Genomic DNA, 72089 nt, shown 5'->3' on the forward strand with positions numbered 1-72089 from the left:
TTGTTATCGGGACTAAGCAGTCTTTCTAATAAAACCAGCTTGTTTTTTGTCTTCATGGCTCCTTTAACGCGCGCCGAAATCTCGACACAACCGGCCGCCGCGGCTGTGAATCAAACCCGCGTCTCCGGGCTCAGACGCACAAGGCATTAGCAACTGAGCGAGCACGGTGCATGAGTCATTGCTCTAACAGTGCTAGAATGAATGATCGATAGGCGCTGATAAGAAATAGACAAGACGGTTCAGCGGGGAAAAGATATGGAAGAGGAAATAAATGCGGTGGGGGATAACATATGGATAATTCAAGTGGCATATTCAGTTCTCGTGTGCGGCGCTTAGGTTCATAGACACACGGAGAGGCACAACAACGGTTGTCCAGTTTGTGCCCAATCCCTTAAAGCAGCCATGAAGACAAAATACAAGTTCGTTTCATTCGAAACATGGGTGTTTTAAAGTGCCACCAGTGCTTGTCCGGCACCAAACGAATTCTTTATTCACTGAGAAATTACTCAATTTAAGCCAATATTTTGCCTGTGTTTTGTGACTTCAGTTGACGCAGGGCAGGTATTTCCAAGGAATGTTAAGTATACTGACAAGGGCAGCAGCGGCCGACGACATTTTTTTGTTGTTGTTGCTTCGTTTACCATTCGCCCTTAGACGGAGCCACAATACCGCTCAGACTTACTGTCCACACTCGCTTTGTTTTTGACCGCATTTGCACCTTCCTTAGTTTTGTTACAGTTGATAGTAATCGTTTTGAGATACATTGGGTATGTTCGACAAACACGTAAGAAAATGTTACTGCTGCAAATTGGCCAGTGTCGTGTGAGACAACCCCAAAGCGCCGGACTGCTGCCCAGCTAGGCCCAGTGCACGCAGTACGCCCCTGTGCTTCTATGTTTACGCGTACGTTGGTTACATTCATTGTTTACTGCACCCTTTTTTATGATTTAGAAAGAATATGCATTAAATATGCCGCCAATATCGCGTTCTGCAAGCTTAGAAGCCCTTCCTACCCTGAGTTTGCTTTTGCTCTGCTGAGCCAATCGCACAGCTTCCGATAATGCGTTGTAGGTTCTAGTGCGAGAAATAGCTGGTTAGTTGCATGGGCATTTTTTTAAATGTAAAGCTTCTTTCGGTGACGTTTGCGTTAGAAGTGGTGTCAGTGTTATTCTAACGATGAAATCTTTCGAATGAACCAAACTTGCATTTTGTCTCCATGGCCCCTTATAGTTCACTGGGCGGCACATAATCGTTGTCGAGTGTGGGCGCATTCTATTAGAGTTTTTCCAGAGTGAGAACTAAACAGGTGCCTCGCGTTAAAAAGTCCGCGTATATCAAACTGCGGCATTACGACACGGTCGAAGCAGTTTGGCTTTGAAGCGACGCTTTCTTGGTCTCTCTAATGGCGACCGTCCCGTCGCCAAAACTCTGTGAACACCTACAACCCCAACGGCACCGAACAAATCCCTGAGCGTTTCAACCAGAGGAAGACGAACGGGCGGTAGTTTTTTGCTAAGGTACCGAAGCCGCTTGCAGTCGCCTCCTCAGCTGTCTGTTCCGTTTTCGTCTATCTTCACTTCCCGCAACCTTGCATATAATGGTTGCGCAACAATACCATAACCTATGCTCGGCTGTTTGTTATCATTTCCCGACGTCATTTGTCCTTCGCACCTCCTTTCTGGGCTCACTATCCCTGGCAAGTTTTCCTGACATTTATATATTTGCCCAAAGATAGCCTAGTGATCCCTCAACCCACCCATACCTTCCACGTGGGTGTCCATATCTGTAAGGACGATAATTTCTCCTTAGTTTTTGAGCTCGTGAAAACGTATTAACAGTTACCCTTTGGTTATTTTGCGCTGCCGATCCACTGCCGACCCACACACACGCAACTCCCAACTTTTTAGGCTGTGTAGCGCCATCTATCGTTTTGCAGACGAAGCTTGCGGTGAGAGAGCGACGCGGGAGATTTGAAAACCATTTTCCAAATCTCTATTGAGACGCAGTTTAGTATGTACGATTTGTAAATAGTACGAGATTTAGTTCGTTTCTTTTCGTGCTGTCCCTAGCAGTACAAAAAAAAAGAGAGAAAGGCTGGCACTACCCCAACCGATGGGGCATGGTAAGCGTGAAGGCAGCAAAATCGAATCGAATTTAACGCAATTTCATTGCATACATCATGGGAGGAGTGAGAGGGCAGGGAAGGAGTGAGGGTGGGAAGGGATAGGGGGAGAAGCAGTTACGGGTTAGGGGTGGCAGAAAATTATCACCTTTTGACGACGTTCGCAGTCAAGCAAGCAGATATACGACCAATTTTATTCGTCTTTATTTGGGACGAGTGCGGAAACCATCCGGAAGGGATTCGGAGTAGCAGTCTAGTGTTTTCACGCCTAATCCACGCCTGGGACCAATGAGCACAGCTCACAAGTTACGCGTGAGTCTGGTTACATGCTTTGAATACAAAGCAATAGGACTATTACTGACAATGCTGTTCTGCTGCATCGCGCGTGTGTCACGCTAGTTCGCTGAAGATACCCCAATACAGATTTGTAGCTTTTCAGTACAGAATACCTAATGGTTTTCGGCTTCGTCACAAATGAAGATGAAGAAAAAAATGGCCGTTTATCTGCTTCTTTCGTCGCAAATGTCGACGCGAAACAATAGTCGACTGGCGCCCCTGGCAAGTAAATGCATCCCTTCTCTTTTCCGTTCGCCTGTAATGCAGTTCTTCTACCGTCTGGTTCCTTCCAAAATAACACGCTACAGGTTTGCTCAAGTCAGTTTAAATTTATCGCGTTCGACTGCTCCAAGTCGGGTGCCTCGATGCCAGCGCTGCCGTACGGCGGAGACGCGCGTGAATCGAGGCACTTGACTAGAACGTTTATAGAACGACGTTTCCCTACTCCACGACCGTTCCAAGCGGAACGCGGAATGTCTAGTCGAACATTTCATTGCTGTCGCTGTTTGATTTTTTTGGAATTCCGCCAGGTAGCGGGGACAACAGCAGGAGACGGTTTTCTGCCGTTGATGTAGTATTTTAGTTGCTCTCGCAAAAAGCAAGGACTCGTAATTTTTTCATTAAGGAACATTGAAAATACTACTTGTGTTTATTTTCTGCCTTATATTTGCGTAATGTCTTGTTCTTGTTCAACAATATTCACAAGCATCAACATTAAAACCGGACTTAGACGTTCAGATTTGGCTGTGAGTATAGAGGACTATTGTGCAGCATGTGGTCAATTTGGCCGGCTGCCTAAGTCGAGTGACATACCAGGACTTTTTGATAATACATTTATCCTTTCAAGACAAAGAGACAGACAGACAGAAAGGCAGACCAAAATTTTCACGCTCAAGTAGCCCAAGAAATACTATCGTCTTTAAAAGTAACCCGCGTATTTGCTTGCATCGCTCTAGACCTCGTCGACAGTCTAGTGCCGCCCCTGCTACGTAACACCCTCTCGCCTGTTTTCATAACACACCCCACGTTCTCGGATACCCTCTCGCCTCATGGTGAGTACAGTTGACCTTTGCTCAATTCAGTTATCCCCTGTTCGCACTGTTCCCGTACCATTTGAGGAAACTTTTATTTTTGTTATGATTAGAGCTCTTGCTTTTAACTCTTGTTTTTATCCTGCGTCCCTTCAACACCTTTTTTAGGGCGTTGTGTTTTTTATTTGCTATCGCGAAACTACTCAAACGTGTTCACTTATCAAAAGAGTGCTGGTACTCGTGTCTATGTACCCATATTTAGCCTCAAATATGGCTGGCATTTATTTGCACTAAACAGTATGAATGTGTATGAGGCCGGCAGAAGTTTTAGTAGTTTGCTTCGGTTCCACATAGCTATACCCCGCGTTCAAGCAGTCTTTCCCCTATTTTTTGCCGGGGGGTTGAGTCGACTGACGTGCGTACGCACGGATGTATGGACGGCCAAATAAACAGGGAGACTGACAGACGAGAAGACAGACAGCAGACAGACACGACAAAATATTTTTTTTACTTTACATAGCACAAAATAGGCTATCATTTTAAAAAAGAAGAGCGAAGAAAGAGGCGCACACATGGTGCAGCTGAAGCATGCGGCCGACTTACGTCCTCATGGGACAGAGATTTACGAGATCACTTTCGGCCCAACATTTCGAAGCATTCCCCGCAGAATGATGTGCAACAAGGTTGACGTTGTAATGTTTTTGGTGTTAAAACAAGGAAAAACTGCGCAGAAAACGAGGACAAAACAAGACGACTAAACACACTTGGCAGAGACAAGCAACTTATTTTTATTTCAGTAAAGAAACACATATGAACGAAAATAAGTTCTACGCATGCGCAAAAACCTAAGACAAGAAGATGAGGCAACACGGAGCGCGACACTCGGAGCAAGGCACTCGAGCGAGGCACATCAGTTGCTAGCCTAGGCCCTTTGTGTCTAGTCGTCTTCTTTTGTCCTCGTTTTGTGAGCCTTTTTTCCTTGTCGTAATGTTCCAGCTAGCCCAAGTTTGCATCCTTCTTGACGTTGAAGTTTCCTATATATAGTGTAGCAGTAACATGTAGCACTGGGCAGCAGGGCGGCTCCATAAACTCTGCCGATATCTTTCACGTCCCGTACCCAGGTTCCTTTCTGCATCGCCGTTGATAGCCGCCTGTCTTGGCAGATTTCATCAAGGGATCCAACCGCCATCGTCGCACGTGCCTGACAACTTGCGTGACTGCAAACAGAAGCCATCTGAGGACGTCAGCTGTGCCAGCTCCCGTGTTTGGAGGTTCCACCAGAGCGTCCACTTCAAAAGCCGTTGCAGCTCGCGCCTGGCCCCACTTGGAAGCAGGGCGGCATCAGAAACTCTGCTGATATCTGTCACGTCCCGTACCCAGGTTTGTGTGATCACACATCGAAGTCTTTTTGTACTCTATTGCCCGATCCTGCTGCGCGGTTTGTGCACCAGGCCACCCGATGTTGCTAAGTTGTTTAAGGACTTCATACAGGAAATACGTGATGTGCGAGCAACACCAATCATCAATCAATCAATCAATCAATCTTTATTTTGTTCTTCGAGAGGAAGGAAGGGAGGACTACGGAGGAAGAATAAGCTGCGCACTAGCAGCTTGAGAAAGCCCGCGCCCCCCGATACAGATTTGTGCAGCAGCAGTATAGTAATGAGGTGCACACATTTGGGCATAGAAAAAAGAAACAAGGGACACTATACGACATAACACCCAATATTAACCGAAGTAGCGCAACAAAAGACCACAGAAGGCGATAACGGCAAATAAGATACAGCATACAGAAACATTGAAGAAAGATCTTCGCAAAGATTTCAATAAACTTCAAAAGTCCACGAACTTCCTTAACGAAACGTTTCGACTGATGTCTACGGGGTACACAAAAATTGAAAAAGGAAAGGAATGCAGTACCGAGGAAAGAAAATGCCACCCTTTCGGCCGAATGCAAAGAACACAAGGAGGCTGTTGCCACGTCCGAGAAGAAGCTTGTAAACTTAGAGCAGTATTACAGGAGGAAAAAATATTGAAATCAAAGGTCTTCCGGCGTCTGAAGATGGGAACCTTCCCGAAATCTTCAAAAATCTTGCCGACACGATTAGTGAGCCCATCACTGAATCTGATGTCGACATTTGCCACCACGTGCCTACAAAAGGCGGTAATGGCGAAACATCGTGATTCAATTTCATTCACATGCAAAACTTGCTGTGAAGGTTGAGAAGGCGCGCAAGAAGCGTGTGCGCACGGATGGACTTGGTGCTCCTGGCCGCTATCCCGTCTATGTCAATGATCACCTCTGCCCTGACCTGAAGATTTTGCTCGGACAGGCTACGGTGAGGAAAAACAAAAAAACAGTGAAAATACGTTTGTACCTAGAAGGAAAAATACTTGCACGCAAAACAGACACATCCCGACTGCTCCCCATCACTTGCCCCAATGACTTAGAGAAGATGCAATAATCGCATCATCCGCCACGTTCTCGGATAGTTGTTATCGCGCTTTTACAAACATGTTGCCAAACATACTCAGCCCCATAGATGTAGACGCGCTGTAGAGTTCTAAGAAAAAAGCCCGTGTCCTGCATTTATTTAAACGCGCAGTCAGCCCGTAACAAAAACGATGATCTACCCGCCTTGCTTCGTGTTACCTTTTCTTTTGACGTCAAAATGCTATGCGAAATTTGGTAGAGACAAGTTGACGAAATATTGAAAATAACTTGCTACCAAACTTACTCCGTTAACCGCCTGGAAAGGAGAAGGGAAGGTGTGCTACTGATGATAAAGAACACTCTTGAATGTGAGATAAGAGTTCACAAAAATAACTCAATATCACGAAGTCCTCAAAAAAGTTTCAAAGAAAGACGTTTATGCTACAGTGAGCCGCCCCCCCCCCCCCCCTTGTGGTTCTGTCGCTACTTTCCTTCACTTTGTAGACATGTTTTTTTAGCTAGGTAAACGACACGATTTTAACCTGGTCCGGGGAGGGGCCATAAACATCAACATGCTAAACACGACGAGTGATATCCACTATCTCGTAACTATGCTACAGTTTCATGCCTGCATTAAAGCTAATCCGGTACTTTAATAGATGTTTTTATGAGTAATATGGATCCTCCTACCTTAGTTTCTGGTGTCATTGGCTGCCACATTAGCGATCACTTGCCAACGTTTTTAGGGTTTTACGAACCCACTGCACTGAAAACGAAAGCTGAGATGCGCGTATCGGCTTTCCAAGACATCAATCCCCTCCCTTCAAGCCGTATTGCAAGTCACATGGCAAGACGTTTACAGCCAAAATGACCCTAACGAGGCCTACGAAAGCTTTTTCAATATTTTTAAATCGATTTATGCAGAAAATGTTATCCGTAAAACAGCCCGTCCAAAAAAAAAAGCCCGCAAGCCTTGGACAAGTAATGAAATACTAAAACTAATGAAAGAGAAAGGTGCCCTTTATAGGCCCTTTTTACGCTCCAGAAATATAAATGATTTACATTCTATCAGGGCATTTCGTAACAAAGTGAATAAATGCTTGAAACAAGCGAAAAATAATTATTTTCATAATTTATTTACTCTGAAACAATGAAATGGAGCGATGAAGTATTGCATAATGTCAATTTTGGGCTCGGACCTACGCGCGACCAAATTCAAACCGAGATGAAAGTAACGCTTGACGGGGTGAGTTTGACTGGAGCTGAACTAGCAAACGCATTCAATAACTTTTTCGTATCTCTAACAAGCAGCCCTTACTGTTCGCGCAGCTCAGATTACATGCATACACGGAACAGCGAAAGCGAATTTTTAAGGCTAACAGAGGCCAAAGAAATTCCCACGGCTTTCGTTTCACTGCGCAATTGCAAATGCACCGATGCAGATGATTTGCAAATTTCACCTGTTAAAGAATTTCTTGATATCGTCGCTACCCTTCTTGCGCATGTATATAACCTAAATTTCACGCAGACCATATTCCCCCGGCGCATGCAACCAGCTAAAGTCTGCGTCCTTTTCAAAGGCGGAGATCGAAATAACTTTTCCAACTGCAGACCCATTTCAATTATCCTAATCTTGTCAAAATGCTTCGAAAAGGTTATTTATAAAGGAAAGGATGACCAGTTTTTGTGACAAGCATGAAACCATATCGACAAGTCAATTCGGTATCAGAAAAGGTCGGTCAGCAGAATTAGCATTGTTAACACAAAGAATTTTTTAGGGATGCGATTGTAAGCCAATTACTTACACTTGGCATCTTTATAGACTTTTCTAAAGTTTTAAACGCATTAATCATGGCACCTTAATAAAAAGGCTCGAAATTTGTGGTTTCCCGGGTATATTTATGGACTTAATCACAAGCTACACGCTGCACCGAAAACAGTCTGATACTATTAATAATAAGGCACCCTGCACTCAACAAATAAAATGTGGTGTACCCCAAGGTAGCGTTATCGGACCCTTGCTCTTTAACTTCTTCATAAATTGCAATTACTGATTCGGCCGAATTCATAATTTACGCGGATGCTACCACTGTATTTTTTACGTAAGCAAATGCTTTTCAATTTAATATCCGGAGCCAATGGTGTTCTAAATGAACTTTATCACTGGACCATTGCAAGTTCTTTAGCCATTAACGTAACAAAAACAAAACCTATCCTTTTCAGAGCGAGAAACAAGATAAGTGATATCCACGATAGATGAATAATTGGTAGCACTCCTATCGAAATAGTTCCTACCGTAAAAAAACTGGGAGCGATTTTTGGTGAAACTTTGTCCTGGGATAGCCATGGTAACTCAGTTGCAAGCAAAATTTCTCCTGTTGCTGGCATTCTTACAAAACGACGTACCGTTTTGCCTACAAGCATTGAGTTGCTGATCGATAATTCCCTGTTTTTTCGCATTTACGGTACTGCCACCTAGTTTGGGTGCTTACCACTACAGCAGACTGGAACAAACAATTCTTACTTCAGGAAAAGGCCGTACGCGCGATTACAAATTCTACATATGATGCACACAGTAACCCACTTTTCAAGCAACTAAACATTGCAACAGTGCAATGTATCTCCAACACCATTTTATTAAAACGCTAGAGGGCAGCAGATAGGCAGGGTATAAATCCCTACGAACGACGAACAACTACAACACGCGACCTTCTGAAAAACTGCAAGTTCCACGCGCGCGCATTAACTATTGTTTTGAGATGTTACAGCGTACGCTACCAACTCTTGTAAACACAGTTGCACAATAATCACGCAAATAAATAACAGTGCACGCCTTTTAAACAGTACAGATTGGACATTGCCCATCACGCTCCAGTGTTTTTTTTTGGTGTTGTTACCCTGGTTTCTGGCATCTTTTCTTTATTTTTGAACTTTATGTCATGTAAAAGGTTCGTTACCTTATAATTGCCAGTGCTCTGTTCAATTCTTTGGTCTATCTTTGTCGCACGAACACTGTGCATTGCATGCATTATTTATGTTATAATTAGGGAAAAATTCTTGCTGTATTTTTTTGCTTTGATGTAAACCTTGCTCTCATATCATGTTGTTTATAATATTCTATAACTTCTGTGCTACTCCTGCTGCTAAGCACCCTTGTTTGTCTGACTGTAAACAAACACCCGACCAAGGGGCGCAGACCCTCGTCAAGTCCAATCCTTTGAAGCTTTTTGTCTGTGCTCCGGACATCTGTAACACGTCTGATGTCGAAGAAATAAATAAATAAATTAATAGAAAAATATTAAAAATAATTAGTCAATTAAATTATGAATAATAAAATGAATAAATAAATGTTAGTGCTGAATGTTCTCACATCCCCACTTAGGGTATCAGTCAACGTGAAAGGCTCACAGCTGATTGACCCATTCCTATCCGCATAATTGTTGGTTTCGCATTGACAACATTTCATGGACACGGGGAATTCTACGACCAGCATTGTCAGAAGTATTAACAGAAATAAGATACCTTTCTGGGCGGTTCAATAGCGCACCTTTCTTTTGATAGTAACATGTGGTTCACTGGGAGGAGGGGAAGAGTTTAAAATAGATGCTAATTCGCTCTTTTCATGCTAATGGTTTTTTATTATGTGGGTAGCACTAGCAACCCCTTTGTGCCTCCTGTAAAGGAAAGCGTCAGTGAAAAATCATGCACCCCTTTGTCTAACGACGAAGACGGTTGAGCGCGAAGCTTTCTCGTGATAGATTATTTCGGTCGCCAGTCCCACACTGTGAGCGTGTGCCACTCTGGAGGTACGCACCGCTGTTCTGGAATACCCACAGAAACTCTCGGGTGTGCACTCCGTAGGCCTACCGTGTGGGTTTGCGGTGTACACAGCGCGAATGGGTTGCTGCTGCTTGGCGTTCAGGGAGCGATTGTTTGACTCCGCGCTAGTTTGAGGTGTTAAACCCTATTATGTGACGTTAGGCCTAACGTCTTATGCCCCAAAATGGGAAGTCAGGCCTCACGTCCTGTGGTTAACAGCCCTACGGCGCACAGAGCAACGCCATTTTTGTCATGACGGACAGGTTGTCGTCTGATTTTACCAAACCGCCTCGTCCATGTCGGAATGAAGCAATCGAGCAGACGCCGGCTTCATAGTGCGAGCGACCCATGTTCGATTCCGGCATCGGGAAGTGTTTTTCGCTTTCATTCCACCCACGATCATTCATCATCCTTCTCTTTATAGCAGTAAGAATAGCGGGAAAAACAGTGGAAGTTATGAAAGCACACGTAGACATTGAATTACCGATGCGTACAGTTGTTGGAACTGCGAGCACTATGCTTGTTCTCGGTGCACAGCACTGCGGCTCTTTGGGATTGTCTCAGACGACACTGGCCGATTGGAGTCAGCGACGGCGCCGTACGGGGAGATATTTGTCGAGTTAGCACCATGTGTCACGAAACGATTATTTTCTGCCTGAACAAAAACAAGCCAGGTACAAATACGGTCAAAACAAAGCAAAAGCAGATAACGGCTCACTGCAGTGTGGTGGCGCCATCTAGGTTGACTAACGGTAAAAAAGCCGCCTCTTGCCACCAAGTTTAATTTTTAATGATTTGCTTTATCCAAGTCGTTCCAATAAGACCGAAGAACGGTGCCTGCTCACCGCTCTACGAAACTTCGTCGAGAACTCTGGCCTTCGCCATTTCCTGTAATTTCATACCCTATTAGATGTATCATACTTTTCCCCGACTCCCATTACCTAATCCCTCTCCCCTATACACCAAAATGCGCTAAAGCCTAACGTGGCGTCTTTGTAACCCTTGTGCATAAAATAAATGCGTGTTACCACCCCCACCTTAGCTTGAAGACCCGCTCTTATTATGTCATTGCATACGTCGTTGAAACGCACGATTTGGCGGGAGAATCAAAATATTAACTTAAGTTCATTAAATTCGCAGTGAATAAAGCATCGTTTGCTTCAGGACAAGAGCAGGTTGGGCAGTACAGAACACGCAATCGTTCGAGTACAACAAACTTGTATTGTGTCTGAATGGCCCCTTGTAGGCAATGCCCCGATAGACGGCTCCTGGCCAAATTTTCTAAAAGGGAAGCTTTCTATGCCTCCCTGATGGCGTTCGATGCATCCCCAAAACGCATTGCAGGAAAGCCAGCTTTACACGTTGATTTTGAAAAACGATGGTGATAAGTGAAGGCACATCAAACGCCCCAAGAAAAGAACGCTTCCTATGGGAGGAATCGAACCTAGTTTGGTGACAATGTATATAAAAAAGGTATCATAACAGCAACTCTTCATGCTGAAATGCCTAGACGTGAAGTATTGCTTAAATTGTTTACACGGGAAATTTGTTCTTATTATACCTTTCTTGTTTAATTTCGAAATGTCATTCTGTTCACACTTATTTGCAATATGTACGGTTATTGCTTGGTCCGGCCGCTGAATAATGCCATGTTCGGTATCATTTTCTGCCATGTGTTCTTGTCAATGGCTACGGGCCTTTGTTGGAAATCTTAAGTTTCAGCCCATTCCGGTCTGCTTCTCCACTTTCAGTCTTTGGAATTTCATCCACAAAATGGACACCGCCATACAGACGCTTGTAGTAGGTGGTTTGGCCTGAAATATGTAAATATGAGAAAGCAATTAGGTTGCGCTATTCCAAGCGTGAAATGAGAAATCTGAATAATGTTAAAGTCCGTCACGGGATGATAACAATTTTCAGAAACAAAATTGTACCAGTTGGCGCAGAGTGAGGAAGATAAAGACACTACTACCGGTTGATCGGGACAATCACCACGGTAGAATTTCGCGCAAGAGCAAGGATTTCCTAGGTATTACAGAAATAAAATAGGGACCCCGCCGAAAAGGGAATTCAGCATGCACGAGTGTCCTTTGCCTAAGAGCGACTCTGCTTGTGAAGGAAACCCTTTATCTCTGATCAATTAAAAAAAAAGCAACAATGTCGGGAAGCCACCCAGTGCTGCAGAAATTAAAATGTGTTGCTTTCTCCGCGATATGTTCGAAACCCTAAACATCCACGCCTTGTGGCAAGCCATTCCAACCTGGTGGCCTGACATAGTGCATTGATGTAACAGATGGTATACTGTAAAGAAGCTGTACAAAATTTGCAGTAATCAAAACTGGTGGGACCGTAGTTTTCTGAGAGCGCCGAAGAAAGCGCTTGTTTGACGAACTTGTCCGATTAGACGCACACTGCATCCTTTTCTCTCGTTGAACGTAGTAGTATACTACACCCCCCCCCCCCCCGCGCCGCCTCCCCGCCCGTAGAAACTAGCAGCATCAGAATGACATGTACGGGGGCAACGCTATAAGTGCTAACATACGAACGTGAATTGTGGTTCCTTTAAAATATATCGTAACAGGTTCCCGTCGCCATGTTAAATTTAAGACATCATGTTTTACATCTCAAGGTAAGCAGCGTAAGCAAAAGCACAGCGTAAGCAAAATAGAGGGTAAGGTTTCTTACTCGCCACAAGGTCTACAAGCTCCTGCTCGGTGACGCCACCGCGCTCCCCAGAAGACTCCTTCCGGACGACGAAGGCTGTGGGGGCTTCCAGGATTCGTTCGTCTGGAACGCCTACGACGCAGGCTTCGCTGACCGCTGGGTGGGACAATAGTATGGACTCCAACTCCAGGGGAGACACGTTGTAGTCGTGACACTTGATTATGTTCTTTAGGCGGCCCACCACAAAAAAGCGACCATCCTGGTTGTAGTAGCCGATGTCACCTAAACAGAACAGGGCAAATAATTCACAATGTCTTAAGAGAAAAAGGATGTAAGTGGGTCCAAGCCGTGCTGCTGCGGACGTTCATTCAGAAGTGGAAGATTCCGTAGATTGCTGTACACTATTGATATAAGGAACGTGCTTTTCCGCAACTTTTGCGAGGGGAAAACATCAGGTATGTCTCCACAAATTCCGCGTCAATCCACAGAGCCGCGTCGCTCTATCTTAAAGGGCGAAACTCGCAGATTTGTCCAGATAATGTCCGCTTCAAAGTGTTCATTTTGGGTGAGTACTAATTTTCTCAAAACAGACGACCCGAATGTGACGCAGCATAAGCAAGGTGGTTCGTGTGCATAAACAGCTATTTTTTCCTCAATTTGTTCTCAGTTTTGTGGAGCAGCCCTATCTTTGCAGAAACTATTGAGCCCGTGGTATAATCTAAGAAGACAGTCCAAGGACTCTATTTCCCCCCGGAAGTTCGCCACAGCAACAAAGATATGCATGAACTATGATGTTGATGTACTTTTCTTTTAGGTGCTGTACATAGGGTATGGCTTACCGAGCGTGTACATGTTCCAGTACCAATCCTTCTAATGAAATCTTTATTACCTCATTTATTATGAAAAAAGTCCCCGTAACTTACCCTAGTTCCAAAATTTTGTTTGAAGCAAAGCTTTTCAAGAAATAAATATTTCTCTCTCTCCCTCTCTTATTGGTCACATATGCCTCGTAAGTGCGCGCACCACGATTGAAATTGATGCTAAATGGTCATTTCTGAAGCGAACATAACTAAGAAGGAAGCTTTTCCACGACCTTCATCCGAGCAAGCGCTTGCAGACGCCATCATTACTTTTGCTGGCTCGCTCTTGTTTATGTCTCCGTTTCTTATGGATGCCGGCAACACGCCGGGCCGAACTGCAAACAAGTTCTGTTTGGCATTCGGTGTCCGCTATCGTTGCTCTAAGTCATTAACGCTTAATAATTAGCATTGTGAAGATTTGGGAAGATTGGGAAGATTGGGAACAGTGAATTCAAACAGCGAACTTCCAAACAGCGAACATTGGGAAACTTCCACAACAGTGAATCCAAACAGCGCACTTCGCGCATGAAGTTAAGGGAGCTGAGCGCGGCGTGCAATCCAAGCAAGACTCCCAGATATCACGATAGGCGCGCCCTGTGATTAGCAATACGGGACAACAGCATGGCCGGCAATAGCGTATCAAAGAGCCACCAATTGCGATGTTCGTATTGGGGCTGCAAGCGTTATTCTTGGTGTGGGCAAGGTCGATTCCATTCTAGAGCGGGCGGCACAGGAAGAAAATACGGGAGAGCGATAGTGCCGAGGTAGCTTTCTAGTGAGTGAAAATGGTGACGTCACCAAAAAGGCGCGTCTGCTATTGCTCGTTCCTGCTTTTCCCGACTCGCCAGTTGGGCTGTTGCTGCCGGTGTGCTCCACACCGCTATTAAGCATCCGATCTGGGTTCCGCCCTCAGTCGTAATATCGGCGGTGTTGCTTGGGGTAACGGGAGGGGCAGGAGGCGGCGCCGGCGTCAGAGCACGTGTTTGCGCGCATCGGAGTGTGCGGCTACGCCAGGGCCAAGTAGACGTCCAAAGAATGAGGAATGTGTTCGACGGCTACGCTATTCTAAAATTGCTGAGCAACGGAGGGAGCGAGATGCTCACTCATTTTTAACAACTCTACAATGAACCTCCCTTACTCATTTAAACTATTACGAAGTTGTCATTTACGTCTTTATTAAAACATCAGACGGGTTACACCCTGGTTGCATATTTACAATTAATTTTTTGTTGAGGCCTGCGCCTGAGTGGAGCGGGTTTGACTGCAGGAAGGCAAAATAAAAAAACATCCCAGGTGAAACACTGACAGGCAAAACAAACCAATAGCAGGCAAAACAACCCAAATTAAAAAAAAAACGCCATCATGCACATGCGCTTACCTAGATATATAAAAAAATCAGAGCCAGAGACACACCTACAAAGGGATAAAATTACGCTAATGGGCGACAATATTCAAGAAAAGTAGTTGAAAGTGACATTAGGCGGGTCACACTACTAAGCAGTACGAAACAGGAGATGAAATGACCGAAAAGGAACAAAACCGGCCGAAATTTTGTTTAGAATGCATGAATGGGGGATACATAGGTGCCATGCACCATGAAAAGAAATGTGTCTCAAATAAAACGAAAGAAATATTAAAAATCCGGCCACCTTCGCATTTGAGATTGTAACACTGAGGAAACAGCGGGGTTCACTAGCTTTAACTTCGCTTGCGTTTGCCAACTCAGCGGTTGATCGGACACTAATTCCGGCGTCTATCACACTCCGTCTCCTCGGCTAGGAGCACATTTGCACTTCAGAGGTTACGTCATCACTACACGCGCCCAGTTCGCGACGTGTGCCTCCCCTCCCGAACATCTGCGGCGCGACGCGCACTTCCCACATGTGCTCGTCGGCCCCTTTACTTTTCGTCACTCTCGCCACACTTCTTGGCCTACCATTTTCCTGCCCTACAATTTGATGCGCCGAGTTGTGAGCGACGCTATACATTGATATAACTTAAGCTGAAGCATTTCCGGTGTTAAAGTCGCCTGTGGTACTTGAACCTGGTCCTTACGGTTGCTAAACAGAAGCGGGACCTTTAAACCATGAGCCGATGCGCCCACGTTCGTTTAAACAAGGTATAAAAAGCACGTGGGTGAATGTGCAAACGCGCCCATAGATGGCGCCATTCGTCATGAGCCTCTACGGGGTATGGATTGTGAATACGCACCCGGTTAGATATATGCAGTCTCCGCATACGCAGAGAGCGCCTTGGTGGTTAGCTTGGATTCTTCGTATCGTGCCTAATTACGACACCAGTTTCTAGTTGCCACAATTACGTTTTATGTGTAAAAGACGTCCCTACAAGGTTTAAAGCCGATGGCGAAACCTCTGTTACAGCCAGTGTGACTGCGTGAAGATGGCGGGTAGGAACTAAACGACACAATACCGAGGGCTTGCGCCAGAAACATATGCATCAGCTGGATGGGTGCCCGGTTCCGAGATAGAAGCATTGAACACCAGTACGAAAAGTGATTGCATCTTTTAAGTGAGCAAAAAATTCCTCGGGTACCTAAGTGTGCTTTTGTTATTTTAAGGAGAAAGCATTTCGAATATCAGCCATCTCCACTGGTGCGTCATCGTATTTGTGTATTGATGTATGTATTTATTGTACTATAGAAGGAAAGGAAGGCCCACCAGCAGGCGTAAATTGTCTCGCCTATAGGGGCGGACACCGGTACGTCTGCTGGTGTTGGGAAGGTGGGATTTCGGGCCGAATTAACCCTACAGGCAGACTCGCCGCTATAAACGCAGCAGGTTCGCTACAGTTTGAGCTCTGCTCCACGTTCAGGGGTTCTACGCACGTCACGCCACGTTTTTCTGCCACAGGGCACGCACCAGGCTAATCCTTGTCCCATTCTTTGTCCCAAACCTTGTCCTTGTCCCATTCCTTGTCCCATTCAATCCTTGTCCCATTCAATCCTTGTCTAATTCTTTTTAAGCAAGGCATCGATTACTATCTTATGGGCGACGTGCCAAATGTTGAGGCCGTGTGGTGTAAGATACACTTGAACGATAGTGCTCTCTTTGTTGGTGCCATCTACAGACCCCCTAACGCTGACACTGATTATCTGGCTCCATTATACGACTACATGCACACCCATATGCTAGGTAGCAAAATAGTCATGTCAGGGGACTTCAACTTTCCCGGAATAAACTGGAACTCTGTCACAGCGTCGCATGCCGCCGAAAACGTGTTGTTTGACATAATGTTTTCGTTTAATCTCGGGCAAGTTGTTGAAGAACCCACTCGTATTCACGGGGCGTCCAGTTCAATTCTGGACCTTGTTTTTATTAGCGACCATTTCCTATCCAACAAAATAGACGTGGAAATTTTTGATGGTGTATCTGATCACAAGGCTGTTCTTTGTACATTGCCGACTGCATTTGTTGTTCACCCACGAGCCCATGAACGTCACGTACTTGCATTCCAAAAAGCAGATGACAATGCTATAATGACTTATCTGGTGCACAAATTTCCCGATTACTACGAACTCTGTGAAAATGAACGGTCCAGCATTGATGACGTGTGGTTATCATTTAAGAATCACGTTGTTCACTGCATCAAAAATTTTGTCCCCACTGTAGTAAAAAACACAAGAAAAAAGAGACCATGGATTAACCGAGAAATAATTCATATCAAACGCAGAATCAAGCGACTAAGAAAATCCAAGAAGTCTCGTTTCAGTTCTGATTACCGGGCACAATTACATTCCACGACGTCGTCTTTAAAAAACAAAATTCGCGACGCTAAGAAACACTTTTCAAATGTCACATTGCATAGTTTTATCAAGACAGCTCCCGAAAAGTTTTACCAGTACATGCGCAGTTCGCAAAATCGCAATTCCCAGCCGTCCGGTTTAGACGCGAAGCAAAAAGCAAACGAGTTTAACGATTACTTCCGAAGTGTTTTCACCCTCGACAATGGTCGAAGTCAGCCCTCTTCAATAGTGCGTGATTATTACTTGTTGGGGACGCTATCAATTGTTGAATCTGGTGTTCTATCCTTATTACTCAATTTGGATGAGAAGAAGAAGAAAAGTACTGGTCCAGACGAAATTCCTAATAGTTTTCTAAAACGGTACGCAGAGCCGATTAGCAAATATCTTCACCTTCTGTATGCAAAATCACTGCGGGAAGTTTCCATCCCTAAGGAATGGAAAATAGCTAAAATAATCACTATACACAAATCAGGAGATGCCTCTTGCCCATCAAATTACAGGCCTATCTCACTTACTTCATCCTGTTCGAAAATTCTTGACCATATCATACTAAAATTCCTCACTGAAGCCGTTGAAACAAACAGACTGCTTAATCCGAACCAGCATGGTTTTAGGCGGGGATTTTCGACTACCACTCAGCTAATTGAAACTATACATGATCTTGCGAGAGCCGTAAATGAGCAAACACAAACTGATGTTATTTTTCTAGACTTGTCTAAGGCGTTTGATCGCGTGTCACATGTAAAACTCATCTCTAAACTAACCAGCATTTTCGGTGATGGTGCCCTCATTCGCTGGATCCATAATTACCTATCTGATCGGTACCAATATGTCCAGTATGGCGAGTATGCGTCTGAAATTGTAAAAGTTAGTTCTGGCGTGCCTCAGGGCAGTGTTCTGGCTCCGTTATTGTTTTTAATATTTATTAATGATATCACAGATAATATTGATGTAAAGATCCGGTTATTCGCAGACGACTGCATTCTTTACCAGGAAATTAGAAACAGAAATGATCAGCTGAACCTCAACAACGCCATTAACAAAGTAGCTCGATGGTGCAGCGACTGGCAAATGCAAATAAACACTGAAAAAACCATTTGTATGACCGTGACGCGCAAGAAAGTAAAATTAAATTTTGGCTATCAAATTAACAATTTGGTTCTTAAATCAGTTGATGAATATAAGTACTTAGGTGTAATAATTTCGTCTAATCTTACTTGGAATACACATGTGAAGCACGTTACATCTAAAGCCTACAACAAGCTTTTCTTTTTGAAGCGTACTTTGAAAGAAGCCACGTATGAAACAAAGCTTCTCGCGTATACTACTTTCATACGCCCAGTTCTGGAATACGCTAGTGCTGCCTGGTTCCCGGCCTCAAAGGCGAACATTGCTTTATTGGAAAGCGTTCAACGTAAGGCTGTGCGCTTTATCTTTAACCGGTACAGGCGTAGTGAGTCTCCAACTGAAATGTTAGAGCAAGCGGGCCTTAGTGAACTGGAAAAGCGTGCCAAAGTCAACCGCTTGAAGCTTTTGTATTTACTCTTTCACAATTCGTTAAAGACAAACTCCGATACCTACATTCGAACCAATAAAACCCGTCCTACGCGATACAAACATTCACACACACTCGAAGAATACGATTGCAATAACGACACGTTCTACTTTTCTTTCTTTCCCCGCGCCATCAGAGAGTGGAATTTACTAGATCGCTAGAATTTACTAGAATTTACTAGAACAAACAACAGTAGACAAGTTCACTTCTCTAGCAGAAATGGCTATCCTCTCTCGATAACAGGTCTTCCATGACATATGCGCCAATGTGTGTGATTTCGATATTTTTTGAGCAAGTGCTATCTTTTTTCGGCGTTTACCTTTCTTGCTTTTATTATTGTATAATTTCTGCATTGGTTTCGATACCTCATGAGCAAGAGCTATCTTTTCTTTTCTTCGCCGTTTATCTTTGTTGCCTCTATTGTATTGAATAATTTCTGAGCTACTGCAAGCTCTGTACTTCGAGTCAATCGTCGTTATACTTCTTCGTTAACTATTGCAAAAAAAAAAATCTGTTCGACATGTGTTCTTTGACTATGCCTGCTCCTGTAAAAATCCCAGAAGGGATTGACAGTATCAATAAATAAATAAATAAATAAATAAATAAATAAATTATGGTACGATGCCCAGATAGCACTGTGGTTAGCGCACTTAGCTGCCGCACCGCCGACCGTAATTTGGGTCCCACACGAACCGAAGTGTATTTTAACAGCAGAGTTGCTCAGGCCCACAGAAATTCGTCAGGCAGACACTGAAAACCTCCAGCGCCCGTCAGCACGTGCCTGGCGATGACTGCCCGGCGACCTTGGCCCAGTGGCTTTAGGAAGAAAAAAAAAGTAGTAGTGGCTTAGCTCTCAAATGCCAGGATATACGTAGCGTGAGCTAAGGTTCAGCAATCTAGTCCAATCCAGTCAAATTCAGTCCAGTTCAGTCCTGTCTAATTCAGCCCAGTCCAGTCCAGTCCAAGTCCAGTCCAGTGCTTTCCAGTCACTGCTCCTCGCGCATGCTCAGCATGGCTCTTCACATGCCACGCGAAACGGCTATCAAACGGCTCCGGCGCAGCTTCAGACTTGGCTACTGCGTAATTGAGGCGCACACCTGGGCCCGCGCCGGCACCTGTGCGTCTGCCGCGGCTATGACGCAACACAATCCCACACAATCCACTTCAATCCAATCCAATCCAAATCCCATCCAATTTAATCCAAACCAATCCAATCCAAGCCAAGCCAAGCCAATGCAATCCAATTCCCCTCGCGTTTGCGCAGAACTAAGGTCCCTGAAATGTTTAGGGACCTTACGCAGAACGGCCCTTCACGGCACACGCGAAATTGCTCAACCTCGGCCAGTGTAGCTTATGCTGCAAAAATACGCAGCGCACGTCAGCGCGTGCCTCGCGGTGACCGCCCGGCGTCGTCCATAATTGCGGGTGGGCCTACGCCACATGAGAAGCTCCCGCCTTCGTCGTCGTGCAGCGACCGGCGCGCCACGGCTCCGCCTCGCCGAAGACGATGACGACGAATCTATCATGCCATCTATTCACAATCTACACGAGGAGACGGCCACCGAAACAGCTGACGATGAAGTGGATATCTACCGGGGTGAGGAAGCGCCACAAGAGGATTCGCCCTACGCGGCTGTGCTGTCGAAAGACGACGACAAAATGTATTGCGACGATAGCTTCTGAATAAAACACTGTACATACTTCAATGGTCTTTGCTTTGCAGCGCCGTCCAAAACGGCTTTTGACGGCTGGGGTACGGCTTCTCCCTCTATCTGGGATCCGCTGTCAGTGTGGGGAGCAGCTAGGTCGACCACCAGCTCTGCTGTTTCTCCAGCCTTGCACCACTGGTGCAAGCTGTTCCAATTATTTGCTCATTTATTCTCTATTTACAGTGGCGGCCATTTAGTACCATTTCGGTTCACGCCGAGAACGACGACAAAAGCTGTGGTAGTTTCTTGCCTGTAATGAGACTTGTAAGGCAACCGCCTTAGTAACTGCTCTCCTGTTCCTTGATATTTCGAGCTTACGCCATGGATGAAATGCACGACAGTAGGGCGTAAGAAAAATGGGCCTCATCTGGTTTCCCCAATACATCTCTCTCAGGTGGAAGCATCACCAGCGGGGATTTTAACACCCTTTTTGACAACAGTTTCAAATATCCACCTGAGTGAGCATGGATGTCTGGGAAGCAAGGTACTTTTCAAAAAACGCTACAAGTTCCAAGTTTTTAAGTCCAATGTCTGTTATACTTCCACTGGGGGGATAAATATGTCTTCTCGCAATATTCATCTTTGCTTGTAATGTTTCCGAACGCAGCGAACTTAATAAGCGACTGGCTCCATGAAGCAGTTATATTGATCGATCCTGCTTACTTTTCTCATGGCGACGAAGGTGCAAAACAAGACACTGAAATTTTATTTCAGTTGTTAGAGTGTGTTTTATTTCAGAGCCTGGTCATGGGTGCTGGTGCTATTCGCCGAGAGCCGGGAATCCTATTTTGAACAACGCCTCGGATCATTCAGGGCTAGTAAAAATGGAATAGTTGTTGAGTGCTTCAGAGCAGCGTTGTTAAAATCCTTCTCTCATTTGGTATGGCAGGCCTTCGGGCTACAGGATTCACGTTTGCAAGACGCTGGCTATCCGCTAACTGTTTGAGACCCTCTTGTAATAGGCTACTACGAAAACGTAAGCATGGCACGCAAGTAAGAGTAGAGGGGGACAAGTAGAAGAACGTCGTAAGGTTTTTGTAATTCCATATGTGCATGGCCTCTCCCACCGACTAAAAAAGGTGGCCAAGAACTATCAAGTGGAAGTTTTGTTCTCTGCGAAAAACAAAATACGCAGTGTCTGTCCTATGGTCAAACAGAAGTTTTAGGGCAAACATGAAGTAAAAAACTCCCAACCATTTCCCCGAGGGTGAACATGGTTAAGTGCGAATGCACGGGGTGATGCTATGAGGGGGAGTAAAGTTAAAATCCGTTGGCATTCACCCGTGAGCGCGCGCGAGCCGACCCACGGAGGTCTGGCAGTTTATCGCTGCATATATAGGGGGGTACGCCGCGCCGAGCGCGCCGAGCCAGGTGGCTGAGAGAGGAGGCGAGCGCAAGGGGAGAGGGACAGCGGCGCACGGCAGCTGCAGCCGAGCGATGGGGAGAGGAGAGAGTGTGACGTCACGGTGGAGAGAGAGGCGCGCGGCAGCTGCTGGGGAGAGGAGGCGCGCTGTGACGTCATACCGTGACGTCACGGCGCGAGGAGCGGTGCGGGGAGCGGCGCGCACCCGCGCAGCCACGGCGAGGAGGCGGAGCGAGCGCGGTCACGTGGTGAAGTGACGTCACCGCGCCGTTGCTACCGACGCTCCTCTCCGCTCCACGCCGTTGCTAGGGAGAGGAGGACTGCGGACGCCGCCGCCGCCGGCGGTGGAAGGTTTGGGGTCGCTTATAAAGTGCATTCGCACTTAAAAAAGGCTGCACTGTTAGTCACAAGCGTCCATTCGTTGAATGTACTAAAATGCTGTTCACAAGATACCCTTAAGATGTGAACGCGTGTTATATTGGGCAAACTGGAAGGTGCCTTAATATAAGATTAAAAGGGAACATGCGTCGAGTTTGAAAGGAAGCCCTTTCACGCACTTAGCCACGCATTGCAAAGAGTGTAGCTGTACACCTTTTTTTGAAGACTGTTGTTTTGTTTACGCATTACAATCGAACTTCCAGAGAGATTGCGGAAGCATTTCATATTCATAAGTACGAAATAAAGTGTGTAAGTTACCCTTCTGTGCCCTTGTTGGACAAAGGAATATCACTGTTATCTTCTTGCATGTAATCTTCTTGCATGTAAGTCTTTGTGATGATGGTGCGCAGTTTTGTAGGTGTATAGGTCTTGCGTTAACATAATAAAATTTCAGTTGTTAGAGTGCGCCCGTCCTTGTCGTTTCTTCTTCGTCCTTGTTTGTTTGGCGCCTTCGTTGCCATGGATCGCTTCCAACTAGGCCGGCTTGCTGTGTTGCTTTACTTCATTCCTTTTTTCGGGGGTAAGGTTGTCAGCTGTGTTCAGTTTTTCTGGCATTTCAATTCCATTTAGTTGGTGTAGGACGATTACATTCTCAAAGCCTAGATGTAGAACACAGGTTCCCTCTACAGCTCTCAAATTTCGCTAATTTTAGCGCGCACCCCTTTGGCGCCCGCACCCTGGCTTGGCGGCGGCGGCGGCGACGAGGTCCGTGTAACAGAGCGAGCGAACAAGCAGCGGGAAGAAAACGAAGGAGGAGCGCCTGACAAAAGTGTGAAGAGGAGGGCTGCACGCGCTGCTATGACGTCATCTCTCTCCCTGCCTCCCCTCACATTTTCGCCATGCGCCGCCAGCGAGGAGTGCCCTCCACCTCACACTTTTGCCAGACGCTCCCCTTCCGTTCGCAGCTGATCCGAACCATGTGACATTCGCGCGGGTCATTCAAACACGATTTGCAACAACACGCTGGCTGGCGGCAGCGACGCGCTGCGAGATGACGGCAGAGTGGCACGCCCCCGAGCCTTCACTGGTCGCGCGATCACATCCTCAGACGCTGAAAACATGCGCCGTGTCCAAGAAGATTGTGGTTAACGCTGCACACAAATTTCGCATTAGGGAGTACAGTCGAGTCCACTTATAACAATACCGGTTTTAACAATATATCGGATATAACAATGGACAGCCGCGGCACCGTCAGCTTTTCATTGTATTCTATGGCAAAATAAACCGCTTATAACAATGCTGTCATGATGCAATATCGGTTATAACAATTAAATGTGGGAACTGGAACCAACCCTGAACGAAACAAAAATGCAAAAACGCTGCGACAATGTCACCCCAACCCCGCCTATTACGCAAAAGGGCATGAGAGCATACGCGCGGCGGCCAGGCGATAGCGCACTTGGCCTCGCACGCGGCCAGTGCGCGCCGAAGAGGCTCGCATGCCACCGCTGCTTTCGCCTGCTGCGGCGACGCGGGGGAGGAGGAGGAGGACCGGATGGGCGCCTCTACGGGCAGTGGGGCAGTCCATTCTGAGGTTGCGCCGCCTGTAGAAAAAGCACCGGGGCGCCTAAGCCGCCGCAGCAGCAGCGCTGTGTACACTGTGCCGACCTCCCCCATTCTTCGCTAATTTGGCCACGTCTCCAGCTCCTCCGTTTGCACGTGTTCCGAGTGTGGTGCTTACCAGCGTCGTTTTCCTTGCCTGTTGTCACTGTTCCTGTCATGTTCCTGTCATGTTCATGTCATGTCATGTTTATCATGTTCCCCTCATTAAATGCTCTTGTTTGTCACGTTTTCTTTGTTATTTTCGGCATAACCCGCCTATAACAATAACCGGTTATAACAATAATATTTTCATGGCACCTCAATATTGTTATAAGTGGACTCGACTGTATAGTAATCGTCAGGTCTCATTTACACAAACCACCACCTACGTGTTCATTAGAGCTTCTGATTAAGTGCGTCGAAGCGTGCACAGGAATTGCCGCTACGAGACACTTGACGTGAACAACTGAGCTCATTCTCACCAGTGTGGAGCCACCCTTGTGAGTCCGCCACGGGAAAGAGTTCACCTTGGTCGCCCAGGAAACCGGGAGACACGTTGGGAGTGTGCACCCAAAGCTCCCCTTTGTCGTCCGGGCCCAGCGGCAAGCCAGTGCGCTGACTCACCACCTGCGAGCAAGCCAGGGGCGGAAGTGTTGGTTGTACGGCCCAACGTAGGGTAAGGCCTAGGAGAACATCAAAAGTGCCAGAACCAAAAGTCAACCAGAAGCTGCCCATAAGATTGCGCGAACTTGAGCATATTTTGTGGAAACTTTATTACCGCGAGGACATTTTCTCTGTCAGGTGGAACGTTAATAGCGTTCTTTTTTTCTGAACGTAGGCGTTGTATTCGCAACATCCACATTTGCCACAAAGGTTTTCGCGAGAAAGGTGCTTTTCTTTATTTAAAGGTGTTCCCGCCACGATCACAGGGTGTTCATAAACAACATATTAATTGGGTTCTACCTTGGGTACAGGTTTTTCCCGCGGGTATTTCTCGATAACTATTTCCTTTTGTATTTCGTATAATCATAAAGCAGTCATTCGTAAACTACAAACGGGTGTACAGCAAGGAAGACTGGTTAAAGTTATCAAGGTGCAGCAGTTACCCCTTAGAGCTAACACAAACATCCCCGAAAAACGTCGGCAACATGGCTTATAAGGTACCACAAAAAAAGTAGTGGCCTTCCATTCTGTGAAGAATGATGACCTGCGAAGCTGGACGCAGTCGACGGAGTGCACGAAACAAAACACAGTTGTTTATTTTTGCGATTTAGCATAATTCTTAGCCTATTAGCTGCTAGAAATTTGGAAGGACCCGAGCTTTATTCTAGCGTACAAACATAAGACCGTCTGTTTCACCGACGTCGTTGGAATCTTGCTGTTTGTGCAACCGTTTCTGTAACCCAATCCGCGGGACCACTCAGGAAATCGGACAGGTCACACTGGGCCGTTTGACGTCCACCTCACGCCAGCACAACGGGCATGTCATCAGCAAAGGCAAGAAACCTATAGCTGCGCGTGCACGCCCCCTTCTCCACTCCCAAACCCTGCGTGCGTAAACTGACAGCCCGTTGTATTCGCTTGCTTAGAAGTGGAAGACACCGTCTAAATTGTCGTTCTGAAAGCCCTTTAAGCAGAACAAGTAATATTGGCCCATGCCGCTGTTCCAAGCCGGCAAGTCGCTCTTCATCCTGGAGGAAATTGCAGCTAGACGAGCTGGAACTTGAGGCGGCGGCAGCGGCTTTTGGTTGTTCTCGTGCCCATTCGCGCTTCTGCTCGGGCCGACTCTTCTTGAATTCTCGCTGTCCAATAGCGAGTAAAAATTTGCAAAGGCTCGAGCTTCATTCGAGCGGACAAAAAAGTGGCTGTTCGTTTCCCTCCCCCCGTCGTAGGCATCTTACTGTCTGCGTAACCCACCAACCGAGGCACAAACCGCTAAATTGCTAAGGACAGCTGACAGGGCACATTGAGCCATGACGCTTCCACGTTTAAATCTTCCACCAGTAAACGGGCATGTCATTGGCAGCGGCATGAAGCCCAGCTGTGCGTGCGAACCCCCTCCTTTTACGCCCAACCCGTGCACGTATAAACCGGTAACACGTGATGGGCGAAACTTAGGCGTGAAACTCACCAGCAAAAATGTCGCTCGAAAGCCTTTCAAGCTGAAGTAAGATTATGGAGTCACGCCTGCGTTCACAGCGGGCATGTTGATCTTCAGTAGGGAAGAGATTCGCACCTAGTGGCCGAGGTAGAATTTGAGGCGGCTGCGGCTGCAGGTACATGTTCGGCGGCAGCGGCGGACTTCGGTCGTTTTGACGCCCATTTGCGCTTCTGTGGATTTCCGGTAATCATCTGGTAACGGTGGTACCGTGGTTACCAGCCGACTGCGCAACTTTGAAAGAAGCAGGGGTGGTGACGAGGGTGGTAACGAAAAGGAGCCCCGGAGTGGCGCCAAGTACAGTGGTTTTACCGAGATGAAAACTGGGGAAGGAGGGGGGGGGGATAGACATATACTACTTCGCAGTAAAAAGCGGATTCAAAAGGTATCCTAATTCTCCTTATTACAAAACACGACGCGAATTTCGTATCTTCGGTGATTGATTTCTCATTTCTAGAAATAAGTGGTGTGTTCAAATGAAACCCCGTACATTGCTTAGGCGAAAAGGCAGCGAAAAAATGTATCTTTAAGTAAACCATTCGTATCACGAGAATCCTATTCTCTTTCAATAACGATGTTCCTACAACGAACTCCTCTCTTTCCCTCTGGCTTCCCTCGTGGATGAAGTGGCTATTTAGACATGTTGGTTGAACATGATCAGGGACCACAGCGCAGCCGGCACACAGACAAAAAGAAAGAGAATAGACGCACAAGCGCGCTGGGGCAGCGCTCTTGTGTGTCTGGTTCTCTTCCGTTTTGTCCGTGTGCCGGCTGCACTGTGGTCCCCTAAACCCCTCCCGGGCCATGGGACCCACGTGTCGGTGACAGGGTCTACCTGGTGCCAACCACCGAACCATGTACAGGTCACAGGGACTGGTACAGGTCACAGGTCACAGTGGTCTGCGGTGGATCACGATAGTACCATGTCGGTCACGGATAACCATATGTTTGTCCCCGACCCGTCGGTCAGTGGTTATTCACCACTGACCGAGGGGTCCCCAGGGAATGGCATTGATTGGTCACCACTGGGTAACCAATGAGTACCCGATTTCCAGGAAGTGAGTGACTCAGAGTACAGCCTTCCTGCGTGCGACCGCAGCCACAGGGAGTAGGGGGTACCCTCTGACAGATATACCAGATGAAGCTGCCTCCTCCACTCCTCTCAAGGGCTTCGCGCAAGATGGCCGTGCTCAGGGGACAGAGGGATTTTCTGGATGATTAACCTTGGGAGACTGACGCATGAGAAAGTGACGACCCAGTGCTTGTGAACTAGACTAACCTTGATTCTCACAAGTGGCGACGGGAACCCCACCCTCCGGTAGTCCGTCTCTCCCGGTGCTGGCACACAAAATGCGGTCAGGGCCTCGACGGATCCCGTGAAGTTCTTCAAATCGGTCAGCTGAAACTGCTGCAGGAGCCGGTCGCCCAGGGCCTCGTGAATGCCTCCGCCGGTGCACAGGATCTTGCGCACAGTGCGGAGCGGACGCTGCCAGGCATCGATGCCTCGCGACATGTCAGATAACACTGTTGGAAACCCACATATCACGTCCACCTGCACGGTGCATAAGGACGGTGTAAGCATAAAAGGACGAGTAAGGGTAGGAATATTGCTTATCAACTAAAAAATAAGTAAGGTGAAAAACCAATGAGCAGCCTTAACTTGAAGCTGTTTTCTTGATACTTGGTAAAGCCGAACGAACACCGCAAACATATTTTCCTTATATAAAGTATTTCTACTAGGGGTGTGCGAATATTGAAATTTTCGAATACGAATCGAATACGAATAAGGCAGAAAAGTGTCTTCGAATATCGAATCGAATATCGAATATTGTGTAGCTTTAAAAAAGACACAAAACAAGAGGTTACGATAGTTTTTATTACACCTTTACAAGAACTCTTTCAAGCTGCACTCAACAGGTTGTATTGCAGTCTTCACAGATTTTCAAGCTGCACTCAACAGGTTGTGGTACACTCTTCACAGATTATCATGCAGAAAAATTAACTGTTCCACGTGCTCAGAAAGAAGGCGCTCCCTATGTGGTGTGACAACATTTCCACCAGTGGAAAAGGCTCTTTCACTGGGAACTGAGGTGGCAGGGATGGCCAAGTACTTCTGGGCGAGTGTGCTCATGTACGGATTCTTCAAGTGGCCTATGGACCGCCACCATTCACAAGGATCATTTCCCCTATCCAAAAGAGGTTGTTCCGCATATTCCATTATTTCTCTCTCAGGGGCGGACTCCGTCTGTGTCTTCTCCTTGTTCATTACAAGGTGGTCAACGACATTCTCGGTTTTCGTTTGCTTCGCTCGTAGCGTCGGAATCGTACGAAAAGAGAACGTCGCACAATTAATTATAAAAACAAGTTGGCGACCATCTTGTCGATGTCGATGGCGATGCTATCACGCTATGTTCTGAGGGTCTGCTCGCAGCGATTTTTCTCTATATTTAAAAGTATTCCAGGTAACAGTCAAGATAAGTTTATTATATTAGGTATCTTTACAGAACGCGAAATTTCGGTATATCGCTGTACAAGAGTCGCAGAAATAAACACTGCTGCAAAACAGTAAAAACTGTTGAGCGCGAGTCTGTCGCGGAGCAGACGGCGCAGCCAGGCGCAGCTGCGCTGGCAGCGCGGCAACAGCGGCAGCACGATGGGGCTGTGCTTCTTACTTTGGCGGGCAGTAAGACAGGATACAGGCTTCGCGGAGCCTGTCACATCAGCGCATGGCAGCCGTGCGTCTTGCAGATAACCGAGCCAGCCACGGAAAAGATATTCCCTCACGGTCGCATCATTTTTTTTTGTTTCTGTCCTAGTGCGTACATGCGCCTCGGCATTGCTGTAATGTGTAATGTCTTGCCTTCAGTGTGGGTATTCGTCTGGGGTGAAAAAATACACATCGGTGTTTCATCCTTTTTCCTTGATAATTAACGCAAATATTCCGTGTCTTGTTCGAATATTCGACAATCTTACCAAATATTCGGCCTGGTCCGAATATTCGAGAAATTTCGAATGTAGATTTTTCGAATCGAATAACTTTCGAATAAGAAAAATATTCGATTCGTATTCGAAATTTCGAATACAGTCGAACACGGATATATCGAACTCCAAGGGGATCGCGAAATAGTTCGATATATAAAAAATTCGATATAAAACATATGGGCTCTGAGACCTCACCTATGGTGGACGAGCACTTACCGATCGTCGCATTCAAGAATGACAACTAATTCCGCACTCACGACGCGACAGGACGCTTTATTTCCGTGAAAAAAAAAAATCGCTGTCCTTGGCCTGCTTCTTCGTCCTGGAAATTAAATTAAAGAAGCTGGTCTCGATCTTCTCGAGGCTGCACAACTAGAAAATTCCAGCAGTATGCTGCGCCTTCGCACACCATGCACAACACGCACGCAAAAGAACAGCGCGCGCACCACAAGAACTTTGAAGATAACAATTCCAAGGCTCTCTGAACGGACTCCAACAAAGCGCTAACGATGGTCATCTTCAAGAGAAACAGTGATCTCCGAAAGGTGCGGGATACTCGCCAAACAGCAGCAACATCAGCAAAATGCAAAAGAAGGAGGCCGCCAGCGACTTCGTTCCCTCTTCCCTTTCCCGAGACGACATCGGGGGAAGACAGACCCTGAGAGAGAGAAAAAAAAAACCTTTTTCGGCAAGCCGGGGAACGTACGCCGCCGCAAAACAAAAAAAAAAAAAAAAAAAGAAGGACTTGCGCAGTCGGGGCATCCCTACCTCGCATTGTCACATTTTCTGAGCGTTCGGGCTTGTGTGCCTAGAGAGATTCAGCATACCGAGCTCCGTCCGCTAGCGCTACGCCGGCCGGTAGCGGGGCACGACTGGGCAAGTGCAAATTCGTTCCGGTAGGGGGGATTAGTTCCGCGAGCCAGTCTTCGCCATGCCCGCGCATTCCTCCACATTCTCCTCAACCTCAATCGGGGGTGCAGCGACCGCCGCAGAATACCTTCCAGCTCGCGCGGCGTTCGATATACGCAATGTCGGGAAAAATACGGTTCGATATAAACGTACGAATTCCTATACTTTTACACAGAATTTTCAAGGGGATAATTTATGAGTTCGATATAGACAATAATTCGATATAGCCGTGTTCGATATATCCGTGTTCGACTGTGTTCGCACACCCCTAATTTCTACTGCTCAGACTGAAAGAGTAATCACGAAGAGGTCTAACAGAATATTTAAACATGCGAACGGTCATTCATTCACATTTTACATACGCATTAAGCTTTCATACACCCTTTTAGACCGGCAACTGTGCAGTATAGGTGTAAAAAGTGTAATTGGAGGTCTTTTCCACTCTTTTTCTTATGCTGTAACTAATTCTTAGCTTTACACCCTTTCTGTGTGGCAAAAAGGGTGTTGACCGACTGCAACATCCTCGGTTTTCTGTAGTGTGTTGAAAGGGTGGGGAATGGGTTTTGTTGCTTGGTTTCGGCGATGATTATTAATTCCCTATAACTAGTTTAAAACACTTCCACCTAACCAGTTGTCGAACAGGTTGACGTCTACCGCAGTATATCCTTTTTAAGTAGTAAGGCCCCCTCCGTATTTGGATAAAGTTATTGTATGATGTTAACAGTTGTTACGCAATTATCATACAGCCCAACAATCAATGGTAGTCCCTAAAATTTATATTCTTGTTAGTGCGGATGCAACTTAAAAATTGTGTTGTGACTCAGGCAGAATAATAACACGTTTTTTGCACATTGTGTATATGGTTTGCTCATATCAATACAAATGTATTGCGTTTGAAAGGTAAAACAAAATGTCCTGAATGCATACTCTAATAAACCGTTAGCATCCTCTAATACTCTCCAAAAGACGGGTAAAGTGTTTTAAGGGGCTTACACCTTTTTTAATGGCTCAACCTGCTTTGGACTAAACCATAACCAATAATGGACTAAAAACTGTAGCATAGGTGGGATTGGCGTGTTTGGTGATGGTATCACACCTCTCATTCGTGCCCAAACACCGTTATTCTAGTAATGGGTGTGATGACAACCATTACATAAGAAATTAAGAAATCGTGCCGTTCCTTGAGATATCCCGGAGAGCTCCCTCGGACTGTCTGCCGCGCAGGGCGCGTGTTGCGAGAAAGTGCCCGACCGGGATGGGCCGATGAGGTTCTGTTAACCACCTAATGGGGCGGAGCTGCCGCTGCGCCACTGCTTTATTCCGGCAACGGTCGCTGGCGCCTTTAACTCGGGCAGGAATTCGAAGGTTTGTCGGCTCTACGCGGAGGCGTCGCGGCGAACTGGCCCTTAGGGGGGAGAGGGGAAAATCGCGTCGCGGAGGTACGAACCGAGCGGTTCCGAAATGGCAGCGGACGCTGGGATGCCCGCATTTTTAAAGCGAAGCTAGCCGAGTTTTGCCGTTGCCAGCAGTTTGACCTTCATTTGACCACAGCTGCGCCATAGCCTCGGCGACGCATCACGTGACCTGCCCCGCCGAGCTCCGCTTGACGCATGCGCTCTCCCCAGCTGGGTCGCCGCCTGACCTGGCCGCCTGACCTCGCGGCGCTCGTGGCTAAGAGGAGCGCCGCGTTCACCTAGTCACTGCGAGCTTGGCCATCGATGAGAGCGAGGCCTGGCCGTCTTCTCATGCGTTTGGCGGAAGAGGGCGGCTTTGAGCCATCCTCGGTGAGCGGCTTTTGACCACCCCTTGGATATCGCCCGGCGAGCCGCTTCACTGGAGAGGGTCCGGAATGCCAAGCGCGGATCTAGCTTCCGAGACTGCGGAACAGCGAACCGTTCGGCCGTGAAAATGGCGGAAGCGGGCTTGACCAGGCTAAGCCGAACTTCTTGCTATATCCAGGGCTAGCCGAGCTAAGCCGCAGGCACTTTTTCGGTTTTTTCATGTTTCGTCCAAATATCTTGTGTAGTGGAGCACTTGTTGCCCTTAACTTGTACATTTAGAGATTGTTTGCAATTAACTTGGAACCAAAATATAGTCGCGTTGATTTTCCTTTACTATACTAAAGTACACAACCAACATGCGGTCCAAAAATGAGGTGTAAGGAAATTTGCGGATGTTTCTTGCCCTATTTTGGGAGGGCAGTCAACGTCAACGCCATAACCCAACGCCATTTTGGCTTTGGTGCATTCACAATTCATGAACAGTTTCACCCTACAAATTATCAACCAAATATTTGCGCGACTTACTTCCAACGTCATTTCAAATACATCTGGTTTTGGTTTTCTTGCTGTGGGTAGATAAGTGGCTACTTGCGGCTGAAAGACTAGCAAGGACAGTGCAACACGGGGGACCTAAGTACGCTGTTGTTTTATAACCTGTTTCCGACCAGTTCTGAATTTCTTAAATCGTTGCGGTTGGCTGAAATAATTTATTGTGCCCACAAAACGCGACAAAAATGCGCGGATGAATATATTGTCGTGTGCTTCGATATGACCGCTAGTGCGATTATTTTTAAATGTTTCCGTGATAGATACAGGCTTCCTACCAGCATTCGCGGAAAAAGTAGCCACAATAACTACGTCGTGTTCGTTGAATGACTTCAAGATGACCGGTTCTGTGGACCAATCGCAGCCTCGATAGTGACCAAGAGGTGACATCATACAATAAGTATGGACGCCTTCATTTAGCATGCTTCAATAGCAAAAGCCTAGATATCTCGGTGGATTCAAAGTTGTACCCTGGGCAAGCATTTGAAGTTGAAAAATTACTTGCTTCTTTCTAGAGCCGAAACAATTAAATCCCTTCCGCTCATTTGTGAAAGCTTCCGGAAGTGCAGAGCAGTGATTCGCCATAATGGGCTGTAGCGCAGTTATCCGCCCACTGCTTCCAACCAATGCAATTCAAATTTCCCGCCTTCGCAGTGCTCGCAATTCCTCTGCTTGAAACTGCGACAGCGGGAGTGGCCTTCTTTTTGTGCTTGCTTTTCCTCCCGCACATGCCAGCATTACACTGGCACTTTTTTCGCCTACTATCGTAAAAACCAACCCAACGAGCGTTCCTAACTAAAGGAATGCGGGCGCTGGCGGTTAAGTACGTATATTTTGCCTCACATGTACCTGCAGTTTTTTTTTTTTGCGCTAAACAACGGGGAGATGTATGACAAGCGCCATCGGTTCACGAGTTTTGAACGCTTTTGACTATTAAACCGCTTGGCATTCGAAGCTTCTGGGTACGCCGCGACGACAGCCGCTACGACGTAACGCCGAGGTGCTGTACTCGGATCTAGCGAGCGAGCTACGACGACAAGGCGAGCCGAGCCCTAAAGTGTTGTGCACTTAAAAGGAAGACAAGCTACAAAACCAGACTCGTCGATTAACACCTGTCAATTTCTTCGAGTTGTTGATCAATTCGCTTTCCCGCTACCGACGGCTAGCCTCCTGGTTGGATCATTTAGTGCAGCGACTTCCCTCGATAGGCGGTTGTCCCGGGTTCGAAACCTGGTCCACGACGAATTGTGCTACAACAGCGAAGTTTTCGAGCGGCCGTATGGCGATCCTGTGTAGCTGTACGGCTGCGTTTCAGGTGGCCGTGAGATTTTCCTTCGCAAGTCAGCATTTAGCGCAAGTCATTAAGTGGTCTTGAGTGGTCAAATGGGGTTTAACTTTTGGGAAAGTGCACGTACGACGGTGTGCGTCGGAGCCCTGCTCCACCGCCGTAGTGTTCCTATACTAGCCGAAGTAATTTGAAATGTGCAGCCAAAGGAATTTCAACGTTTCGAAAAGCGGGGTAGAAGCAGGCGGCTCTTCTTCATACGTTATACAGGGACGCGGGATTCCGTCCCGGCGGCGGTGGCTGCTTTACTGACGGAGGAGAAAGCCGATAACGCGCGTGTGTCGATCTTTCTGCATTCGTCGAGGATTTTCCGGGGTTCAAAATTATTCCGGAGACCACCACTACGGCACATCTTATAGCGCAGATGCAGCTTTGGCACGTTAAATCTCCCAAAATTACAAAAAAAAAAGAAACGTAAAAAGGAAAAAAAAGCAGACGTCACAGACGCTTCCTTGCAAACATGTTTGGTTAAATGTTTGTGAACGTAAGACTAGTAAAACCGCAAGCCCTCTACCATAAGCCTTGTCCTCGCTACAAACGCCCATGCTACTGCATCGTTAAAGGAGCCATGAAGAGAAAACACAAGTTTGGTTCATTCAAAGGATTGTCTCGTTAGAATCATACTGACACCACTTTTAACGTAAACTTCGCTCAAATAAGCTACATAATTAGGAAAAAAATTCCCCGCATTTCCCCGAGGGGAAGAATGTGAAAGTGCGAATGCACGAGTTGAATTTGCGCGGTTCGGTAATGTTCGCGAAAGAGAGATCACACACACACACACAACTATAAAGAAAGAAAGATGCATTTATTCACAGACACCTATTTGTGTTGTCGTTGTACTTGATTGCTAGAGCGGATCTCAGCTTTGAAATTTCGTGTCAGTACTACTTTAAGCAGGTGCATTAGCCCTTCTCACGCCCGATTCTTGGCCAATCCCCCAAGTGGGTATGTGCCATGTCAGCGGCCAGGCAGCGCGCGCCCATCTCCTCCCGTTGCCAAGGAAGACGAGGAGATTCCTAGCCAATCCCCCACGTGGGTATGTGCCATGTCAGCGGCCAGGCTGCGCGCGCCCATCTCAACGTGCGCGGACATCGCCGGTGGACGCAGGTTCAGGGTCGCTTAAGAAGTGCATTGCACTTAAAACGGGAATGGTCATGCGACCCACAAGCTCATTTCCCGCAACAGAACCTATGATGTCACATGAGCTAAGCTCTGCGATTGGCGGAGGCTGGCAGAAGCAGACGCAAATTAGGTTACGAGTGAAAAAACAGCGCTAAAAGGACAGGACAAGAAAGGACACAGGACCACGGCGCTGACTAACAACCAAATGTGTTTTATTTCTTCAGTCAGCATATATACTTCACCATTATCACAAAGCAATGACAAACAAATTGATTGGAATACTCAGCCTGCGCAGAGGCTAAGAGGCGATCAATCAGACATGAATTTTATCTCTTTTGGAAGGAGGGAAATCGAGGGGAGGCTAACACATGCCTCGCCACTGTTGTGGATGTGATAGGCTTTTGAAATGAGACGCGCGCATTCATCACGGTATTTTGACAAGAAAGTGGTATCTTCAAAAATTGGGTGGCACTTGCATTTCTTACAGTTCTTACAATGAATGGCTAACTGACTATCAGCAGCTTGTTTTTTAACCTTATTCGAATGTTCCCGCAAGCGGTCATTCGCGCACCGCCCCGTTTGGCCGATATAATATTTCCCGCAAGAAAGAGGAATTTTGTACACTACACCTTGGCGACATTCAACATACTTCTGCTTATGTTTCTTAGTACATCCTCTTGTTTTCCTCCTCCCCTCTCGATTCACTTTCTGGCACAGACTACCGAGCTTATTTTGGGCAGAAAACAATAGCTTAACGCCTGCCCTGCCGACAACCTTCTTGAGATTGTGCGCCACCTTGTGCACATATGGGATGACGGCTATTTTTTGCTGCGAGTTTGTCTCCGATTGTATGGCAACTGAGCGTTTTTTCTTAAGGCCTGCCTCCCTCCTTCCAAAAGAGATAAAATTCATGTCTGATTGATCGCCTCTTAGCCTCTGCGCAGGCTGAGTATTCCAATCAATTTGTTTGTCATTGCTTTGTGATAATGGTGAAGTATATATGCTGACTGAAGAAATAAAACACATTTGGTTGTTAGTCAGCGCCGTGGTCCTGTGTCCTTTCTTGTCCTGTCCTTTTAGCGCTGTTTTTTCACTCGTAATCATGAACCAACCAGCCCAAATGCGTACCTTATTGCAAATTAGGTAGAGCTTACAAACTAGACAAACGAGCGATTTGCGCTTAAATTTAGGGCACATTCTTTACAAAGCAATAAGAATGATGGGACAAACAGTGGAAGTTACGAAAGCACATGTAAACATAGAAGTACTGATGCGTTCTGCTGTTCGTACTGCGCACAGCATGCTTGGTTTAGCTGCACAGCACTACGGGGCTTGGGGTTTTCTCAGACGACACTGGCCGATTGACGCAAGCAACGGTGTCTTACGTGACCCCATTTGTCGAGCGAGCACTGTTTCAGGGAACGAATATTTTCTCCCAGAACAAAAACAAGCCAGGTTTAAATGCGGGCAAAAACAAACCAAACGCTTGCCACGGTATGGTGGCGCCATCTAGGTTACGGAACGTAAAGAAACGCGGGAACAAACCAACACCGCTGTACAGGGTGGAGACAACCTTTGAACGGTCCCGTGCCGCCGCAATTGGGCCAACGGGCTCAACGCGTTATTCCTTTCGTTTCCCACGAGACCTAGCAACGCGAAACAGACAATATGATTCCAACTTCTTCAGTAAACCGCGTTGCGGCGATAATTTTAGCGCGGTTTTGACACATGACTTGCTTCGGCGGCGAGCGAGCAACCGAAAATGGCGGCGCCAGCATATACGTGTCTCTACCCTGTACGGCGGATGCGTGAATGAAGGTATCCTAGGCTGCAGAGCGGTCGGTTCCTGTGATGTCACTTGGGACCACGAAAACGCACGATTGAGCGGGAAAATCAAAATTTTAACCTAAATTGTTTAATTTCTCAGTGAATAAAGCACCGTTTGTATCCGCACAAGCGCTGGGGGCACTATAAAACACGAAGTCTTTCGAATAAAACCAACTTGCATTTTCTCTTCATGGCTCCTTTAAGTTGTGTATTGTATTCTTAAGGGCTAACATGCAACATTTGCCTATTCTCTGTTAAGGGGTTTCTATAACTCTCTTGCTGTAGAACGTGTTTTGTCACCAAATTTGAAAAAGGCGAAGTTCTTGCCGAAATAAAGATATAACTGAGATTTCCCGAACCTGTAGCAGTTTTGGCAGCAGCTTGCGCGCGCAGAAATTTTGGACTATGCTTCTAAAGATTTGAGAGGAATTTGCCAGTATTTATGAAGCGAAGCTTTGCAGATAGGGAGAATTAAAAACCAGCGGTCCTGTATACGCAGAACATTCTGCTGGCGAAACCCATGCGGAGGCGAAAAAAACAAAACAAAAAACAAAAACGCCGCGTATCTGCTCCTTTCCTTGCAAATGGTGGCGAAAGACGATAGCCGACTGGCGCCCCTGGGAAGTAAATGCATCCCTTCTCTTTCCCGCTCACCTCTCATGCTGTTCCTCTCCCACCTCGTTCCTCCCAAGATAACACGCTAGAGGTTTGCGCAGGTGGATTTAAATCTGCAGCGTTCTACTGCTCCAAGGCGGGTGCCTCGATTCCAGCGCTGCCGTACGGCGGAGAGGGGCGTTAATTGAGGCACCATACTACAACATTTGTTGAACCACGATGCCGTACTGCGCGAGCGTTCCAAGCGGAACGTGTATCCCACCTAGTGGAACCTTTCGTTGCTATTGTCGTTTGACTTCTTAAATGACACCAGGAGGTAGCTCTGGCAACAGCCGGCGACGGTTATCTGCCGTTGATGTTTTATTTCATTTGCTATCACAAAAACCAAGCATTAATTAATTTTTTAATAAATGAACACTGTAAATACCTCTTGTGTATTCATTTTCTGCCTTATATTTGCGTAATATCATGAACTTGTTCAACAATGTTGGCAAGTAGGAACACTGACACCCAACTTAGACGTCTAGATTCGGCTGTGAGTATATAGGACTATTGCGCAAATATGATATCACTTTGGCCGTGTGGCTGAATCGAATCACAGACATACAGACAGACAGACAGACAGACAGACAGAAAGACGAAATTTTCTCCGTTGAAGTGCCAAAGAAAGACTATCGTCTTTAAAAGAAACAGGCTGACGAGCCCTTACAAGTAAGGGAAGGTATATTGGCGGGTAACGTCTACTACACTCTCGCATTTACTGACACGGCCCTCCCTCAAAGAGTCCCTCTTGCGGCAGAACGCGCACCAGCGAGCATCTGCGTGAAGCACAGCTAAAGCACGATGTGCCGGCAGAGGCGGTCGCGCTGCAGGCGGAGCCGTGGAAACGTGTCAATGGCAAACACCGGTCGCACGTTAAAGCTTCGCTGGTGAACCATCTGTACCGAATGTGCGGGCGCATTTCTTTTTCACAGCGAAGACGTTAGCGTCTGGTTGGTGGGAAAATTTCGTTTCGTAAACACAACACCCAGCAGTTCTCGCCTAAGTCTCCGAGCGCATGCGTCAGGCTATTCAGGCATACAGCAGATACACAGCCCAGTATTCGTTTGAAGGGGCAGAAACTTGGAGGCTCACTAAGAGGGTTTAGCTTAAATTGAGAACGACTCAGCGGGCAGTGGAACAGAAGGTGATAGGTGTAACATTAAGGGACAAGAAGAGACCGGAGTGGGTCAGGGAATAAACGCTTGTTAAGGACATATGGGGAGAAATTAAGAAGAAGAAATGGACGTGGGCAGGCCATGTAATGCGAAGACAAGAGAACCGTCGGTCATTAAGGGTAACAGAGTGGATTCCTAGAGAAGGCAAGCGTGGCAGGGGGCGGCAACAAAGTTAGATGGGCAGATGAGATCAAGAAGTTTGCGGGCATAAATTGGTCTCAGTTAGCGCAGGACCAGGATAATTGGAGATGAATGGGAGAGGCCTTCGCCCTGCAGTGGGGCGTGATAGGCCGGTGATGATGATGATTCGTTTAAAAACACAATGCAATAATCGAAACCACATTATGGGTGATAAGGCGCCTGCAAACAATGGGGCCCCACCCCAACTACGTGTTCTTAGTAGAGATCATGTTTGCAGATTTTGTTTCAAGGCTAGGCAGGACTAGTGTCTCTGAGACGGCCAGCGCATGCCAGGTCAGGCTAGGCAGGACCGAGTATTTGCCGCCAGAGAAGGCGAGCGCTAGCGAAATTTAGCCCACCGAGACGACGAGAAACATGTCATACCGTCCTCCATCAGCATCGCTCGGCGTCTTGGGCAAGAAGTTACCCTGTTTGTAAGTCGGCGTCTTGCTCAAGAAATTGGCCAAGAACATACCCTCCCCAACCAGCATCGTGGATGGGGGAGGGTAGGAACTGTTTATCACAGCTTCGCTGGACGTCCACTTTCGCAGGACGGGATGGCGACCATTTTTTAGCTTACTGTCGTTTTATGAAGCCGAGACAGTGACGGAATCCCGTCTGGCCGGGAGAACGGAACGTCAGCTGTCACGTTGGGGACAACCGGACGCCCTTTCTCCCCTCAAGAAACGGGCTTCTGTGCCGTATATTCCTGGAACAAGCGAATGTCTCGCACGTGTCTTACGGGAGTATGACGTACAGGTGGCACACGTTCCGCCAAGAAAGATGCGTCACCAGCTGGTGAAAGTGAAGGACAGCTTGCCCAAAGAACGCTTCCCCGGAGTTGTGTATGAAATTTCGTGCGCAGACTGCGATGTTGTTTAAATCGGGGAATCAGGAAACTACAAGAAACGATTACAGCAACACGCCCGTGACGTAAAGAATAAGAGTGTTCCCAACAACGCTTTAGCAGAGGACGCCGTCACGAATGACCACAAGATTGACTGGGACGGTGCAAGAATCGTTGCAACAGAAAAATCGGCAACTTCACGCCTACATCTGGAATCACTAATCATTCAGACCACATCTAACACGGTTAATCGTAACGACGGAAATCTACGCGCGCTCCTTACAGCGATTACTCAACTCCATTAAAACGATCCATTTCTGGTGATGTATTCATTGTGAACAAAGCTTCCGTGCTGGATGCCGAAACGTCAAGAACGATTTTTAAGTGCGAATGCACTTCTTAAGCGAGCCTGAATCGTCCGCCGCCGTTGTCCGCATAGCAACAGCTGCGGGTGCGCGCGCTCCTTGTCTTCCTCCTCGTCTTCCCTAGCAACGGGGGGAGATGGGCGCGCGCTACTCTCCTCCTCCTCTCTCCGCTCAGTGACTGCGGGTGTTGGGCGCCTCCTCTCCACTTCGGGCGGGAGAGCTCTCGCTCGCGTAGCGGGCGCTCCGCATTCCGACGCGTGAGGGCGCTCGTGTAGCCCTCGCCGTAACGGCGGGCGCTACTCTCCTCCTCCTCTCTCCGCTCAGTGACTGCGGGTGTTGGGCGCCTCCTCTCCACTCCAAGATCACGATATCCACCGTAATCGCGCAATCAACAACCGTGCATTCGCACTTACACACTCTCCCCCTCGGGGAAGTGCGAGGAAATTTTTTTGACTGGTCGGCGTCTCGTGTGTTTGAAATGTCGTTTTATCTTTATATCTAAATAACGGGTAGCAGTTCAGAATAATGACAATTTCCACCTTGTGCTTTTCCACAGCTTCAGCCAGCTCCGAGAAGTCCGGTGTAGTCGAAGTGACCACCACTGTCGCGCCCAAGCAAACAGCGTGCATTGTGAAAGACAGGCCGAAGGTGTGGACCAGGGACTCCAGGATGGCGCACCTGTCTTTTGGTTCCAAGAGACAGCTAGACCTGCGAAGAAACGCTTCCTTCAGCTGGGATCTTCATCTACTTTGTGCTCGAATCGCCTTGACAGGTGCAACTTTCCCATACCGCGGTACGTGCTAGGCAGGATTGCTTTAAAGAGAGAGAGGGAAATATGGTGCCTACTTCAACGCTAAATTAAAGCAGTGTTGCTGTTCGCATCAGCGCTGATCTGTAATGTAGGTGTAATGCTCTGGAAGGGCGTGTAGAATGGCGGAAGCGTTTCCTAATATTGCGCGCTGCTCCCCTCGTAGCGTCTTTATCGTATGCAAACTCCGAAAGAGGGGTCCGCAGAAAAGAGAGCATGCATGCTATGTCCCAGCCAGCCGGAGTACGTCGTCGGGCAGCGGTGCACGGCTGGCTTGTGAAAGGTGGGGTCGCTGGAGTTGGCATCAGAGTGGTTGTGGACAATCGGGGCCAGTCTCAGTCGTCTGTCCTTCAGCTAACACATTCGTCTTCCTAAGACGAGACCATGTGTTCGGACTGCTGCGTACCCCCTACCGAAAAACAAACTGTTGGCTTACTTCGATTCCAACGCCGATACCGGCCTTACTGACGCCGACTCGCGATGTTCAGCATTCCAATAAGTAATAATAAAGATTACAGAAGGAAGTAAGAGAAAGAATAATATTTGAAAAAAAAGCATCACTTCTATAAAAAGTGTAAAAAGCTTAAAATAAAATTAAACGAATAAGAAATAAAAGCCTTTTGAACTCCTTGCAGGTTTATTCCAGGTGTGCCATGCTTGCTTCTATCTTTATCTTCTTGCATTCCAGAAAATGACCCCTCCAGGGCATTTCCCTCTTTCTCATATGCGCCAGTGCTGCTGTCTGATGCATCTTCCTTTTCTTTTCCTTGTAGTTTGCAGCCATCTTTTCCTTTCCGCACCCCCTCCTGCCACCCCCCTCCCCTCTTTAGGCGTGCCCCAAAGCCTCGCTTACGCGGCTTCATTGCCAAGCACCTGCTACCCCTTCTCCGTCTTCCTGGGGCGGTATTCTCGAGTTTTGTCCCTTTTGCGTCCCTTTCAGAAGTGTCCCTTTCGGCGAGCCCTGATTGGCTAAAAGCAAACAACCGGAAGTGACGTCACGCAAGCGCGGCAAACCTACTGCCAACGCATATGGCTTAACCGGAAGTACGTCACGATGAAAGGGACTCAAAAGGGACGTTTTCAAAAGGGACAGTTACGAGAATACCGCCCCTGATCTTCAAAAAACCTTGTCAGAACGTGATCAAACCCAGATTGCCCTTGCTCGTCAGCTGCATATTTTCAGAAAGTTCGTCCCCGGTCTTCTCTTGTGAATTCGCTCCTCTCGAGCAGATGCTCTTTGCGTGCTCTCTCTCCCTTATTCTCTCTCTAAGGAGACCTATCCCTGTAAAGAGGAGCCAGAATTACTGCTGCTACCCCCTCGAAGACAAGTCTCTTGAGAGAGAAAGAGGGCACCAACCAAGAAATGAAAAAGAAAATCTTAAAAGACGTTTCGGCTCCCACATGGCTACCCTGACGCCTTTGTTTCATCCGTCGAAAGGATGGCTTTGCAGACTACACCCAGTGCCAGTAAAAAGAAATGGGCTACCATTCCTTACGTTCCTGGCACTAGCGAAGCTCTGGCTCGTGTTCTGCGCAGCTGTATGATGCGCACGTGGCACGTGTGCCATCGAAGAAGTTGCGACACACACTGACCCACGTAAAGGATAAGCTTCCTAAAGAAAGAATGTGCAAACTGCAACTCTGTGTACGTAGGCGAAACAGGGGGCTTTGAAAAGCGCCTAAAACAGCACTGCCATGATGTGAAAATGAAAAAAAAAAGTGGCGTCGAATGCCCTCGCCGAACATGCTGAGCTGACGGGCCATGAGATAGACTGTGAAAATGCACGCATCATCACTACGGAGAAGAATGTGGTCGCAAGATTAAATTTAGAATATCTAATAATACAGACAACGCCTAACACCCTTAATCGCAACATCGGAACCTTGCACCCAATGTATGAACGCTGCCTACGTCACGCGTTAAAGCCTACTTAAAGTCGTTTTTGTATGCATTAAATTCATTGTGAACAGGGCTCCCGTGCGGGAGCCGAAACTTCTTTCGAATTTTTCTTTCCTCTTTCACTCTCCAATGTACCCTCCCGACCAGACGGACGTCAAACTCTTCACTTCGAAGACAAATCTCCTTGTCGAAACGTTGGCACGGGACTGCCGCTGCTACCATTTCCAAAATTTTGTCTTTTGTATAAATATTCCTCACTACTAAGTATAGCGATAACAAAGGCAGCAATGGTCCGTAATCGTAGGTTTCGCTTCGTGCTGTGTTATTTATTTATCCGAACAGTACCAATGGCTCCTCAGTGTTAAAAAATCAAAGCCCCTCTATTAGGAGAAAGATGGTTAAAACGCTAAGCTTTCTTCCATGCAACCTGAGTGAAAGGGAAAGTCCAAAATTCATACTGCTTCTAATGTGTCAGGATGCCGCAGTCGAATAGAAGTCCATTTCACAACGCGATGCATCCGGGTAAGATTCCGACCACAGGTGCATCTTTTTTTTTTTTGTTTTTTTTAGGCGCTTGATATGTCTTCTTAGAAACCCATTGTGGAAGTCGGCGTTCCTGTAGTGCGTTTTAGGTGTAACGATCTGGATTTTGGACTTCGACACTGAACTTTGAAGACATTGGCTTTCGACCACCGAGACCTTGGCTTTCCAACAATCTTTCACTTCAGTCACAATCCTCATCATCGTCCCAGAAATGTGGATTCCATGCAGTGCGTTTTGCGGCAACGTCGCCATCAGTAAGGCATAGAAATCTTCGCTTTACAAATAAGTACTTGAAGAAGAATTGAATAATGTAAGCAGTCGTTTTTAATGCGATGTGTTCCGGAATGCGCCGTAATCTTTACTTTGCCCTAAGAACCCGCCACCTCCTCCTCAACCCCCCCCCCCCCCCCCCAATTACCTGAGGGTAAGTATACTTGAAAGCAATGTGTAGTGAGTCGTCACAATCGCCTTCAGGTTCCCTGCACTGCCGGCAGAAAAGGAGATCGCAGCCATCCTCTCCTTTGGTTCTGGGCCGCACACATCGACAAAAGCGTCACGTGGCAGACTTCCGAATTCAGATACGGGCACGAATCCAAGAAAATTGCCACCAACGACGAAGCATTTCTTTACCTGTCGAAGAAGAGCATTCGTTGTGACGCACCCTCTCATAAAACCCATACACATGTTATACTCACAATGTACAAAACAATTTGTCGTAATACGTGTTCATGTTTCTTGCCACGAAATTCTCAGCAAGATACTCTTAAAGGACCCCTACAACGCTTTTTAAGTGCAGAGAACTTTATGGGCTTGTCTTGTCGTCTGAGCTGGCTAACGGTCCATGCGACAGCCGGAATCAGCGGGCGCAGCGAGATAACGGACCCAAGTAGAGCTTTCAGGGAGTCACGCTGAGGCTTTTTAAACCACGCGGTTTAAATAGTCATAACTCTTCAAACCTCGTCAGCCGCTGGCGCTTGTCATACATCTCTCCGTTATTTAGCGCAAAGAAAACTGCAGGTATATTTGAGGCAAAATATCTGTACATAACCGGCAGCCCCAGCGTTCATTTAGTTGGGTTGTTTGGGTTGGGTTGGTTTTTACGCTGGGTGGGTTGGTTTTCACGATGGTAGGCGAAAAAAAGCGGCCGCGCAAGAAAGAAATGGCACATTCGAAATGCCCCAAAAAGGCTCCAGCCACGGAAAAAAAAAATTACGCGTTCGAAATGACGCAAAAGTGCTCCAGCATAGGAAATTAAACCCAGCGCAAAAAAAAACAGAACTCCCCCTGGCGCAGTTTCAGGCAGGAGCTGAGCTATCGACCTTTTGTATAAGTCAATGTGCCGACCAAACGAGCCTGAATAAGGCTGTAGTTCGCATTTTTAGGGGCGAAGCTCCTTAGGGCGTGGGTCTGTCCATCCTCGACCTATGTATGTAGCCACCTCTAGTTTAGTTCTTGGGTTGTTTACTAGATGGCGGTACTTGTATATGATGAAAAGATGCGCTTGGATTGTTTACTAGATGGCGTGGCTACCTCTAGTTTAGTTCTTGGATTGTTTACTAGATGGCGGGGAGCGTTGTAATAAAATCTGTTCGCTGTTGGCGCGCGCTCGGAGTCGCCCGATGGATAAGGCTGCAGATGTGCGAGCCCGCGAGGCAGAAGCGCTCCGTGAAGCTGCGCGACGCCGCCGCCAAGATCCTGCCGTACGAGAGCGGGAGGCCGAAGCGTGGCGTCTGGCTGCGCGACGACGCCGCCAAGATCCCAGCGTTCGAGAACGAGAGGCCCAAGCGTCACGGCAACGGCGCGAGGACCCTGCCGTACGCGAAGCGGCACGGCTGCGCCGCGAAGAGGATCTCCAAAACGTCAGAGAACGGGAAGCGGCGAGAAAGCGCGCGTATCGGCAGGCAGACCCCGATGCAGTGAGAGCTCGTGAGGCGTCTGCAAAACGCATCAGGCGAGCTCAGCCCCAAGGTGCCGACGCGCGGTTTAAGCGAGACTTTCTAGACGTTACGTTCGGAGACAGATGTAGTGGGCGAACTTTCACTGAAGAGTCACGGTTTTACCGATGATTTCCCCTCAGGAGCTTCGCCCACTCATCATCATTCACCCCGTGGATATGCTGTGAATTTTTTTTTCCTTAAAGGGACACTTCAGTGATTTGTAAACATTGCGGAACTACTAGCGCAAATTGTAGTCCGGAGTCCATAGGCCATGTTTCGGCCATTCTCAGTGCGTTTACACAAATTTATTTCGTAGAAAAATCAATTCGAAAATGCTGTCCTGCTCTCTGAATCCTCGCCCATTTTCTGTGGCGTTTTCTTGTGACGTCAGGAGAAAATAATTGGCTTGTTTGCGCTACTGCACGGCTCGCCGACCTTCCGACAGAACGGGAAAATTTCGGCCTGCCTGTATGCATGCCTGTCTGTCTGTCACTCGATTCAGCCAGCCGGCCAAACAGAGCACTTGCTGCGCAATACTCTTATATACTTACAGCGAAATCTCAACGTCTAAGTCCGGTTTTAATGTTGATACTTGTCAACATTGTCGAACAAGAACAAGACATTACGCAGATATAAGGCACGAAATAAACACATGGGTAATATTTGCAGTGTTACTTTATTAAAAAATTACGAGTGCTTGCTTTTTGCAATAGCAAATAAAGTACTACATCAACTGCAGAAAACCGTCGCCCGCTGTTGCCCCCCTACCTGGCGAAATTAAAAAAAAAAATCAAACCGCAACAGAAACGAAAGGTTCCACTAGACGTTCCGCGTTCCGCTTGGAACGCTCGTGGAGTAGGGCAACATGGTTCTATGAATGTTGTAGTCGGGTGCCTGGATTCACGCGCGTCTCCGCCGTACGACAGCGCTGGCATCGAGGCACCCGACTTGGAGCAGGGGAACGCGGTAAATTTAAACTGACTTGAGCAATGCTGTAGCGTGTTATCTTGGAAGGAACGAGACGGCAGAGGAACTGCATGACAGGTGAACGGGAAAGAGAAGGGATGCATTTACTTACCAGAGGTGCCAGTCGACTATCGTTTCGCGTCGGCATTTGCAACGAAAAGAGCAAATACGCTGCCAGTTTTTTGTTTGTGGGAATTTTACGTTAAAAAAAATCGATTTTGTAGAATTCAAATTTGGCGCCCTTGGAAGACCACCTCATAGTCTCTACAATGGCAGAAAGGGGGCGCCAGGAGTCCGCTAGAAGTAGGAGTTCCTGTATAAACATCCCCCTCGCGAAGGGCACGATCAAATGCAGAGCATTTCCGGGGGCGCACGACGTTAAGTAGTTTCCGTTACGTTAATGTTGTTGCACCTGTGGCAACTGCTGACGAGAGAGCGCTCGCCAGCAGTAATTTGAATGAGTCAACGATATAAGGCGCATTAGTAACGTCCCATTCTGTGTCGGCTTTGTGGCGCAGTGGGTAGAGCACCATGTACACTGCCTTCCGCCCGCAGGGTCGAGGGATCGAAACCTGGCGCCGGATAGTATTTTCTTTTTTATATAGTAGGGACAACGACGGTGCAAACTACGGACGTCAACGCGGGTGACATCGTGAGTTACTGAAATGCTCTGCATTTAGAACAGAATACACCACTGTTTCTCGCCCTTCTGTGAATCCACAAGTGGGGTTCACGTCAAGCCTCAGTAGCAAGACAGCGTACACACGTCTCACTGCTAATCACTCGGGGCATTCTTTAAGGTAAATCTTGTTACGAACAGCCTTACTGTTAACCAAAAACAGGTTGAAGAATATGGTAAGGTTCAGAAAAGGGTTTAGCCGCACATAACAACGCAGCGATTGACCGCCCGCTTCGGCGGTCTCCGCCGTCCCCTACTTTGGGCGCTGTATCGTCGAGGTTGTCGCGGTTCCGCCGAACGACGCCGCCAAAAAGAGTGGAAAGGATCTTCCCTGGGCAGGCAACCGTGGCCTCAAAACTTCTGGAAATCGGCGTTTTCCCTGATTGATTCTTGCAATGAGCCTGCTAATTTGAGTAGCCCTGTTTTGCAGGGCCTGTATTGCGACCGTATTGGTCCCGGTTTCCTGTATGCGCAGATCGAGAATGCGTATGCAATCTGTTGGGGTATACATCTTCCCTGTAGCCGAACCTGTATATCCGGATCATTTCTCGGCCTCCGACGGGCTGTGGCGGGTCTGAAGAAGAAGATCTCTGACCTCTGAGGCGAACACGGGAGTCCGCGTGAGGAGAGGTAGTTTTCAACAATTGTGGCAGCTTCTTGTAGTCTCTCTTGAATGTCTCTGTCCCTGCCTCCAGCGGTCTAGATTGTTATATCATCAGTATAGAGGCTGTGATGAACGTCAGGGATTTGTTGTAGTAGGGGACGTAATTTAATCATGGTCACATTAAATAGGCCAATTAATAGGCCGATTAATACGCCGATTAATAGGGGTGATAAGACCGACCCCTGTGGGGTGCCCCGGCTACCCAGACTTATAAGGTCAGATTTGAGGCCCTGTACCGTTATTAGGGTGGTCCTTTGGGACATAACGTCGCCGATGTAGTTGTAAGCCTTTTTTCCCACATAAGTCACTGAGATTATGAAGGATGGCACTGTGGGCCACACAGTCAAAGGCTTTAGTGAAGTCAAGCCCCATTGTGACTCGACAATCAAGTGGGGACACGCCCGGGTTGTCAATTATTTGATGTTTAAGTTGTAACATTACGTCTTGCGTTGATAGCGAAGACCGGAAACCCGCCATGGTGTGCGGGAAAAGCTGATGCGTGTCCATGTACCGGTTGAAAAGGGTCAAAATCACGTGCTCCATCAGCTTCCCGAGGCAAGAGGTCAGTGAAATAGGCCTCAAGTTCTCTAACTTTAGAGCCTTTCCAGGTTTGGGAATGAGCTTAATCAGGGCGCTTTTCCACGTAAGGGGAAGGTTTTCCTTGGTCCACACCTTGTTCATGTAGGCGCTAAGAGCGTGTATGGACGAGTCATCAAGGTTGGTGATTACACGATTGGTAATACCGTCAGGGCCTGGTGCAGATCACGTGTTGAGGTGAGAGATAGCCTCATACACTTCTGCTTTGGTGATGGGTCTGTCCAGCCCGAGGTTGGCTTTACCGGCATATGGACTAGCTGGTTCTGAGGGGGCAGTCTGAATGTACACTCTAAGAAAAAAGGGCAGAAAAAAGGAGGAAATCGAGGGTTTTCTCCCCCGGACCAGCGAGATTCTCCCTTTAGCTAATTACACGTAGCGCCCTCTGTACGGCCACGGCCTCTACGAAACACCGAAATGGGAGAAAACGAAACCGTTCATCGCCGAAAACGAAACCGTTCATCGTTGCACCAGAGTCCGGTTGCACTGTGGCTTTCGCAGATCGGGCGCATACGACGACTATGACCAACACCTCCCCTGTGATGTGCTGCTTGCTTGTTTTCTCGCTGTCTTTCTTTTTATTATTACCATGTGCCCGCCACGCTAACGCACGGCTCGCCAGCCGTGTGTTTGAAGCAGTGGGCACCGCTGCATGCTTGCTGTGTGCGACTCGCCTGCGCCCTGTTCGACGTTACCACGGCATTTGTGGACGTTTTATACTGACGCCCAAGGGTAAAAGAGGTCAGCGATGATAGCAAGCTGCCCCAGTTTTCGTCAACGAGCACGGACCGCAGCATATTGAAGCATCTGTTACCAACAATAAGAGGCCCCCATTCAGCAACATCTTGGCTGAATGGTTGCCAGATCAGCGGTGCGCTCTACGGTAAAATAGCGAAGGCGAGGCAATAAGTATCCTTACCGAAACATACCTGCCGCACTGTTTCGTGAAACGTTTTTTCTTCTTTGAGCTATTTTACTGCTTCTTACAAAACCTAAAAGTTTGCAACTGCACGAGTTTTATTTGATGAAATAACAAAAACCACCTAAGGCTTACGCACTGCCGTGGGGTATCGAAACAAGCAACGATCTCACTGTTCCGACCTGCATTCTCGGCGACCAGGGTTATAAATACTTTGTCGCCGTTTCAATGTTTAGTTTTGGCTTGTGATCATGCGGACATGTGTAAAGTGTACTATATGTTGTGGTGTATTATGCTTGCGATGTTGTGTGTTGCGTGTATTGTGCGTTGGCAGTGCCATTAATGAAGTGTATGTCGCTGTGTTGTGCAATGTTTCTTCCCAATATGTGCCCGCCCACATGCGGCCTCTGTAATGTTGGCTATAATAATGTACGTTATTCATAAAGGAAACCAAAGAAACACCTTGATGTAAGTGCCCACTGATGGTGATGCTTAGTAGCTGCCCCTCCTCACCCCTACTTTTTTTTGCGTAATCTATCGGTCATTTTAAAACGTTTACGATTGCTTTACTTCGAGCACGCCAGGGGGCGAGCATTGTCATCTCCTCGCTCGGACGGTTGCGATGGATCATGGTTGCGACAGCGACGGATACGTTTTTCGTGTTGCCTGCATTGCCTTTGCGCTGAGATTGCAGACGATCCGCGTTTTGATGCATCGGTTGGAGCAAGGTAAGACGACTAACAACAACTGGTTGTTCCCAAACGGCCGCACTGGATGCCTGTGATCTCGAGTGCGGTGAACGGCGCGGTTACGAGCCTTTCGGAAATAAAGGCGGCATTTTGGAAGCAATCGGTATGACTTCTGCTTTGTTTACGGCGGCGCGTTCGCTCTGGACGCGTAGGCGGGGCGCGCAGCGAGACGAATGCAAGAAGTCGCGCATATACGATTGGCGACATCGGTTGCTAACCGCAGTTCTGGTGCTCGGTAGGTAATTTCTTTGTTATTTTAGCGCATTTTAAGCGCACACAACCACGGTAACCTACGTATTTGTACTTCCTCGATCAGCTCGCTAGGCCTTTCTCGCATGACAAGCCTTGCTTGGGTGACGCTGCCAGGGGAGGAACACTCCTCCATTAGCTCACGAAAGGGGGAAATCTTCCTCCACTTCTAGGGGTAGAAACGCGCTCCTCCCTCTTAAAGGGAGAATCTTTCTACCTCTTAGGGAGAAATATATGATACATTCCTGTTCCACCCTTAAGGGAGAAACTACCACACCTTTTTTTCTTAGAGTGTAGAGGTCCCACAGGTTTTGAAATAACGCGGTTTCATCTCCTTGATGCTCATGCAGAATACTCAGGAGGTTGTTACGCTCAGTAACGCGTCTTCCCTCTGGGTTTAATAGGCAGCGGATGGTGTGCCATGTTTTTGGGGTATTCATCTGCAGCTCCATCCGATCACACAGTGTTCCATTGTTGGTTGGTGAGGTACTCGGCTTGTTTTTCGATTTTCTTGCTTAGTCTAGCGAGCCTTCTGCGGAACGAGCGGTTATGCCGCTGCGTGCAGAGCCTCTTCTGTATACTGTCTTTGGCCTCCCACATGTGCAGAAGTCGTGAGTCTATTTCGGCAAGATTAGCCTCTTCCGGTACTACGTACGTGGACAGGTCAATGTCATTTTGTAAACTTTGAACCCATGTGTCCAAGTCCTCGATGGCGGGGTCCTCGTCTTCCGTGTCCTGTACCCACCTAAGTTCACAAAACGTGTCCCAGTTTACAATGTTGCGCTTCCGGCCGATTGGTTTGGCCGGTCCTGCTGTAAGCGTGCTCTCTCCAATACGAAATGGTCCCTGCCCAAGTCCTTAAAGGTGTCTGTCCACGTAGCGTATGGAGCATTGTATACGAGTGTGAGATCAGGGGTGGTATCTCGTTCGACACTGTTGCCTCGCACCGTTGGGAGTGACGGATGCGTCAAAAGTGTCAAATTAGGTTGTTTTATGTACTCCCACACTTTCTGTCCTTTTTTGGTTGGTCTTGTGTAGCCCCATGTGGAGTGTGGAGCATTGAAGTCACCCAAATGGCCAACGGGTGTCTACGGCACGTGTGGAGAGCTTGGTGTAGTATCTGCGTGAGGTTTCGCGGCTGTTTGGCCGCGCTGTACAGATTTAAAATGTGCAATCTCTGGACGTGGCGAGCAGATGTAGGAAGAATTTCTAAAAGCACGTATTAAGGGCTGCTGATATACAGCTGTTTGGCGGGTATGTTTCTGTGCAGCAATGTTGCTACCCGCTGCTTTTGTGGGGCGTCTGTGTCAGCTTCGGTAGAGAGGTACGCTTAATACCCTGAGAGTTTGGCCGGAACTTCTGTTTCTTGTACGGCGGTGACATCGGGCTTTGGCTGTTTTTTATGATACATGAAATTTAGATATTGGTCTTATACTCCCCTTTTTGATCTGTACCCCCCCCCCCCCCCACAGTTCCCGTGCCATATGCGGTAGCCGTTATTACGTCGTCGTTACCATGGCGAGCTGTGTTTTGCTCAGTCTCGTTTCTTTAAATCGTGGCGGCCTTCACTGCATGGGCACGAGCATAGGGAGGAGGCCGCGTGTGACCTAGGGGAGCTGTGCGAAACACGCGTCAGGCTATACAGGCGAGCCCGCTTACAACGAACACAACGGGAAACTGAAATCACTTCGTTATATCCGCTTTTCGCTATATCTGGACAGAAAATCTATGTATACCAATGGTAACGGGAAACGAAGATTTGTTCGTTATAGCCGCTATTTCGTTAAAACCGGGTTCGCTATAAGTGGGCTATACTGTATACCAGGGTTGTTACGTTCCGGCCAATCGTCTCTTTGAACTTCGTGAAAACTAGTGCAAGGGTGGTCACCATGTTGGCCAGCTTGCAAAATCGCTCGTCCAACTCCTTTTCCAGCTTGCTTTCCAGTAATTGTAGGTCGTTGCGTACTATTGGTTGCTGACGGGACGTGTTGTCCTGGGCTCGTCGTTTCGGGGGGGGGGGGGGGGCGAGGGGGTTGAGGTGAGGGGTCAACTCTGAGGCATGTGTGACTTGGACTGCGGGCGTCGTGGCCTGAGTTGATGTAGTGGTGGTGCTACATTTGAGTTGTGCTATTTCTGCCTTGAGCTGTCTGTTTTCAGCCAAGACGGCATAGAGTGTGGCGCGTATGCTACCTAACTCGGTGTGTGCGATACCGGTTGATGTTAGGGGGGGGGGGGGGATGGTCTGTGTGTCCCTGCGAACTACCCTTTAGGGAGGCCGTCGTGCCCAGCTCACCTGCGACGTTCCCTCCGGTGTTGTTCTGATGCTCTGCCGATCCTGTCGTACAGTGGAGCCGTGCCTCGGACCACGCTTCTTCAATTTAGAGCGAGGTCGTCGCTGGGCTGGTATACGGTTGACTCCTACCGAAGCTGCGCTTGCGGGAGGCCAGGCGTCGGGCAGCCTGGGGAAAGAAGCAGGGCGGTCCCGTCAGCTCCCTTGCGAAGACTGACGAGCGGCTTGTTCTTTCCGCCGCTGACGCTGTTTGCGAATGCGCACTGTTTGTCGCCCGTGGGATGGTCTTTGCCACAAAGGGCGCACCTAATGACACATCCGTGTTCGTCCATAGGATTGGTGAGTCCGCAGGCACTGCAGCATGAACGGTCCGGATAAGGACACACATCCATTCGGTGACGCAGCTTGCCGCAGGTTGAGGAAACCTCATGCTTCTTCTTGTGAATGTAGCATCTGTACTCGGCTCCCCTGTAGTAGGGGAAGTACGACACTCTAATGCCGGACAAGGCAATAATTGCGGGATTTGTTCGGCCCATGCGTCTCGCATGAAGTGCTGCGGGGCTTCTTGAGTAAACTATGCTTCGAGCTATATCCTCTGCCGAGTCGTACGCAGGGATATTGTGGATCACGCCTTTTACGGAGTCTTCTGTGGTTGTAACATACGCTGTGGTGGAAAACGAGGTTTCCCCTACTTTGAGCTCTTCGATGCGCGCATAATGTTCAGCTCGAACTTACCCCTCGTGGTTAACTTTGAGTCGGTCTTCAGTTGCTTCGGCCGGTTCCAGGCCGGCGGCTTGTGGTACGATGTCTCTCAACGTAGCGTCACTTACACGAGCTACATTCATGCCTTCCCGCGGGTGGATGACGACCCTGATGTCCTCTCCTGGCAGTCTGGGACAGCGGGGGGCTTGCTCGTAGGGAGGCCTGGACGTCGTTGCCCTTCGGGGTCCTCTCCTGGTTGAACGTCGTTGTGTCGTTGACGCTGGTGGTGCGGTCTCATTGCGTCACGCTGGAACTGCTGCAGGGCTTGACCGAATTTTCGGCGATGGCAAGGCCGCCCCCCCTGCCGTGTCACCGTGCTCTTGAGCTGTTATCGGTCCCCTTCAACAACGGTTGCCTTCCGCACCGCTGTTTCAATGACTTGCCGCGACGTGTTCGGGGTTTGAGCGACGACTGTGCGCTCGGGCGAGGCGCGTTGCTCTGTGTCGCAGCTGCACCTGCTGCTCCCTGTGGCTCCGCCATGCCGGGAACGGCGAACCCACCACCGCCTCGCTTTGGCTTAGCGAAGCAGCTGTTCCGGCCTGGCTTGACGCGTCGACAGCGTGGTCTCGGGTGGGTCTGGAACCGTTAGGCGTACCTCACAGAGTGCCGAAACACCCCAGGAATATCTTACACTTGTCAGGTAGGTGATAACTCCCAAGTATACGGCGTTAGGTTTTGAAAACCACGGAGCCGATGTTGAGATAGAGTGTAAGCGCCTAGGCGCACAAACATTCAAAACTCTTGAAACCGCTGACCCTGGCCACAGATTTGACTACAATTTAGGCCGAAAAATTCAGGTACATTTGAGGTAAAATATACGTACTTAACCAGCCTTCCCCACGTTCATCCAGCTAGGAATGCTCATTGGGTTGCTTTTTACAATAGTAAGCGGGAAAAAAGTGGCCGCAGAAAAACAATACGACGTGTTCAAAAGGGCGCAGAAAGGCTCAAACACTTGCGAGATGAAAGCAAGCACAATAAGGACAGATCGCTCGTGCTGTGGCAGGCAGAACAAGAAACAAAAGATAAAGAAAACGATGCGAACTGTCTCAGGAGAAGGCGCGCGAGCACTGCGAGGGCGGGAAAACAGAATAGCAGTGAACAAACCTCCGTTCAATTCATCAAGAGAGGAGTGAGGCAAGGAGGGGAAGGGCATGAGGGGTGGTAGCAGAGAGCGGAGCACGGCGCCACAGCTCCTCTGGCGAATCACGTCTCCGCACTTGACAGCTTTCACGTTGAGTGGAATTGCTTCAACTTCTTGAGTTCGTGGCGAATTTATGGCTATCGCACTGAAATGTCACGTATGGGCTTGCGCTATGCCCCAGCCAAATTTCTTAGTCACACTTAGTCATTGCAGCAGTGGTTGCGGTCACGGAAAGATCGCTAAGCGTCTTCTCGTATTTGCACAGGTTTCTCGGGCACCAGATCGCACCTGCGCAGTACTGCTTGGCCAGCCGCCGAATCAACCCGGTCTGAAGAAGTGATCGTCAACGAATTCTTGGGAACGCCCTTCTTCGCCCCGTGTTGCCCCTTCGAGCCTGCCTCGACTGCCCACGAGTGCCTTAAAAGGCGTCATCGGAAGGCAGCCAGCTTCATTGCAGCAGTGGTTGCGGTCACGGAAAGATCGCTAAGCGTCTTCTTGTATTTGCACAGGTTGGTACTTTGTATCGGTTTATTCTCGGGTCTTAAAAAGGCCGAACCTGTGCCGCAACCACTCTTGCTGCAGTGCTCTTGAGATTTGTTGTGCTCTGCCGAAGCGTTCCCTTGTTTTTGCTGTGTACGATTTACGATGCCGACCAATGCTGAATTAGCTAAAAAAATTGAGGTACTTGAGGCACGATTTGAGGAAAGATTGGATGTGCTAGTGGCAAAACTAGTCGAAAGCGTCAAAGTTAAACTCCTCGACGCTGGTGTCGACCCCAGTGCCTCCAACACTAAAATCACTGAAATGGAGGATAGCATGGGCCTTCTAAATGATTTTATCGAGGGCGTACGCACTAAGCAAGTGGAGCTGCTTGAATCCAATAAGGCCCTGAAACTTGAAAACGCCGCCTTGAAAACCAGGGTGTCTGCCCTTGAGAGGTATTCAAGGATCAATAATGTCGAAGTGAAAGGGGTACCTGTCACTCAGGGGGAAGATTGCGTCGCGATCATTTCCTCGATCGGAGAACAAGCGAAATGTCCTGTCTCGGCTTCCGACCTAGAAATTGTGCACAGGATGCCAACCAAGTCTGGTCAGCAGAACATAATTGCACGCTTCTACTCTCGTACGCACAAAAATGACTTTGTGAAGAAGGCGCGGAAGGCTCGGCTGAACACTGGCAGCTTGGGTTATTCGGGTGAAGATAAGCAACCCGTTTTTGTGAACGAGCACCTCACCCAGGAGACTAAACGGCTCTTCACGCAAGCCCTGAAACTGAAAAAAGAAAAGGGGTGGCTGTTCCTTTGGACAGAAAACTGCCAAATAAAAGCCCGCCAAACTGAAGACATCCGATCCTTCCGTATCTCCTCGGAATCCGACCTGGCTATCTTCTCTTGAATCTTGCACTTGTGCTGATTGAGTGCCCTCGCCTTCATGGCCAACTACTTCAGCCCTTCTGAACTTGTGCGTTCAGAAGGCCAACTACTTCAGCCCTTCTGATCTTCTGCGTCTACGTCCATCATTCACCTAAACACGCGTAGTTTAAGAAGACACTTTGGTGAAATAACATGTCTGTTAGCAGCCATTCGTCACCGTTTTTCTATTATCTGCTTGAGTGAAACGTGGTTGACTCCGAGTGATGGAAATCTATTTGCGTTTGAAGGGTACACCTCTGAATACTGTCATCGTGAACATAGTGGCCATGGTGGGGCAGCAATTTGCATCGCATCTACATTATCCTATCGCCGTCGCTTTGACTTGTCACTGGACTTGCATAAGTGCGAATCTGTTTGGATTGAATTTCCTGATGCATTCCTTCCGAAAGATACTGAGCAATTAGTTATCGGTTGCATTTATCGTTCGCCCTCATCATGTCTTACTGATTTCTGTACAGCGTTAAATAATGTCCTGCGCACGTTATCACCAGAAAAGAAAAACGTCGTTATAATGGGTGACATAAACGTCAACCTACTTGACTCTACAACTCCTTCTTACGTCGAATACACTAACGTTCGAAACGGATACGGTTTCGAATGCCTTATTACACTGCCAACTCGATGTTCTACCACTGGACCCAGCACGTTGATCGACCACGCCTTATCTAACCTTGTTCCTGTGCCCTCTTCAGGAGTGATTGAGGTAGAAATAACAGAAAATTACCCCATATTCGTTCATATAAACATGTCCTCTAGGAACGACGGTATGCTGTTCACTAAGCAGAGTCTAAACGCGCCCGTATTTCTTGAAGAAATCGGAAAAACTGACTGGCCAGCATTTCTGCTCCAGGACGACGCAGAAAAAGCATTCGAGCTATTCGCCTCTACGTTGTCTAATGCTCTTCAAATATCGTGTACCACTGTCAAGTGCAAAAAAAGGTTTGCGGCTCCACATAATCCATGGTTAACAGGTAGTCTCTTGAAATGTCTTAGAAAGAAATACAATCTTTATAAGAAAACTAAAAAACAACCATTTAACTCGCGTCTGCTAGCTCGCTACAAAACGTACTCTAAAGTATTGTGCAAGCTGCTTAAAGACGCTAAAAAAATTTTCTATGAGCGAAATCACCAGTGCGAGGAATAACGTGCGAAAGCAATGGAAAGTTATAAACTGCTTCCTAAATAAAACATCGGTGAATCCTTCCGTAACAAAAATAAATTCAGACAACAGTACATTTGACAAGCCATCTGATATAGCAAACGCTTTTCTAGATTCTTTCACACCCAACCGACCAGTTCCGCCGGAATCGCTCAACACGAATTTTCCACGTTTGCCTCATAGTTTTTTTTCTTTTGCCCACTTCGCCTGAAGAAGTGTATAGGGTTATTCAGAATTAGAACGACACGGGTCCGGGATTAGATAACTTTAAGCCTTCATATATCAAGTTGATTGCGCATCTCGTCTCGGGAGCATTCGCCCACATTGTAAATCTTATCTTTAAGACTGGTGTATTCCCATCCGTTTTGAAAAACGCCAAGCTAACACCGGTGTTTAAGAAAGGGGACATACTTCACATATCAAACTACCGCCCCATAGCCGTATTATCCTTCTTTAGCAAAATCATTGAAAAGCTACTTGTTCTGAGGCTCACGAGTTATATATCAAAATTTAGCATACTATCGGCGAATCAATTCGGGTTCAGGGCTGGGTATTCCACTGAACTTGCTTTAATATTTCTAACTGATAAATTTAAAGAAGCCATTGATGCGGGATATCTGGTTGGTGCGCTGTTTATTGACCTGTCTAAAGCTTTCGACTCTCTGAACCATACCATATTGTTTAAAAAATTAAATGCAGTTGGAATTACCGGCCCTGCTCTAACCCTAATAAAAAGTTATTTAATTTATAGGAAACAAACCGTATGCATCTCTGGTACTTACTCTAAATTCAAATTAACAAATATAGGCGTACCACAGGGATCTCTTCTTGGTCCTCTTTTATTTATAATCTTTACCAATGATCTCCCGCAATGCCTTAAATTTTCAACTGGTGTACTTTATGCTGACGATACCACTATCTTTACAACTGATATGGATTTAGAATCGCTAATTGTGAAGCTTAATGCTGATAGTAATAATTTAGCTGCATGGTGTCGGGAAAACATGTTAACCCTTAACTCGTCCAAATCTCGATTTATTATTTTTAGATCTCAACACAAAATAATCCAGGAAAACTCTTTCATCTGCCTAAATGATACTCAACTTCTTTGCTCGGACTACGCCACTTTTTTAGGTGTTGAGCTTGATTAACATCTCAAATTCCAAAAACACATCTCTTTGTTAACTAAAAAGGTAGCATATGGAATACGAATATTAATTAAGGTTCGTCCTTATTTTGGCTTGAAGACTCTAATTTTATTGTACTATGCTTTCATTCATAGTCACATTAGTTATTGCATATCGTCGTGGGGCAATACATACCCGACGCACCTGTCCCCCTTGCAACATATCCAGAATGAAGCCATACGGATTATTACTCATAGTCATTTCCGTTGCAGTTCTTTACCGCTGCTTCGTGCACATAACATTTTATCACTTTCTAATTTGGTTAAGTATTCTCTTTGCATCATAGTATTTAAATTCTTCAGCGGTAGGCTTCCCATCGAAATTATCACTGCTAACCAACTTCCACTTCAGAGCTGCACTCGTTTTGCCCTTCAAAACAATGTTTTACTTCCTAAAGCTCAAACTGATTACGGTAAACAAGCTGTTCATTTTTCTGCTGCTTACGAATGGAACTGTTTGCCTCACTTGACAAAAAGTGCTTCAAATATTTTTTCTTTCAAAAATAGCTTACGTGCTCATCTTCAGTCAATTTGAGTTCATTTTGTTCGCGTTTATCACATGTTTTGTTTGCTTTCTTACTTTGAATGTGCAATGTGTTTGTAATATGTTTTGCCGGTTTCAACATAATACTGTAACCACTGTTTGTTTGTTAGTTGTTGATGCTTGTTTTATAGGAGGTCCCCCTGCAGTCATTGACTTCGGGACCTCCTTCTGTATATACCCTTTGTATGTTTTTTTTGTGATAAATAAACCACAATCGAATCGACTTGGTAGTAGTAGCCGCCCATTGCATCATATTTGTTGAACAAACATTATCTTGACGTATGAAAACTACATTCATGCTTACACTGAACAGCGCCAATATGGGACATACTGAAGATAAACGAACCTGGGTGCTGACTGGTAACTGTTTATTTTTGGAAAGAAAGACAATATATAGGGGAACAAAAAAGCCTGCTGATCTGTATGCACGGACAGTGTGACACGCGTGAAAGCACACCAAAAAAGCTATAGGAAAGCGCTAAAAGATTAACATGGACCTTATTTCTGTTTCTAGCACGGCCACGAAATGTGGGCTTATGCAGGGCTAACGTTTGCTATCTGTGTAGGTATCTCAGAATTAGGAATGTATGAAGGCATCTGGGAATAAATGTATGAGATTGTTAGCCTGAAATTAGATTGTACAACTTTACCTGTACCTCTGAAAATGAGGTAAAAAGTTTTTGCCGCGTCCAGATGCTATTTGTTAGCAGTAAGCCACATTTTCAAGCCAGACATCCAATTGTGGGCACGTGTGAAGATTCATCGACGTCTAAACCTGAAATATATACGTTCTACATAACGGAACGCTTTAGGATTCCCTTGAGATTCACAATATTAGTGGGATATATTAAACACCATATATTCCATAAGATTATTCGGCCTCCGGTATTTACCAGTGCTTACGCGATATTTACCAGTATTTACGCGGGCAGTCCGAGGGCTGCCTTTGGACAGAAGTCCCATTGTAATGCATGGGAAGATCAAGCGCCAGATCACTTCTCGACAGCCCGCGGACGATCCATGAATGTTAATCGAAAAGGCCATTGACTCTTGAAGTACGCCATATTTACAGTTGCAACTTCACAGTTTTACAGTAAAATACATAGTATTGTGTGCTGGAACAAACATACCCTTTTAAAAAAATTACGAGGTGGCTTGGAAGCAAAAAAAGAAGCTCTTACAATTGGTTTAGGAATTTGAGGTGTCTTACCTGATGTTTATAGTCAGCAAACTTACTGGCGTTCTCCAAGTCTGTCACAACGTACTCGGAGCACCCCTTTGCCGCGTACGTAAGAACTTCATCTACGTTTCCGTGAAAGTAAGACACCCAGCATTATTTGTTGCGCAACGCTCAATTAAAAGTGACAAGCAGGCATGCATATCTGATTTAGGCAGTCCGGCAAACGTGTTGAACATATCGAACGTGTTTTATCAAAGGCTTGTTCAAACCCTGGTAGGTCCACCGAAATTCCTAGTTTTTACTATGCGTCTTTTCCAAAATTCAGAATATATCATTAAGCGATGCACACAAGAGAAACAACTGCGTGTTTTATTATTTATTAGTCTGGGCTAAACATGACTTCAATGTGTAGCTTAGCTGCCGCACATTCTTCCGTTCTCCTCTGCTGTACAAAAATAATAGAAGGGTAACTTAAAAATTATGGGAAAACGTTCAACCTTTCCAAGTTCAGAAATAAACTGTGGGGTGTCTAGGAAAGATTAAATACCGATATAACAAAAATTTACTTTTTGTTCGAAAGTAGGCGAGGTCATGGTTATAACGGCCCACTTTCGGTTCAAAGATTTTATATAAATTGTTCCTGATTGCCAATAAGGGCTCTGCGCAAAGAGATAGAAACTTTATTAGGACGAATAAAAATATTTTTTGAATAACAAAGATAATACCGAGTTAGCGTTTGTTTTCTTTACTATTTTTGTGGTACTTTTGCTTTGTTGATTTCATTGGACCAAGTAAATTAAGTGTAAGCTCGAATCAAACAAAATACGTATGCAAAATTGAAATTTCGACACGTGCTCTGTAGATTTGCAATAGATGATTTTGTGAAATGTGTTCCGTTCAGGCGAGGGCACTTGAATCTTTGTGTGCACAGGGGGACGGAAGTGCCCGTTTCTATTGGCGTTCTTGGCGTAAAAAGTTTAGCAATGGCGGTATATAACGAAACATTAACCTACAGGGTATTTTTAGGACAGCAAAAATGCATTTTTCAAACGTGCACACGCAAGAAAACCTTGGACATAGCTATTGAAATACTATGCGAGAATTACTATTGATTCAGAAATTTTCCCTAAATCTGGTTGATAATGCGAGAATTAGTATTAATGAAAGCCCAATCCAGTGAAGAATTGTGGCTTATAATGTGGCTAATGCGGCTAATTGTGGCACCTTGTCGCTAATAAACACAATTCTGCGCTCCCTTCAACTAAATGAAGAAGAAAGAACCCTTCCATCAATACTCTGCGGTATTTAAAGAATAAATTTAACACAAATATAAATGAAACTTCTGGGGTCACTCCGCCAGGCGTCATTGTGATAACACCGACGGGGCAAAAGAAGTTTGATCAAGGGCCCCTTAAATTACTTGAAATTACGAGTATAAGAAGCCCCCAACCTTTAGTGAGTTCGTCGACCACCAGCACAGCCACGGCTCCAGAAAATATGACGCCAACAAGAGCCGAGAAGGTCTCTATGTTGTTTCCAAAGTGACAGCAAACGCGGTCGCCTTGCTTTATTCCATGTGACTGAAATCCGGCTGCGTAAGACTCAAGTTTTGCCAATAGCTGCGATGCAGTTAAAGTTGAATTGGCGTCGATCTACGAAAGAGAATTGTGACATTAAGGCAACACAGACTAGCTGTAGGCAGAAATATACCAAAATATTTCGCCGTACTGTGGCTTCTCTCAGTTAGGGCTTGCGTTTTGCACAGTTGATTCAGTACATCTGTTTTAATCCATATCGGCATCTAGTAGCTCCGCATAGTGCCGTAGCTTAAACGTGCACTGAGAACATATGTAGATAGTAACGTCCAGCGTCACCGCATCCTCAAACTTCGCGATTCCAGTTGCAAGATAAGTTTGATAACTGCAAAAATGTTTGCAAAATATCAAAGAAAGGAAGAAACAAAATACCGTAGAATTGTTTTCTCACAGGGAAGTTCTATGTAAAATCTCAGCCAAATATATCCCCAGAATCAATTTACAGTTTTGATCTCCTTACCATGACGACTTGCTGGGCCAGCGTTTGCAGCGCCTCCTTGACCCCGACGTATAGTGAAACATTCGGAACTTTGCAAGGTGGGTACGGCGAATGCACGACATTCTCATGTATCGGGGCTGTCAAAGCTGACATCTTTAGGGAACGAGAACAAATGAAACACATTTTTTGCATGAAACAAATGCAATCTTTTTTCGTGAGCAAGTAAACATTGGGTCAAACAGCTTTTTCAAAACAAAACATCATGAGGTCATGACAATCAACGTTATGTTATGTTATATTATGTGCTGCGAAGTTATTCAGTCGCACTGCCCTAATTATTATAAATTGCTTGAAAGCTGCATAGCCATAGTAAATGTCGAATTTGGAACTTTTAATGATTCCCAAAATCGAAAATTGTATAGCTCAGTGGCTTAGAGATGGCTGATATAACCGGTCGTAAATATAGACCTACATAAGTCTGCGCTACTCAGCCTGCTGTGCCTTTGTTAGAGTCGGTGAACATATTATAAAGCTTCAGCAACACCCGTTTTACATTATTTTTCTTAGAACACGTCTTGAGCGAAGATAAAGTTTTCGCAGAACAGCAGTTATAGAAATAAAGTTTGACCTTACCGTACTTACGAAGGCAAAGGCCGTATGCATGCATAGTTAATGGTGCAGTAGTTCTAAAATGCTAAAGGACCCCTAGTCTAGCTCTGAGGGGCGTGTTGCTGAATGTTTTCGATTTGTCAAGCCTCTAATTGCTGTGCCTGCGGTAAGATTAAAAGCACTGGTGCGGTCTCTTCCGAACATCACCGCTAGCGTCTGGGCAAAATAAATGATATTCTCCGCATTTCAGGGTTCATTGCACAGAATTCCATCAGAGATAAGCCAAGTCCGATTGGTTCCTAATATGTCTTAAAATAATTATCATGGGATGCATTATGTTTCCAAGCTCCGTAATGCCGAAATATTTTTTTTTTCAAAATAAAAAAGCACAATATTGGAGCTCTACAGGTTGTGTAGAGCGGCTTGCTTGTTGTTTTGCGGCTCACTAAAATACCTTTGCAACCAACTTGTTAAAAAAGGCGAGAAGAAATACAGGAATGCACTTAAGGCGAATTCTCACCGGCACCGCGTTGGACATTCGGGTAGATTTTACTCCAGTCTGGCTTTATTCCGTTTTGTTTTGACCGAGAAAGATACTTTCGCCAACAGCCGACTTTTTTCTTAACAATTTCAGGGTCTAGAAATGTGAAAAATTATAGCACATCTAATTTCAATACTCGGAAAGCGACCCAAAAATACTTTGTTAGAAATGTTCTTGAAGACATTCCCACCACCAACACCATCTTCATCATCATCATGATGATGATCATCATCATCACATTGATATACGAAGCAACCCTGCAGCGATAGGGGTTTCTTGAAGCTATCATGATAACCCCGGCCAAACGGGAGGACCACCTAGGAAGGCACAACAGGCAACCCCTGAACAGCGAAAACCCGTACTGGGATTAAATCATAATATAAAGCATTCATTCATTCATTCATTCATTCATTCATTCATTCATTCATTCATTCATTCATTCATTCGTTCGTTCATTCCATCTCTACAGGCACCTCTTCCAATTGTCCCGACCTTGAAAGCTTGGTTAAGGTTTGGTGGAACGGTCTGATGAGGATTCATCCATATACTACGCTAGAAGAGCGGTAGGCTATCAAACGCAATATTATGATACTTGCTCGTAGCCACGGAGCAAGAATAAAATAGGAGGGGAAACTGAGCTTCCTGGGGCAGCCTGATAACGTCACAATAAGCACTTGGCGAACGTCAAGTTTCCGGCATATGGCAGGAAGCGAAGGAAGTGCGCGGTCATCGCCACGGCCGGCGCGCGTTCTGTTCGCGCTCGCCCAGTCCGACCCGCCCGCGGCAAGGTCGCCGAAACATTCCGTGGCCAAAGCAAGAGTGTGTGCGCTCTCCTGCGCTTGCGTTGGATGAAGAGCCCGCCTTCGCGATTAATTTTCTGTCAAATTTAAACCGGCCGGTACGAGCGAATGAAAGGGTCGTTTTCTTTTAATGCTTAAACAACCTTGCGTGTGCAGCAAGCCCAAAATACAAACCTGTAAACGCAAAAAAATGTAAAACCTGGAAACACATGACCTTATCTCGCATGCGATGCGCTCGAAACGAGTTAAGTGCACCGGCGAATTTAATGGTAATGCGACAGTTCACTGAAAAGTGCCAGCATCACCGACGTTGCGGGACGATGACGCGCCCACGCGCGCGCGCGCTACGTCCGAGATAAACGCGGGTTGCGTGCCAGCGTCGCGCAGCAGCTCGAGCGCATAGCGATCCACGCCTTGTGGCGAATGCTGAAAACGACGGTATTGCTTTTAATAAATTCAACCCGATGCCGCTGTCAAATTGTTCGCCGCCGCAGCTGCGGAGGTCCGTAGGTCACCGTAGTTAATCGCGCCGGCAGGAATGGCCGTTTCCTCTCCTATATTTTCTTTCTCCGTGCTCGTAGCCTAGAGGCAAAGTTGTGGTTTTTTTCAACAGGGTGTATAATTATAGGTACAAGTAACTATCTACAAATATTTTAAGGATTCCTTGGTGATGCCGGTAGTAAAACCAGAACATACGTGTGATGCAAATCTAGTTATGGAATACCACAGGAGGCGTCTTTTTTAGTTTTCCGGGCACATTGTGTCAGATTCAGTTAAGGGTAAGGTGCGTGATGGGGCCGTCAGTGCACTGGATCAAAATATGTGATATGTATGCGGATCTACCGATTCATGTTTGATCCAACTGGGTTTTTCAAGGCAGTAGGGGCAAATAATAAGAAATTAGAAAATGGCGGCCTCTAATGGAGGAAGATCACACGCTACCAGTGGGCATTGGATGTTCAAACAAATTGGGCTTGGTAGCTGGCCAGAGAGGGCCAATTATCAGTTGCCACTCTTGTTCTTTGCGCTGCTTCTTTCCATGGCTTTTATTCGAGGGCTTCATAGCCAGCTGTGTATTGCGTTCTACCTGCTTTAGAACATGGCTGACCTCGGTAATCCCTCCCCAGGGCGCACAACGTTTCGGCTTTTCCGCTGATCATCCACCCCGCAACCATGGACAGAGCTGAGCTCCACTGTAAAAAAAAAATCAGCCATTCTGAGAAAGGTTGTTAGACTTTTGGAGGTTCTAATGGCAGCGTTCACCCCTTCAGGTGTTATTTGTTCCTCAACAACCACTCACTTATCATCAGTGAGGTTAGGAAAAGACTGGTACAACAAATTGAAAACAGGCCTTGATAGCCAGGTTCTCTTGTAAATGTTTCTTCCGAAGATCATCGCCAACAAACGCTGGGCGTGAGAGAACAGCACCTCTCACCAAACATGTCTTCTGTTGTTTCATTTTCAAGTGCTAACTGGGGTTCATCACCAAATTAGCGACATGTTCGCGGTTTCTGGGAAACCTACGTGTTCAAATCTGAAGTCCCCCCGCCACCACCACCGATTGTTTCTGTTGCTATAACATTACAGTTTTGTGGCTGATAGGAGCAAGAGTTTTTCTTTCGTTTTTCTTTCGTTTTTATTTCCAGCAGAAAGCACATCTGTGACGCAGCTGGCGTCACAGATGTGCTTTCTGCTCGTCGTCATTTTGCAACTTCTGCACGGGACGACCCTGTCAGGAAAAAACACGACGATATGTTTACCGCCATTCCTGAACATACTGTTTTTGTGCACAATACGGGCTGTAATAACAGCGCGCAATACCGCCGAGATAAGTGTCCTGCTGAACCTCTCAAAAAAGCGCCATTCCCAAATGTACTTCCAGCCTTTTTTGAAAGTGAGCCTACAACGCTTTTTCACCAATTTAACAAACTGAAATGCTTGAAGAACATAGTGATTAAGCCAATCCACGATTTCATCAGGTGGACGTACAGTAGACCAGCCGATATTACTGCTTGACGCCTATTAGTTAATTTGAAAATTTGCTCCGATGTTTTTTTCTCCCTCTTGTTCGGTCTGAGCATTGTTTCCGAACTGGTCGTGAGTAGGGTATTGGCGCAATAGCTGCTCGGCCAAAAAGAAGGGTTTTAATGCTTCGTTGATGTTAGGTACTTCCATGGATGCGCTGTTTCGGTAATTGCTTCGAAACGTAGAGTTGAGAACATTAAAAGTGTTTAACTGAAAACCCCGATAGGCGTATTCTGCAAAAACTAGTGGGGGTTACTGAGCTTACATTTGAACTGTTTTCTAATTATTCATTTATGTTAAAGTTTTCTCCAAAATAACTTTGTTAATGCAAAAAACACTAGGACTCTGTGGTCGCTGAGACACCGCCAGAGCCACCCTCCCGATTTTGTCATTATGGGCAATATGATATGGTCTATAAATACCCGATGTACAACACATTTAGCAGCAAACACCGGTGCGTTCGCAACAAAGTCTGCTTGGTACAGTCGTATGAGGTGTGTACACAATTTCGGGAAATGTTTGCGCCTCTGTTCATCACGTTCTGTGCATTCATCAGGACGTGGAAGATGTGTCCTCGTCCAGGCCTACATACTTTGGTCTTTTGTGCCGTTCTCCTAGGGCCAGCCTTTGCGATACAATAAAAATATACTGAGCAAAAAATGTTCCTACGGAATATGGACCCCATATGCTAATAGTCCATCGCTAAGAAATTTACTTAGAAAAAAGAACCCTGCTTATGCGATTGCTCTTTTATTCCGATTAACTTTGTCTGCTCCCAAATAAAATACAAAACGCGCGTGCTCGTGAAATTCGCGTCATATGGAGACGATAAGCCGCCTGTGAGCAGAGCCTCGATGGTTGCGCTTTATAGGCACGCTTGCAAGTATGTAGTTTCCTAGAACACAACAGATGAAGATTCGGGCGCCGCTGATGGTTTCAGCGGAAATGTAACTAGCGCCATAAAGTTGGGCGAGTTAGTTTATTATCTTAATGTCTCGTTCGTTTGCGTACTGTGTTTTCACAAGATGCCCAAAGTACAGCAAAGCGCCGCCATTGGACAACTGCCCGCCCAGTCTGAGAAGCCAGCAGAGCGACGATTAAACATGTTAAATGGGGCGGCGGGCCAGCCTGGTGCACGCATCGCAACAGTGAAGCTCGTCCTCTCTCTTCGACCTTCCTACGTTGCACGCAATGCAATTCCGCCACCCCTGCCGTACTCCGTACACTTCTGGGAGGGGGGAGCATTCGTGTTTTGATGACTACGGTAATGTTTACCACTCTTCAGTCCTTCCACTTTTGTAGCAGCATTTTCGCCACAGCGACGACGATAGTGACAGGGAAGCCGGCTAAACTGAGCCCCCAGTTTGATTGTATACCGACTATTTGATTTTTTGATGAAAAATCACTACCGTCGGCTACCTGTAGGGCTATCCTTTCTCTCTAGACACGCAATAAAATCTTCCATCAGTGCCTTATACCACCCAGTGTGTGCAAACTGAGTAATGAGACGAACTCTTCCTCTTTTTGGTGTACTAACGATCAACGCAATATCAACATTACGTAAACAACCTGCCCCACACCATTCCCCGTGTGCAAACAAAGATTGTCGTATCAAGCTTGTCAGTAAGAAACAGCCTACAAATTCCCGAACGCTCACAGAAAAGCCGACGCAAACAGTTTCCAGGCAAAATAGGCTTGAAAGCCCCGCGCATGTCCTCATCAGTACTTAGGCAGGGTGTTGTGTACTGCTACAAAGTTGACCATCAAACCCAAATAGCTCAATAGGTGCTCTGTGCACCAAAAGCATTGGCACTGTTTTCTTGCGGTAGACCGCATGTTTTAACTGCTAGCCCTATGTTCTAACCCTAGCAAGCTACAAAGCCTGAAGATTGCTTTTAAGTGCAGGGCACTTTATGGGCTAGTCTTTTCGTCTTAGTTCAGTAACGGTCGATGCGACTGCCGGAATCAGGCGGCGCAGCGAGATAACGGACCCAAGTAGAGCCTTCTGTACCGGCGTCAGGGAGTCACGCTGAGGCTTCGAAAGACCACGCGGTTCAAATAGTCATAACCGTTCGAACCTCGTGGACCGCTGGCGCTTGTCATGCGTCTCCCTGTTGTTTAGCGCAAAGAAAACTTCAGGTACATTTCAGGCAAAATCTGTGTACATAGCCGGCGGCCGCCGCGTTCATTTAGTTAGGAACGCACGTTGGGTTGGTTTTGACGATAGTAAGCGAAAGAAGCGGCAGTGCAAGACAAAAATGGCACGTTCTAAATGAAGCAGAAAGGCTGCAGCCGCGCAAGAAAAAAATGGCGTGTTCGGAATGACGCAGAAAGGCTCCAGTCGCGAAAGAAAAAATGGCGCGTTCAAAACGAGCAGGAAAGGCTCCAACCACGCGAGAAAAATAAATTACGCTTTCAAAATGACACTTCCAAGGACACCGGTACAACGCCTGGACGCCCATGAAGACACAACACACCTTCCCTTTGCACATCCTTCAATGGAATTGCGCATCGTTCACCAGCAAGAAACATCAACTTGATCTCTTCCTTGTATCTAATCCTGCAGACGTTGTCGTCCTTCAAGAAACGAATTTCGCGGAACCTAAACTGATTGGCTACCAAACTTTCGTAACTGACCCGTACCACCGGACGGCTAATTTTGTACAAGCGCATCTCCCGGTGTTAACTCATATCCTAGCCTCTGATACCCCCAACACGTTTGTAGAAATTCTGCCGACAACTACTAATTCAACATCGCTCTTCATTCTCAACGTGTATAGCCCACCTACCCACCAACTCAACGATGTAAACGCCCTTATCCAAAAAGCTCTTACAATAGCGAGAGACGCCCCCTTCGTAGTACTTGGAGACTTCAACACACCACACATGGGATGGCGATACCACCAGAACTCCAAGAAAGGCACGCGCCTACAGAAAGCCATCCACGATCATAGACTGTCTCCAAACGACCTCACTCAACCCACCCTCATCGGAAATAGCGTAACGCGTGACACTATTCCGCACCTCACCCTTCCGAAGAACTGCCCGCTAATACAGTGGATGTGCCGAGCCAATTGCTTAGGCAGTGATCATGCTATTATCTCCATCAAGCTCACTTACGAAAGTAGGCCAATACGAATCGGGCAAGCTAGAATAACCGACTGGCGAAAATTCCGTAAAGATAACGTACCTCTCCCTTCCCCGCAAGACAATCTCGCCGCATGAATTGATGCACTCTGCGGCTGCGACGACTGCGGAACGACTGCGGAAGCACACGACAACGATAACATTGACGACGGAACACGCAGTAGCAGGCCTGCATCTCCTCCGCATTTGGGAAGCCAGACAGTCTTACAAGGCGGCGGCGTAAACAAAAGCACAATAAACGCTTAAAGCAACGTATTGCTGCCCTAAACCAACAAGCCCAAGACCACTCCGAAACCTTGCAGAAACAGAACTGGGCATCTTTCTGCAACCAGCTTCAAGGTACGCTAAGCACAAAGAAAACATGGCACATACTGAGCCCTCTTATCGACAAAGAACAGACGCGCACTGTTATACTTCCAACCAAATTCACCGACTGATACAAACACCAGACGTATCACCTGAGGAACTCCTACACTCAGTTCGACGGAAGGTCTTGGGCCACGAATCTCAATACCCTCCACCAAATAATTCTAAACAGTAACTGGGAATGACAATACAAATCTAGACAAATCTAGACTAGAATACAAATCTAGGCCGTTCACTATCGAAGAACTCCATCAGGTACTACAAATGTTGCAACGCAACAGCGCCCCTGGAACCGATCGAATAACTAACTGACTACTCCGCAATCTCGACGACGAAACCATACAAGCCCTGCTTGACCTCTTCAATCAACATTGGGAAGCCGGAACTCTGCCTGAACAGTGGAAAAGATCGGATATCATCCTCATACCAAAACCCCACAAACCCCTAGTACTTAACAATCTCCGACCTATCTCTCTTACGCCTTGTGTTGGCAAAATGTTTGAGCACCTGGTTCATAGACGTCTCACCACGCACCTCGAAACAACCGGACAGTATCCCAACACCATGTTTGGCTTTCGTACCGGACTAGCCACTCAAGACGTTCTGCTACAGCTCAAAGAGGAAGTAATTCAAACCCTTAGCCGCAGTCATTCAAAAATGATCATGACTCTCGACGTCGAGCAGCATTTGATAATATTGAGAGACGTCGACCAGGGGTCCTGGTGAAGCGTTTATTGCAAGGCAATGGTGCAACCGGCTTTGGTGAGAGACCAGCCAAGATGGAGCCCAAAACGAACGCGCCCGTCGGCGAGATGATGATGGTAATGGGAGTGTTCCTGGATGGTGCAGGTTGTGGTGAGATTGACCACTGCAGGACACGATATCCAATAAGACAGACTGTGCTCACACTATTTCCCCCCCGGGCGGCGAGGCGGCCACCTGGCCGAAAGTCAAGGGGATGGAGAGCGGTAGACGAACGGCTTCATACGTGACACGTGCACAATCTCCACGCCGCGGCACCGGCGGTCGGTGACAGCACAAGTAGGAGCTACTAAATAGTTGACTGGAGAGGTACGCTGAAGAACTTTGTAGGGGCCAATAAAGCGGGGCATAAACTTTTCGCACAGTCCTGGCTCACGGAGAGGCGTCGAAAGCAGCACTTCATCTCCCGTATGAAAGGAGACATCTCGGTGAGCTGCGTCATAGCGAGATTTTCGGTCGTTCTGGCAGGACTCAGTGCTCAATCGGGCGAGGTTTCGACAATGCGCTAGCCGGGAAACAAAATGATCCAGTGCGTTGTCTGTTGTAGACAACGGGCAGGAAAAGAAAGAGGAGTCCAGAACAGAAGGGGGGTGGCGGCCATAAACAAGAAAAAACGGTGAAAATCCGGTGGTACTTTGAACGGCGGTATTGTAGGCGTAGGTTACGAAGGGAAGGATAACGTCCCAATTCTTGTGGTCGGGGTTGATGTAGCAGGAAATCATATCGGAGAGGGTACGGTGGAATCGTTCTGTCAATCCATTCGTCTGAGGGTGATAGCTTGAAGTTGTTTTATGGGCAGTACCGGCCGATCGAAGGACTTCCTCAAGGACTGCCGAAAGGAATGTTCTGCCACGATCACTTAAAAGAGTGCGAGGAGGTCCATGGCGCAAAAAGATAGCTTGGAGGAAAAAATCTGCCACCTCGGAAGCGCAACCCGTACGGAGTGGGGCAGTTTCCGCATACCTGGTCAAATGGTCTACAGCGGTCACGATCCACCGATGACCAGTCGGCGTCAGAGGAAGAGGTCCATACAAGTCGATGCCAACAATGTCAAATGGAGCAGGAGGGCAAGGAAGAGATTGTAGCATCCCTGCAGAGGCCGAGGTTGGGCGTTTACGAAACTGGCACGAAGGGCATGACGGTTGTTGAATGCGGTCTTGCAATTTCTTTTTGGCCGCTTCTGAACGTCTGGAGGCAGTCCCGAAAATACGACGCAGTTCAGATGTAAAGCGATCCCAGTCCGTCAAATCTCCTTTGTTGTTGTAAAACCAAGTTTCTGCCACCTGGGTCAGAGACCACGACACGTTCTGGAGCTTGAAGGAGTCGTCCCATCGATTGAAGGCGCTCACACGGTTGAAGCTGTCAAGCAAGTCTTCTACGTCGTCTCCGGGGAGTCCAGTGAAAAACGGGGGGTCACGCTGCCGGCACGTGACAGTCCAGCAAGAGGTTGGAGTGCTAGCCGTCGTCGCGTTAGCCGTAGTCATTGTGGCAAGTCGCCGACCCGAACGGAGCTCCAGGAAAGTGCCGGAAGGGGTCGAGGTACGAGAGATCGATGTTGGCAACCTCCACCACTTGAGAGACGTCGACCAGGGGTCCTGGTGAAGCGTTTATTGCAAGGCAATGGTGCAACCGGCTTTGGTGAGAGACCAGCCAAGATGGAGCCCAAAACGAACGCGCCCGTCGGCGAGATGATGATGGTAATGGGAGTGTTCCTGGATGGTGCAGGTTGTGGTGAGATTGACCACTGCAGGACACGATATCCAATAAGACAGACTGTGCTTACACTATTTACCATTCTGGAATTCTGGACAATCTTGCCGCTACACACTGCGGCCATCGAACGTTCAACTATGTCAAGGCTTTCCTCCACAAGCGAACGGCTACACTTCGACTCGGCACGCACTCGAACCCCCTTTTTGACATGCCTGCGCGCGGCACACCCCAAGGCGCCGTAATTTCACCCCTTCTCTTTAATATTGCTTTACACCATCTACCCGTAAAGCTCGACCACATTTAAGACCTTCACCATGCCTTCAATGCTGACGACATCACGCTGTGGAAACTCAAGGGTCAGTCGGAGCCCAACAAGACGCCCTACAACAAGCTATAAACACCATCCATAAGTAAATAAGTATCTCATACCACGAGGGCTTCGCTGTCAAGCCGAGAAGTCTGCTGTACTGATGCTTCGCTCGCGCACACGAGGTAGACCTCCTGAACCCCCAATGAATCCTAATCTGAAAATCCAAAACACTTCTATCCCCCGAGTTTCTACTTTACATATTCTCGGCGTTCCTTTCCATCACGCTGGCTCTGGTGCCGCCCTTATCCCTCAACTCAACAAAACATGCGCCCAACTTACTCATCTAATACAACGAGTAAGCCACCAACATTCAGAGCTTAAAGAGAATGAATCCTGCAAGATAGCTCTGCTACTAAGTCGAATTACCTCTGGGACGCCGTATGTTGCACTCAAACCCGCTGAATTGAGAAAACTTGACATATTAGTACGGAAAGCCTACAAAACGGCCCTTCATCTGCCAGCCTTTACGCCCACACAAAAACT

General features: G+C 47.1%; 1 protein-coding gene across 1 annotated transcript; it reads right to left on the reverse strand.

Annotated features, from left to right (window-relative positions):
• Positions 1–11331: 11331 nt before the first annotated feature.
• Positions 11332–40817, reverse strand: LOC144143319 (luciferin 4-monooxygenase-like). The gene is made up of 5 exons (XM_077675088.1): positions 40073–40817; positions 27074–27346; positions 24119–24263; positions 12428–12688; positions 11332–11556 (listed from the first exon to the last, which is right to left on the reverse strand). Exons 1-5 carry the CDS (start codon positions 40160–40162, stop codon positions 11432–11434), a joined length of 894 nt encoding a protein of 297 aa, XP_077531214.1. The 5' UTR covers positions 40163–40817; the 3' UTR covers positions 11332–11431.
• Positions 40818–72089: the final 31272 nt, after the last annotated feature.

The sequence above is a fragment of the Haemaphysalis longicornis genome, unplaced genomic scaffold, assembly GCF_048455015.1.
Source record: "Haemaphysalis longicornis isolate Haplotype H1 unplaced genomic scaffold, Haemaphysalis longicornis Haplotype H1 scaffold_6, whole genome shotgun sequence".
Taxonomy (NCBI): domain Eukaryota; kingdom Metazoa; phylum Arthropoda; class Arachnida; order Ixodida; family Ixodidae; genus Haemaphysalis; species Haemaphysalis longicornis.

Excerpts from the sequence above, each read along its gene's own strand:
- LOC144143319 (XM_077675088.1), bottom strand. The coding sequence starts at position 40,162 with ATGCACGCTGTTTGCTTGGGCGCGACAGTGGTGGTCACTTCGACTACA. Across the intron at positions 24,264-27,073 it reads CGCCACTTGTGAGAATCAAG|GTGGTGAGTCAGCGCACTGG; the intron begins GTTAGTCTAGTT and ends GCTTGCTCGCAG. Across the intron at positions 11,557-12,427 it reads GCTTGTAGACCTTGTGGCGA|GCCAAACCACCTACTACAAG; the intron begins GTAAGAAACCTT and ends TACATATTTCAG.